Source organism: Sarcophilus harrisii, chromosome 3 (genome assembly GCF_902635505.1).
Source record: "Sarcophilus harrisii chromosome 3, mSarHar1.11, whole genome shotgun sequence".
Classification (NCBI taxonomy): domain Eukaryota; kingdom Metazoa; phylum Chordata; class Mammalia; order Dasyuromorphia; family Dasyuridae; genus Sarcophilus; species Sarcophilus harrisii.
Window position 1 is genome coordinate 532,478,204 of NC_045428.1, and position 72,089 is coordinate 532,550,292.

Below are 72,089 nucleotides of genomic sequence, written 5' to 3' on the forward strand. Positions count from 1 at the left end.
ACCCTTTGTTCCAATTTTTCCCTTCCTTCCCCCCACCTCCTCCCCAAGATGGCAGATTGACCAATACATTTTAAACATGTTAAAGCATAAGTTAAATACAATACATGTCCATACAGTTATTTTGCTGTACAAAAGAAATGGACTTTGAAATACTGTACAATTAACCTGTGAAGGAAATAAAAAATGCAAATGGACAAAAATAGAGGGATTGGGAATTCTACGTAGTGATTCATAGTCATCTCCCAGAGTTCTTTCGCTGGGTGTAATTGGTTCAATTCATTACTGCTCTATTGGAACTTTTTTGGTTCATTTCATCACTGAAGAGGGCCATGTGCATCAGAATTGATCATCATATAGTATTGTTGTTGAAGTATACAATGATCTCCTGGTCCTGCTCATTTCACTCAGCATCAATTCATGTAAGTTTCTCCAGGCTTTTCTGAAATCATCTTGCTAATCATTTCTTATAGAACAATAATATTCCATAATATTCACATACCACAATTTATTTAGCCATTCTCCAACTGATGGGCATCCACTCTGTTTCCAAGTTCTGGCCACTACAAAGAGGGCTGCCACAAATGTTCATGCACATACAGGTCCCTTTCCCTTCTTTAAAATCTTTTTGGGATATAAGCCCAGTAGTAACACTGGGGATCAAAGGGTATGCACAGTTTGATAACTTTTTGAGCAAAGTTCCCAATCGCTCTCAAGAATACTTGGATCCATTCACAACTCCACCAACAATGTATCAGTGTCCCAGTTTTCCCACATCCCCTCCAACATTTAGCATTATCTTTCACTGTCATTCTAGAGAATCTGACAGGTGTGTAGTGGTATCTCATTGTTGTTTTAATTTGCATTTCTCTGATTAATAATGACTTGGAGCATCTTTTCATATGGCTAGAAATTGTTTCAATTTCTTCATCTGAGAATTGTCTGTTCATATCCTTTGGCCATTTATCAATTGGAGAATGGCTTGATTTCTTATAAATTAGAGCCAATTCTCTATATATTTTGGAAATGAGGCCTTTATCAGAATCTTTGGCTATAAAAATGTTTTACCAGTTTATTGCTTCCCTTCTAATCTTGTCTGCATTAAGTTTTGTTTGTACAAAAACTTTTCAATTTGATATAATTAAAATTTTCTATTTTGTGATCAGTAATGATCTTTACTTATTCTTTGGTCATAAATTCCTTCTTCCACAGATCTGAGAGGTAAACTATCCTATGTTCTTCTAATTTATTTATAATCTCATTCTTTATCCCGAAGTCATGAACCCATTTTGACCTTATCTTGCTGTATGGTGTTAAGTGTGGGTCAATGCTTAGTTTCTGCCATACTAATTTCCAATTTTCCCAGGAGTTTTTGTCAAACAGTGAGTTCTTATCCCCAAAGCTGGGGTCTTTGGGTTTGTCAAACACTAGATTATTAAAGTTATTGACTGTTTTGTCCTTTGAACCTAACCTATTCCACTAGTTAACTAGTCTATTTCTTAGCCAGTACCAAATGGTTTTGGTAACTGCTGCTTTATAATATAATTTGAGATCTGGTACAACTAGGCCACTTGCATTTGATTTTATTTTTATTAGTTCGCTTGAAATTCTTGACCTTTTGTTTTTCCATATGAACTTTGTTGTTATTTTTTCTAGGTCATTAAAATAATTTTTTTGGAGTCTGATTGGTATAGTGCTAAATTAATAGATTAGTTTATAGGTAGTATTGTTATCTTTATTATATTTGCTCGCCCTATCCAAAAGTATTTAATATTTTTCCAATTGGTTAGATCTGACTTTATTTGCGTGGAAAGTGTTTTGTAGTTTTGCTCATATAGTTCCTGATTTTCCCTTGGCAGATAGATTTCAAAATATTTTATACTATCGGTAGTTACTTTAAATGGAATTTCTCTTTATAACTCAAGCTGTTGGATTTTGTTAGTGATATATAAGAATGCTAATGACTTATGTGGGTTTATTTTGTATCCTTCAACTTTGCTAAAGATGTGGATTATTTCTAATAACTTTTTAGTAGAATCTCTGGGGTTCTCTAAGTATACCATCATATCATCAGCAAAGAGTGATAATTTGGTTTCCTTATTACCTACTCTAATTCCTTTAATCTCTTTCTCAACTCTTATTGCCAAATCTAGCATTTCTAATACAATATTGAATAGTAATGGTGATAGTGGACAACCTTGTTTCACTCCTGATCTTATTGGGAATGGTCTGGAGAATAGTTTTAAACTAGGCACAAAGGTCTATAAAACTGCATATCCTTTGCCCAAGCAATAACACTACTAGGCCCAAATCCCAAAGAGGTCAACAAAAAGAAAAAAGTAATTTATTGTTTAGTCATTTTTAAAAGCTGTGTCTGACTTTTCATGACCTTATTTGGAATTTTCTTGGCAAAAATAATGGAGTAGTTTGTTCTTCTTTCTTGAGCTCATTTTACAGATGAGGAATCTCTAAGGCAAATAGGGTTAAATAACTTATCCAGGATCATACAGCTAATCTGAGGCCATATTTGAACTCAGAAAGATGAATCTTCCTGATTCCTGGCCCAGTATTATATCTACTCTGTCATCTAATTGTCCTGTAGTCTTATTTGAATAGTATTTCTCTTCCTATTATTTCCTCTTATATGCTATTATTACTATTCAGAAATAACAATTTCTGTGTACTAATTTTGTTTCTTGCTACATTAATAAAGCTATTACTAATCTCAATTAGTTTTCTGTTATTGTTAATTATCTGGAATTCTCAAAGTAAGCAATCATGTCTAAATGTATAAATAATTTTGTATCCTGTGCCCATGTTTATGATTTTAATTATATTTTCTTATCTTTTTGTCTTGCTTGCATTTTTGGAAATATGTCAAATTATAGTAGGGAAAGAAGAAGCATCTTTGTTTTGGCCTTACATTTATTGGGAAAATCTGTAGTTTTTCTCCATTGCAAATAATACTAATTTTTGAATTTAAATATATTAAGGATTCTTCCAGGATTATGCCTTTTTCTTTTTGTTTATTTAATGGGGGAGAGAAGGAAGTGAGATATATTTTATCAGAGTCTTTTTTTGCAATTATTATATGCAAAAGTGATAAATCATTTATACCTTTTTTTGGACTAATCTAGTTGCTTTTCCCTTTTTATTTCAATGTCCTGGGATTCCTTTTTTTATTTGGAGAGAATATCCACTAATTGGGGAGTCATTGAACAAATACGAATACAGTGTATGAATTGAATATATTATTTTTGTGCCATAATAAATGATAAAGAGGTTTGTTTCAAAGAAACCTGGGAGGACTTATATGAACTGATGCAGAATGAAGTGAGCAGAAACAAAAGATTATTGTAAAATTGAATTCAATAATTATATCATTGTAAAGACAAATAGCTGAAAAACTTAAGAACTCTGATCAACATAATGATGAAATCATGACACAAGAGGATCCATAATTAAATGTTATCTAATACACTTTGTCATTTAGGTGCCATAACAGATAGAGCACCTGAGTTCACATCTGGCCTCAGACTAGCTGTGGCGCTCTGGACAAGTCATTTAACCTTGCTTTTCTCAGTTTCCTCATTTGAAAAATAAACTGGAGAAGGAAATGACAAAGTACTCCAATGCCTTTGCCAAAAAAACCTCCCCAAAACACCAAATGTAGTCATAAAAAGTTGCCTAATTCCTGAAAATGAGTTGATGGAGTTCAGAATAAAACATTTTTTGGGACCTTGTCAATTTAAGAATGTATTTTGCCTAATTAGACACAAAATGTTGTTTTATTTAACAAGAGTAGTGTGAGGAAGAGAAAAAATAGTTTTATTTAAAAAGAAGAAAACAAACAAGAATTCTTTGCCTCCTTCTAATCTCAGTTTAAAATCCCCTTCCACCTAAAACCTGTCCTGATTTCTCTTGCTGCTGGAATTCTCCATTCACTTCCCCATTATTTGTATTTTAAATATCCTATATACATACTTTTAAAGTAGGTGGGTTGTTAGGTGAATCATCCAATATATCCGGACTTCTTGATACATTCTATATGTGACAGCATTTTTTGTAACAGTAACAAAAAATGTAAAAGCAGGAGAAATTATTGTTTTGGTTAGAGATAATTGGTTATAATCTTTCTTACAGCTGCTACATTGTTCAAATGTTCATCAATGTCTTCTAAAATGTCTGAAATCTACAATTCATTTAGGCTTTCAGATAAAGTTCTTTCTTAGGTTGTCTTCTTTGCATTTCCTGCACAAGATACCCATCTTCTGACATCATGCATTTTCACAACTATTTAGCACACCTAGAATTTTGACCCTTCTTATTTCTGTTTCTGGTTTCCCTGGCTTCATTCCACTCTCAGCTAAACTTCTTTCCACAGTAATACATTTCACTTACTGGAACCTTTTCTGAATTGATTATTTCCATTTTCTCCCTCTACATATCTTGTTTATATGTAGTTGTTTTAATTTTATTTCCTACATTAGTCTCCTTAGGGATAGTGAATGGCTTGTTGTAGTTGTTTTCCTTTTTTTTTTTTTTTGTATTCCTGACACTCAGTATAGTCCCTAACCCAGAATAGATGCTTTATAAATGATTTTTATTTGACTTGACAAAATATATTTTCTAAAAAAAAGTTAGATTTATTTTTCTACAAAAGTCTCCCAAAGATGATGGTTAACTGTTGAAAGCTCTGCATCAAAGAAGTACTCCTTGTCTTCTATGAGCATCACATAGTCTTTCAGGAATGACTCACCATGACTTTCAAGCAGAGTCTTGCTTATGCCATTAGAATCCCTGATTCTTCAGGCATTCTTAGAAATGTAGGAGCTCAGAGAGAATTCAAATACAAGTCAGTTAGCTTCAAATTGATTATTGCTGAACATTTATCCTATAGCTCACCCAGACAGAGGCACTTGTAGCAAGATGGAGAAAGCTGGTATAAAAATAGAAACACTATAAGTGTAATAGACCATACCTATCATTTGGAAACACCTATAGAAATAATTGTGGAAGTTTTCCTGCCCTCTGCCATCACTATTCAAGAACTGTCTAACTGCCTACAATAATATATATTCTTTAATGTCGTATTCTCTTCTTTAAAATATAATGGTTTTCTCTCTGGGAGCACATTTCTTGAGGAGGTTTTCTGGAAGCAGCCTTAGTATCAGTTCAGATCAATAATTACCCCAAATGCAGGCAGGTGTTAAAAGTTCAGATCTTTTATTGCTTCCTCCAAAATAGCCCGGTTAGTTTTCTTGGTGGCCTGTCTCTCTATTTGGTTTTAAGAGCTCCCTCCGAATGTCTCCAAATCCAAAGGTTTGTCCTTCAGCCTCTAGCCAGCACAAAGGTGGAAAATGGAATGGATCTGACTTCACCTTCGAGAGTGGGCTTCTTCTGAACTGCCCTGATTGGTTCACTGAAGCTCTATTTATGCTGGGTGTAAAAGGTTGACTCCTCCTCTGAGGGAGGGATTAAGTGAGGTGTGAATTCACAAAGTTACAAAGTTAACTTTGTGAATCTCCCATACTTGTGAACTCCAATGAGTACTTAAATGCATTAGTGAGTTAGAGAATTTGCTAAGTAACATGCTAAATTAGATAATTATTGTCTCTATCAACTCTAATGAGTTAACATTTTGTAAGGATTCCAACACTTTAATATATATCATTAAAATACATATGAGTTTTGCTTTTACTTTTTAGTAATATGTGGAGGTAATGTTTACTATATTGCTATTAATTTAGAAAGTGTTTATTTCTGAGTGTTAGAGAATGACAACTTTTAAAAAGGTGATCAAATGCTTCTGCTCATTCTCCATTACTTAATAAGGATCATAAATGCTGCCAAGTTCCTCGCTGCTAGTGTTTTCACAAGAGGGACATATCCACCAAGTCTATAGTTATCTCTTTAGAAAAGAAGTCTCTGGCAGGGAATGGAGGATCAATGGGGAGGTGGGGTAGAGGGAAGAAGAAACTATAAGCCAATAATTCTTTTATATACATCCAATCATGTAATTTCACTATTTAAAGCCATTTCCCAAACAAATGAAAATCAGATTAAAACATTTGCTTGAAATGTACAGTTTGAGAAGGATAGAATGTGATTTGATGAGGCACAAAGGTGAAGCAGAGCCATATTATACAGAGATTTAAAGCCCAAAATGACTGGTTATGATAAAGAAACATTTTTTAGGGTATAAGGAGAAAGAGTTTGAGTTTTGGGCTTTGAAGGGGTTTGGTTAGAATCCCAACTCTCCCAGTTACTATGTGTGTGGTTTCACTTCATATTTTGGGTTTCAGTTACTTAATCTGTAAAATGATCTCTAATTGAATTTCTAGTAGTATTATGTTATTATTTCATTTGTCAACTAGATGAAATCCACTGCTTAAAATGAAGAGAAGTTCAAATGGGATTGAAAGCAATAAAGTTTTATTAAGGTGAAAATTAGAACATAGTTCTGAGGCTTCCCTGTACAAGCTACAAAGGAGACAATACCCCAGGAGAAATGGGATGTTTATGCTTGGGAACCACAAAGAAAAGGTTGAGGGAGCTGTTGAGGAAAAAGAATAGACATTCTTTCCAATGAATAAGTAGACATAGAAGCAGGATATTTTTCAGGAATAGTTGACCACAAGATTAATTTAGACCATTTTTTTTTTGGGAGGGGGGAGGGAAGGGTGAACTCCAGCAAAAGCACCTGGAAGAGAACAAGACTTTGGACTAACTTTGGACTATAGACTCCTGATTGACTCCTTTCAGCATTCAGCATTACTTTGTGTCCATTTGCCTGATAAGTAACTCATATAAAACAGATATATTAATCTCAGGGTCACTTCCACATATTTATGATTATCTATTTATCAATTCTATATGCCTGGAATGACTTTCCTATATTTCTTTTGGTTCAAATCTTGTCACTTCATCCAGTGAAACCTTCCTCAATTTTCTAGCTAAAAGTTTCTCAAATAACTTGATAAAACATTTATTATTTTATTTAGCTCTTTGCTGTATCTCTTATGTACTTAGAGACATTTTGGAGTAAAGTTAGTTGTTTGTATTTTAGCTAAGCATCGAGTGTTCCTAACTTTTAGGAGCTTACAATAGATAATTCAATTTTGTATACATATACTGACCTTGGACAGAGAGACAATTAAAGAATGAAAAGAGTAAGTTTTTTAAAAGAATACATATGAAATATTTATTACATTTAAAAACAATTTTAATATATATTTTTAAAAATTTTAATTCTATGCTATCTCTTTGCTTTCCTTTCCTGATGCTTCCTCGAGAATAAAAGCTATTTAAAATAGGTCATACATGAGCAGTTTTGCAAAACATTTCCATATTAATCCTATTGTAAAAGAAAACACGAACAAAACTTAAAAAAAAGTATGTTTTAATGTGCATTCAGATTCCAATAATTCTTTTTTTTGTATCTGGATAGAATTTTTCATTCTAAGTCCTAAAGAATTATCTTGCATCATTGTATTGCTGAGAACAACTAAATGATTCATAGTTGATGATTGTACAATGTTGTTAGTATTTTTTTCTTTGTAATTTTATTTATTACACTAAATGAAAAATAAGAAAATAAACAGGATAGAAAAACAGAAAAGGAAAACAGAATAAAACAAAACAGAACATTGTCATATGCCTAGAAGAACATTAGGGAAGATTCAAAATATATACAACAAAAAATTCCCACTTCAAGAAAGCATATAAAATAATAGAAGAAATTATATTCACAAGTGTCCATCTTTTATTTGCTTCATTGCAGGTTGTTCTTTTATTCTCTACTTGTAAAGGGCTGAAACTCTTGAGTTAATGCACTGTGGTTGGACAACCGAACACTTAAGGCTAATTACCAATTGGACAATACTCTATAAGCATATACTTGGAAAATGGCCCTTCCCACTATCCTGTGCTGGCTCAATAATTGGTGTATACAGAGAATTGTAGGAGGGACTAGGGGGTAGAGTAAGATTAGCCAGGGTCACTTCTGGGTAGGAGATGAAGAGGAGAGGTTGTGGAGATTCTGTGTCCATCCAATTCACTCCTGTCTCTAAAGACCAAGAATAAAGACCAAGGACTTTTGCTTATCCTGACTCTGGCTAATTCTAAGGTATTCAGGGTGCTAACTCAATCTTCACATCTACTGGACACTTTTTTATTTTATTCTTTTTTTCCCTTTTCATCTCCCTAGTTCCCCAAGCAGGCTATAGTTAAGTACATATATATATATATATATATATATATATATGTACTTAACTATAGCCTGCATATATATATATATATATATAAATGCATACATACACATTATATATTTGTATATATATATTTATACATATATTCACAACCATCCACAAACCCACACATTTATACATATATTTATATACAGCCATATACAGAGCTACAAGCATACAAAACTACAAAAACTCAGATACACACACTAAATATACACATATACACATATGTAAACATGCATCTAAAACAATATTAGTATGGCTGATATATAATGTAAATTTTTTTCCTTAACTGAATCTTTAAATTTGATGATTACTAGGCTACTTTCCCTCTCTAATAATTCTATTCCTGATACTGATTGTCATGTTTCTGTATATCTCTTCTTTTTTATCCCTGTTAATACTTCTACTTTAATTCTTCTCTTTAACTTGCCTTTTATTACTTAATGTTTTTCCACCCATGGGTCTTTCCTTTGTCTTCTTCACCCACCTTTTGCTTCCCCCTTCTCCTATGCTTTCTTCTCATTTATAGATTTTAGTGGGGTGTGCTATAATCTTCATGGTATATATATATATATATATATATATATATATATATATATATAGTATTGCCTATTTAAACCATTCCTGATGTGAATAGTTTTTAGAATTACAAGCCCTACCCCCCCTCTAATTTCTCTGTGTCTATTCTTCTTCTGAACCTCATGTATGTAATAAAATTACGATTTTTACCTTTTTCTAGAAAGTTTTGCTTTTTAGAATCATATCACACTCAATTTTGCCCCAATCTTTCTTTTGAGCTACCTAATTGCTTATATAAGTTTTAAACATATGGCATACATTTCCATGTTAAAAAAAATAATTTGTCCATTGGCTCTCATATATTAAATTTTCTATTAAATTCAAGTTTGGTTGAAAGTTCTGAAAATCTGCAGTTTCATCTAATATTCATTTAAAAAAATTCAATGTTATGGATAATTTTGCTATATATGATATTTTTGGCTGCAGGCCTACTTCTTTTGATTGCTGGTATATATGATTTCATGACCTTCAGTCTTTTATTGTGGTTGCTGATAAATCCTATACAATTCTAATTGTAATTCCAACATATTTGAATTGTTTTTTTTTTTTTTTCATTTTTCTTGCAAAATTTTCTTTTTGATCTGGCTGTTTTGAATTTTGACAATAATATTCGTATATGTTTTCCACAAAGAATTTCTTTGACATGGTGATCAACAGATTTTTTTCCTTTATACTTTCCCCTCATGTTCTATCACTTCAGGACAATTTTCTTGGATTATTTGTTGCATTATTGGGTTAAGATACTTTTTTTTAGTCACAGCTTTCGAGGAGTCTAACTTTTCTTATTTTTCTTTTCTTGATCTGTTTTCCAGATCTGTTGTTTTTCTTGTTTCACATTCTCTTTTATATTTTTCATTCTTTATATTTTGTTTTATTTCTTAGTGTCTTGTAGCTTCACTTCCTTCCCCTTGCCCAATTCTAATTTTCAAAGAAATATTTTCTTCTTTAAGATTCTGTATCTCCTTTTCTAGTTGGTTAACTTCCCCCTACTCCCATAATTTTCTTGTTTTTCTCAGTTGGTTTTTATTTATTTGTTTTGTTTGTTTGTTTTTTCTCAGTCTCTCTCATTTGGTTTTAGTGTTTTTTGAGTTCTATAAATTTTCTCTAGGCAAGGACCCATTTAACATTACTCTTTGGGATAGAAGAAACTTTTTTTACTTCGGTGTCCTACCCTGAAGATGAACCCTAGTCTTCCCTATTCCCATGGTAAGTTTCTATGGTTGAGTTCTTTTTTGTGGATTTATTTTGTTAAAATTTGAAATATTAGTGTGAGCACCTCTCATTGTGGACTGGGGAGATGGTACTTCTAACTTCACTTCAGCTCTCCTCATTGACTTGGAATACAAATTAAAAGCTCCACCCTCCTGAAAGTGCCCAAACCAACATCTTTACCTCACTGTTTCTATATACACTAGGGATGCTGGTTCCATCTCACTCAGAACTGTAGCACAGCTACAACTTTTCCACATTTATATAACTACTAAATATTTATTTCCTTCTATACCATTTCCCCCTCACTTGTCTGTCTTTCTGTCTCTCTGTGTCTGTCTGTCTGTCTCTCTGTGTATATCTTTGTCTATTTCTCTATCTCTGTCTCTGTCTCTCACTGTTTCTGTCTCTGTCTCTACATGTATCAGAATGAGACCTTTGTCAGAGGAATTTTTTTCACACTTATAAATGCTATTTATTTCCTTCCAAACTATTTTCCCCTAACTTGTCTGTCTGTCTGTGCCTTTCTCCATGTGTCTGTCTGTCTTTGTCTGTTTCTCTATCTCTGTCTTTCACAGTTTCTGTCTCTGTCTCTACCTTTATCTCTCCCTGTCTCTCTTTGCCTCTCTCTTTTTCTCTCTCCTCAAAAGTGTTTTGCTTCAGATTACTACCTTACTCAATCCATCCTCTCTTCTATCACAACCTTCTTCTCTCATTTTCTTATAATTCGTCTTTCCTGAAGGGTAATACAGATTTCTAAATCCAACTGAGAATGTACGTTATTTGCTTTTTGAAAAAAATTATGAGAGAAGTGTTCACTTTCTATTCTTCCCCCATTCCACTTTTTCCTCTCCACTGGAAAAAAAATCTCCTTCATGAGAGATAATTTACTCTCATTCTACCTCTCCCTTTCATCTTCTCCCAGTCTATTCCTCTCCCTCACCCCTTATTTGCAATGAAATATTTCACATTTTCTTATATTTTTCATGATTTAATTTTGTTTTATTGTTTCTTGATTTTTCTTGGAGTTATTAACTTCTATTTATTCAATATAATTTTAAGGAAATTTTAAACTTCAGTGAGTTTTTATATATCATTTTTTTAATTTGGCTAATTCGGCTTTTTTTAGAAGTTCTTATTTAAAATTATTTTATTCAAAGCTTTGAGTTCCAAATTCTATTTCTTCCTTTCTCCACCTCCTCTTCCCTCTCTGAGATAGTAAGCAATCAGATATAGGTAATACACATGCAGTTATGTAAAACATTGTCACATCAGGCAAGGAGACTAGAATAAAAAAAATGAAAGAAAGTGAAAAATGGCATGCTTTAATCTGTATTCATGCAAAATTATTTCTTTCCCTGGAGGCAGATAGTATGTTCCATCATTACTCCTTTGGAATGATCTTGGATCATTGTATTGCTGAGAATAGCTAAGTCATTCACAATTCCTCAACAAACAACATTGCTATTACTGTGTACAACATTCTTCTAGTTTTTCACTCTACTGTGCATCAGCTCATATTGTCTTTCCAATATTTTTTCTGAAATTATCCTGCTTGTTAATAATATTCCATTACAATCATCTACCACTCATTTTCCCATTCCTCAATTTGCAGTCATTCATTAGATTACCAATTAACAAAAAGCTGTTATAAATGTTTTGTAAAAATAGGTCTTTTCCACTTTTGCTGCAGATCTTTAGGATATAGATCTAGTGTTATGTGTCAGAATTCTGAACTTGAAACAAGGATTCTTACAAAGTGCTCATTCAGTGGAATTGATGAGACAATGGTTTTCTAGTTTAGCATGATGTTTAATAGTTCTCTAAATTCAGTATGACTGATTTAATCTTACAACAAATAATGGTTTCCTAGTGATATAATGATTGGTTTATACTTAGTGTAGAGCATATAGGCTGTGAGCCTCAGCTAGATTCATTCAGAGGCAGAGAAGACAAGAGAACTGGAGGCAGGAATCGAAGCTCTCATAACCAAGGAGAGAAATTAATTTGATCTTCAATTAGGGTCCTGGTGGTTGGCCTGGCCTCCTGAATATTTTCCACTGAAACCAAGACTCCAGAAGGCCTCTACAAAAGCTGCCCATCCCCAGGCAAGGAGACAATAAAGGATTTGGATTTTAACCCCTGGCTACTCTTGTTGGTGATGACTGAACTGAAACGAAAGCTGCTCCAGAGACCACCAGAAAACTGAACCAGAGAACATTACAACCTAGCAGTGATATTATTGTTTCAAAGGTTATGCACAGTTTTATGCCTTTGGGCACAGTTTCAAATTGCTCTCCAGAATGATTAAATCAGTTTCCATGTCCACAACAGTGCATTAGTGTTTTATTTTCCCTACACCCCCTCAAACATTCAACATTTTCCTTTTCTTGTCATATTAGCTAATCTGATAGGAGTGAGATAGTACCTCAGATTTGTTTTAATTTGTGTGTCTCTAATTAAGAGTGCTTTAGAGCATTTGCTGTCTAAAAATTGCCATTCATATTCTTTGACCGTTTATGAGTTGGGGTATACTAAATTTTTTTTAAAATAAATTTTACGCAGTTCTCTTTGTATTTGAGAAATGAGGATTTTATCAGAAATATTAGCTGCAAATCCCCTATTCTCATCATTTTTTTGGTTATCCTTATAATTTTGGTTGCATTTTGGTTCTATTTGCACAAAAACTCATTTTAATATATTATATAGTTGAAATTATCCATTTTATACTTTTTAATGCTCTCTATGTCTTCTTTGATGCCAAATTCTTCCCTTATCCTTAAATTTGACAGATAAACTATTCCATGCTTTATTAATTTGCTTTTGGTGTAAACCTTTATATGTAAATCCAAATGTCCATTTGGATCTTGTTGTTCTGTACCTCGTTTCTGCCATACTGTTTTCCAGTTTTCCCAGTAGTTTTTGTCAAATAATGAGTTTTTATTCATATCTAGTTTTTTCAGAATTTTATTCACTTTCTTAACTTCTTTCATTTATTTTATTGGTTAAATTTATTTAATTCTGATAGGGGAAAACTGCGATTTTCCTATCAAAATCATCTTATATCTATACTTATGTTTCTATATATCCATTCTAATTGCTTTTATAGTAATATAGTCCTTAAGAGTTACAAATATTAAGTCATATACAAATATTAAGGTTAACCATATTGAATTTATTATATTTTCTCTCTCTCTCTCTCTCTTTTTTTAACCTTTTATGTTTCCCTTGAGTTTTATATTCAAAGATTAATTTTTTTACTCACAGCTGCCCTTTTAATTAGGAATTCCTGAAAGTTCTCTATCTCATTAAATATCCATTTTCCTCCTGAAAGACTATATTGAATTTTACCAGATAAATGATCCTTATTTGTAATCCTAACTCCTGTGCCTTCTGGTATATAATCTTCCAAGCCCTCTGGTTGTTTAATGTGGAAGCTGCCAAATCCAATGTAATACTGAATGTGCCTCCACAATATTTGAATGGTTTCTTTTTGACTTTTTATAGTACTTTCTTTTTCATCTGTGAGCTCTGGAATTTGACTTGTTATGTTCCTGGGATATGTTCCTGGGATTTTCATTTTGGGATTTCTTTCAAGTGATGGTCAGTGGATTCTTTCAATCTCTCTTTTGCCCTCTTGCTCTAATATATCAGGATGGTTTTCTTTGATAATTCTTTGGAAGATGTTACCTCTGCTTTTCTTTTTGGATCACAAATTTCAGGTAATAATTTTAAAATTATCTCTCCTGGATCTATTTTCTAGGTTTGTTTTTCTGTTTTTTTCTGTTAGTTTTTCTAGTAAAAAATTTCACATTTTCTTCCATTTATTTCACTTTTTTGATTATGTTTTATAGTTTCATAGAGTCATAAGCTTTCATTCACTCAATTCTAATTTTTAAGGAATTATTTTCTTTAATGAGCTTTTATACTTTTTCCAATTTTTAGGAAATTATTTTTCTCAGTAAATTCTTGAATATCTCTTTTTTCCATGTTATTGATTCTTTTTGATCCTCTTGCATTACTCTCATTCATTTTCCCACTTTTTCTTCTATTTCTCTAATTTGGATTTTAAAATGATTTAAAAACTCTTCCAGGAATTCTTTTTGGGTCTGCAACCAAAATACATTTTTCTTTGATGCATTACATGAAGCCACTGTGACACTGTTGTCCTCTTCTAAGTTTGTGCCTCCATCCTTTCTGTCACCACAGTAATTTTCTATAGTCAACTATTTTGTTTTTGCTCATTTTCTACCTTTTTTGTGACTTGCTATTTTTAGTGAGAGTTGACCTCTGGTCCTGCAGTGTAATAAGCTTTTTGTTCTGGGGTTCAGAGTATTACTACTAGTGTCTATTGGGCTTCAGGGTTTACCTGCTTGCTTTCACTGAATTATCCTGGGGGTGAGTCCTCACTGTTGGACTCCCCTAGGCATATGGTTTTGTTATTATTCTGCTCTAGATATAGGGCCTTGTTGCTGAATTGCTATTATAACAGAGTTTTTTATGGTTGTTGGCACTGGAGAAGACATTTTCTTGCTGTCCTGCTCCAGGGGTGAGATCCTGTTGCTAAACTGCTATGTAACCAGTATCGCTCTGCAGGCAGACCCCAGGAATGGGATCTGGCTGTTGGCCAACCCTAGGGCAACAATGATATTTAGGCCTTTCTGGTAACTTGTGTTGGAATGGGGTCACTGGGGGAAGACCTTTCTGTGCTGCACAGACTACTCATTTGCCTAAGGAGCTGCTGATTTTCAGGAGCTTTGTAGGTAGATTGTTGGAGCCTTGCTGGAGTTCCTCTACTGTGAGGGTACCTGCTGCTGCTACTGCTCTTGGACCTCTCGTTCCTCTGCCACCCCAATGAAACAGATCTTTCTTGCTATGACAGTAAACTGCTTCTGTGCTCCTAGATTAGTTCTGAGGCAGTTTTCCAGTGGCTTAGAGGAGAATTCTGCTTTTTAGGGAATTTTTCTCTTCTTTGAAATCTAATCATCTTGGAGGAAATGAAGAAGGGAGTAGGACTTCAGGATGAATGTACTACTTTGTAATTTAGTTCCTCAGGTCACAAAGATCTGTTCCCACACTTTCCTTGATTCAGGAATCCAAATTAGCCCCTGAGGAAGAAAGAGGTAAAACTTTAATCACCACCAGTGACTTTTCCGGGGCAGGGAGAGAGTCGTAGTGATTAATTGTGGAGAGGTTCTATGGGGACATGGATATCTCATCATTTCTCTCTCTAACTCCAAAATCCCAGGGCTCTTTGTTCTCTATTTAATCAGTCCCATAGAGCTCAGTCTAGGAGTCCAACAGTATAATTGATTAATACTGGAAGGTACTCTAGAAATAATGTAGTATGTCCCAAACTGACTTTATGGAGATGAAAACTGAGACCTAGAGAAGGGAATGGGACCCCAAGTATGAAGACCAGTTTTAGAACCTCTGTGTATTGATTCTGTATTCAGTATTCTTTCCATCTTACTACCCAATTTCTTTCTCTTAATTTTCTAGACTCCAGGGAGCAGGGGTGAACCAGACTCTAAGGAGCCATATTTGGAAGGCATGACTCTGTTACTGTTCTAAGGATGGTGATTAGGTCTCTGGGGACAAGAAAACTTGGGATAACAGTTTGGGTATCCTGGGGAAAAAAAGGATTCTCAAGAGCAATCCATGTGCACAGAAAGAGCAAGCCTCCTAAATGGAGATTTCTCTAAAAGTAGGGAGTACAGACTCACTACTTATTCCACACATCTCCAGTATCATGGGAGGATTATATAAATCTTCCTTTCCTCAAGAGTGAATCATCATGTCCTACAGAGAGTCTATATGAGACCTCTCTTTGCAAAAGGGTAGGGCAGGATAATGAGTAAGGTGGGTACCTGTGCTGAGGATAGAAGTAAAGACTGTTGGGTCTAGGTTGCGCTGTGATATACAAAGAGAGCTCCTAGAGTCATAGATGAATATCTGCAAAAAGCCTTAGAGTTATCTAGTCTGATGTTTTCATTGTAAATTCATTTACAGGTGAGGAAAGTGAAATTGAGAGACGATTTGATTTTCCCAGGGAGAGAGATCTAACTTTCAAATCCAGGTGTTTTTATTCTAATTCTAAAGGTCTGTGAATATAGGTCTTCCAGAGAAATATTTGGAGATCCAGGTAAAAAAATAGCAATCACAGTGAAAGGAGGAAGAGTTTTTCTATTCTATAAAGGTGATTGGTAGTAACATTTTTCCAAATGAAAAATGAGAGGTTTGGACTAGGTGACTCTTTCAGTTCTGATCTTTGATTAACATAGATTAATTAGCAGCCACTTTGGCTTTAGGCAAGTCACTTATGAGTTTCAATTTTCTCAGCCATACAATGAAGATGTTAGAGTAAATAGTAGAGTTTGATAGCTTTGTAATCTTGACTATCAAAGATTACCAAATTTTGATCCTGATTCTTTATCTTACAACACAGATCTATATATAGGAAGGAATGTAGGAAGCACTTAAATTTAATTTTCCACTTCTATACCCCCTTAGGAGTACTGCCTTCTCCCATATCCACTACCTACTTTCCCTGATAATACTCTTCAGATTATTTGAATATTTTCATTGATGAAGAGCTCATTCTCATAATCAAATAATTCAATTTATTAAAGCAAATATTTCAATATAAGGAATATAAGTTGCTATAACTTTGGTCCTGTTTCTGCCTTCTGGAGCTAAATTGGAGAATATTGCAATCTATCTTTAGATCCTTAAAAAGATAAAACTAATTAATCTATATGTTCTAGAAAAGTGATGAAACTAATTAATCTAAATGTTCTAGAAAAGTGTCATGTGGACAAAATGTCTGGTATCATTTATTGTTCATTATTTTAGGAAAAATGTCATGGCCAAGAGGGTCTTTAGATTTTGCTTACAGAAGTGTATATCTTATCTTTCTAATTTTTCAGTGAAATTTATATTGACCAGATTGGAAACCATCTCTCATAGACTTAACTCCTTAGTGACAAGCACATTAAAATGCCAGCTCCAGACTGATATAGTTAGAAGGGCCCATTTGGGAAGAAAAAATGGTCTACCAGGCACATAGGAAGCAAAAGAATGAGGAGAAGGAGAGAAGTTATGGAATAATCCAAAGGCAACAAAGCAGCTTGAGAGGAAGATGCTGTGCTTTACTAAAAAACCCATGAATTTGGAGGCAAATTATGTGTGCTCGCTTCCCTGATACATGATTTTAGATGTGTGACTTTGACTGAGACATCACCAAGTCCATTGTTCAAATGAAAAAGCTAGTATTTTTATGATTCATTTTACAGGTTTGTATGAGGAAGGAAAAGTATAGCTGATGCAGTGTAAATTTAGAATAAGGAAGACCAGTATTCAAATGCTACTTCATATGTTTACTAACTGTGTGACCTTTGGCAAATCACATAAACATTCTGGACTTTAGTTTCTTTATTTGTAAAATGAGGAAATTGGACCCAGCTCTTAATCTATGATCCTATGAATGTGCTTTTATAACATTCATAATGTCTTATTCTTATTATCAATGAGTATCATTAAAACATCTCTTCCAAAAACAGAGGTTGAAAGATAAATTTTAGGTGCGTGAGCATACCTTTATCCCTGGTTCATTTGTAAATGTTTTGACTTCATGATTTTAGGATCTCATTATTTGATTTGCTGAGAATCAAAGGTTCAACATTTGATAAAAATCCTCTAATTGAGTTCAAATAACCAACTAGGAAAGTAGAGAATGGGCTAAGTATTGTAAGACACACCTAGATTTGGGAACATAGAAATAGGGATTTTTAGGGGCATATGAGGTCCATATAAATTTATAGTTCTAGATGATAGCCAAAATCCTTAAAACAATCCCATGCTTCACTGAGAGTGTCATAATGTTCAGAATGAGGCAGACAATAATTTTCTAATAGCCTACAGGAAAACATTTATTTGTAATAATGTGTTTCATTCTGAGTTATACATTTTACAAAAGCCATTGACAAGCTTACATATACTCAGAAACTTATAATCAGTTCAATCAAAGAACTCAAGAGATTGATTGTTTTATAATCTATGTCAAATTGCTTACTTTCACAGGGAGGGGTGAAGGGAGGGAGGAAAAAGAAAATTTGGAAGTCAAAACTTTTAAAAATGAATATCAAAAGTTTTCTTTACATGGAACTAGGAGAAAAATAAAATACTATTTTTAAAAGAGAGATTGGTTGATTAGTCTGGGATAAAAAAAATGTGAATTAGGGAGGATATTATGGTCATTGTTGTTTGTTGTTATTCAGTTATTTCCAACTCTTTGTAACTCTGTGGGTTTTCTTGGCAAAAAAATCACTGGAGTGATTTACCGTTAAATTTTCTTCTCCGGCTGATTTTATAGTTGAGGAAATGAAAACAAACTGGATTAAATGAATTGCCCAGGGTTCTTGTGCCCAGGGAGGACATAAGAGATGTCCTTGAATATTTGAAAAGTTGTTATGGGACAGAAGATTAGATTTCTTATGATTGACCTTAGTAATAGAACTAGAGCAATGATTTGCTGGTGCAAATTTTTCCACAGAAGAAGAACTTATTAACAATCAAAAGTATCCAAAAGTAGAATGAAATGCATCAGGAAATAAGGGGTTTCCATTTGCTAGAAATTTTCAAGTAGAAACTGTATGACAACTTGTTGAAACTTATAAAAACAAACATTTAAAAACAAGTTCACTTGACTTAAGATGCCTTGATTTTCAGAGTTGCTGAACCAATTTATATAAGGACAAGGGACTTGATTGTGTTACATCTGTTCCCAATTGGATTAGTAGACTACTTTGCACAGAGTATACATCACATCTCTCAGTCATTCTATGGTTCTGTCACTTCTATTTCTATATCATTTCTACGCAAGCAATGTCATATAGTTATTGGGTAGAGTGCTGGGTCTGGAGTCAAGAAGACTGAAGTTTTAGTCTTCCCTCAAACATTTACTAGTTTTTTTTTTTTTTAACCTGGACAAATCATTGAACCTATTTTTCATCTGTAAAATGGGGATAATAATAGCTCTTACCTTAAAGGGCCACAGTGAGGATCAAAAGTGACAATATTTCTAAAATGCTTTGGAAAACCTAAGGATTAATAAAAAATTAATATTTACTCTTATCTGTCCTTTATTCTCCATTTTCATTGTCATCATAATGTTTCAGGAGTTTATTTCTCATTGTTGTATTATTATTATAATTTTCTGCCTCATCTCTCTGTCTCTAGTTTTTTCCTTCGAAATTCTCTGGGAAAAGTATATGCCATTTGTACCTGCAGTTGCTCAGGAAAGTGTAATGGAATAAGAAACACTTTAATTGCACCATAAGAGCAACATGAAAGAAACTGATGTCTCACCTGGCCTCTGCTACATTGTATGTATAAAATTGATTTTTGAACCCAAGTATAAGAGTTTATATTCATCATTGATGTATTTCATCTTAATGAAATTAGGATCTAAGAGAATTTGGATTGGTTGGAATATTGGACTGAATCTGTCACCCACTAGGTTATTTTTTCCTCCTGTTTTTTTTTTTTTTTTTTTTTTTTTTATCATGTACAAATTTGAAAAAAATAGATCCAGCCCTTATTAAAGTAGTTGAGAAAATGTTAAACATTGTAAGGTTTAATACAGAACCCCAATTGTAGAGGGCTGAAACTCCAAAAAAGTATGCTTGAATCAGACAACTGAGCACTTAAGGCTAATTACCTATTTGATGTGAGATAATGACTCTATTAGCATATATTTGGATAAATGGCTCTTGTCACCATTGATGCTTGCTGAATGTTTGGTGTTAACATAATTGTAGTCAAGGAATAAGGGGTGGGGTGGAGGAGAGAGGCCAGAGGCACTTAGATGTGGGTCAAAGAGGAGAGAGGCTGGTGACTCTGGATTCCAGGATCCAGGATACATCTTTGGCAAGCCTAGTGGCAATTTGCCTGCCTCTTTCACTTCTCCCCCTAAGACCAAGGATTTTAATTTATCTTGACTCTGGCTGACCCCGAGGTCCTCCAGGGAGATAGCCCCATACTCTACACCCAAAGCACTTCATTAGAGATATCCTTCCAAATTATTGATATACCTTTTAGTAGTATTTTATTTTTCCAAATAGATGCAAAGTTTTCAACATTTACTTTTGCAAAATTTTATGTTCCAAATTTTCTCCCTCTCCCTCCCAACCCTCTCTCCAAGACAGCAAACAATCTTATATAGGCTAAACATATGCAATTCTTCAAAATATTTTCTCACATATATCACACTGCACAAAAAATTAGATCAAAAAAGGATAAACATGAAAAAAAAAAAACAACCAAGCAAACAGCTACAACAAAAAGGTGAACATTTTATGCTTTGTTCTAATTCAGTCTTCATAGTTCTCTTTCTGGATGTGAAAGGCACTTTCCATCATGAATCTATTTGAATTATCTTTATTTATCTCATTATTGAAAAGAGCCAAGTCTACCATAGTTGATCTTCACATAATTTTCTTGTTACTGTGCATGATATTTTCTTGGTTCTGCTCAGATCACTTAGCATCAATTCTTGTATGTCTTTCCAGGCTTTTGTGAAATTAACCTGCTTATCATCCTTACAAAACAATAAGATTCCATTTTATTCATATACCATATTCAGCCATTTCCCAACTGATGGGAATCAACTCAATTTCCAGTTCTTTGCCACTACAAAAAAGGTTGCTAAAATTTTTTTATACATTTGGGTCCCCTCTTCTCTTTTATGATCTCTTTGGGATCCAGTGGAGGCATTATTACATCAAAGGATATGCACAGTTTCATAGCCCTTTGGGCATAGTGATTGTATCTTTTTGAGATTGGTCTTGTAATCAATACCTAATTTATCTAATCATTCTATCTTCTAGCTTTTTTTCATTTTTTCCCATAAGAATCTGGTTAAAGAACTTCTTGCTAAAATCTAGGTATCAAAACTCACTTCTCCAAAATTTCCCTGTTCAGCTTACAACATCTTTGAAAAATGGAAATAAGGTTAGACTGTCAGGAAGTGTTCTTGTTAAAGTTGTCTTGGCTCTTCTCTCTTTAAGTCATTGCTACCTTTTTGTGATAGTTAATTATCTCTTTAATAATTTAATTGAGAATATTGTTAAGGACCAAAGGCAAATTTATTGGTCTATGATTTGAAGATTTAATTCTCTCCTTTTTTGTTTTTGATATATTTGTTTTTCTTCAATCCTATGATCTCTCTCTTGTGCTGCATGATTCTTTAGATTTAATTAATGATGGATCAGTAATCCCTTTTTCCAATCCACTTAGTATCTAAGAAATTAATTCATGTGGACCAAATGATTTAATTTTATTAAAGGTGGCAGAATATTCTTAAATATGTTTCTTATCTTTTATTTCACTTTTGTATTAGATATTTTTTTATCTTCTTTCTAATCCAAGGACTATTCCACTTGACCGAGAAAAGGGAAGTAAAATGAAAATTTGCCACACTACTATATAGTCTCCTGTCAAGGGCTAGGAAAGTGACAAAATTGTATAAGAAATTCCTTTTCCTTCATCATCTTAAACTCCTAAATAAAATAAAGTCTTTGACATGTCTATGATCTGTATTCTCTGAATTTTAATTTGATGATATAAATGATAAATCCCTTGAGGTAAAATATAAAACTTTTAAAATATATGTTTGTGTAAATATCACTGAAGATAGTAACTTGGCATCAGAAATGTTTATTTCAATTGTAACATTGAAATCATTGAAATAAAATCCCTTGTAAAAAATTTTTAGAGGAAATGAATAATGAAATTTTGTAAGTTATGGTCAGTGTTTACACCTTGACTTTAGAAATGGACACTGAGCTGAAAAACTGGGGAATTATAAAAGAAATATTCATTAGAAGAGCTGAAGAAACTGATCCTGGAAACTATAACCTAAGGAGTGAGTGGTATCACATTCTTCTTGTTGCTCTAGTTAATTAATCAGATCATGATTCATCCCATTATAGACAAATTCTTCTTTCCCCTTTGAATTTATCCTCGGTATGTTCTGTACCTTGTTAGTTTCCAGGAATAAGCAGAAAAAACAGATAAACAAGGCAATAAAACATGATAAGCCAGAAGAATAAGTGAGGATCTTGATCAACTGTTTTTTTTTTTTTTTTTTGCTCATTCATACAACCTTTAATGTTATTCTTCCAACTCAAGAAGCCACATTTACCTAGTTGAACCCCCAAGCATAGATGGAAAAGGATAAGCTAAGCTAGACTTTAGGTAATCCATTTGCCTTCTCATTTTAGAAGATATAATGCTGACCTGGACTAGGAATTATTTTTCTTTATTATATGAATTGATCTACTTTATTCTAGTCAGACTCTACTCTGAAATGGTATCTAATCTACTTGCGGCCCTGATTCCTGATTATTGCTTACCTTCTTGCACATATTAAGGAATTCATTTCCACCCCTAGATCTACTTCATATAAAAAAAAAAAAGGTTTTGTGTCCTTGTTATTAAAGGCTTAACAGCAACAACAAAAATGGAGAGAGAGCATAGGGAAGTTGACTCAGGAAATGTGGCAATCAAGATAAGCAAAATCTCCATGTTTCCTATTATCTCACATTACCCAGTTAGTATACATTTCAGGTAGAAGAATTTATGTCAATTGTTCAGGGGCCTCAGAAAACTTATTACATCCTATATTCATGTCATTAACAAGATAACTTCATATTTAAGTCACAGGAAATTATTTCAATTTCAAAGTACAATGTACATATCAATACATATGTTACATTATTATCAAGAAAAACTAGAATGTATATGGGGTTTTTAGTTTTGTAATGTACTTAAACATTATCTCACTAGTTCTTATCAAAGCCTTGGGAGGTGTGTATTATTATTTTCCTCATTTTATAGATCAAAAAATTAAAGGTGAAATAATTTTAATTTTCCAGAGTCACAGAACTAGTTAGTATCTGAGGCAGCATTTGAATTCAGATCTTCCTGATCCAAAACATAGAATTCTATCTATTGTGTCACCTAACTTCCTCCACATTAGAATTTCTTGCAATTAGCACTATTGAATACAGGAAACATTAATTGAACATAATAATAGTATGTGATAAAAGTAACTATATTAGACTAAGAAATCAAATCACATGCAATATTTAACATATGAGGATATTTACTTTAGAAAGCTAGACTCAAAGTCAGGAAGACATGAGTTCAAATCCTCCCTCTGAAATCTATTATGTGGGTATTTTTTTTTTTTTCTTCATGGGCTATTTTCAGGAGAGTTTGCCATGTTGGTCAATGAGTGCCTGGACAGATACATTGATCTTTTTCACATAACTCTACTTTTCTTTCCAACTTGATATTATTTCTCTAGGCACTATTGACTTTTGTGACTTTATCTATAGGAAAGAAGTCTACTCAATGATGTTACAATTAGACTCCAACCACACTTCATTACCTCCTTCCACCTTCTTCCTTATGGGTATCCCAGGTCTTGAGAAGACTCACTTCTGGCTTGCAGCCCTCCTCAGCACCATGTATACTATGGTCCTTGTGGGGAACAGCCTCATCATGACTGTGATCTGGATGGACCCTGCATTGCATGAGCCTATGTATTATTTCCTATGTGTCTTGGCTGGTGTGGACATCATCATGGCAACATCTGTAGCCCCAAAGATGCTGAGTATCTTCTGGTCAGGCAATGGTACCATTGGCTTCACTGCCTGCTTCACCCAGATGTATATTGTTCATACAGCCACAGCCCTGGAGTCAGGGCTTCTGCTAGCTATGGCTTTTGACCGTTATGTAGCCATTTGCAAACCCTTGCACTATAATACCATCCTTACACCACAGAAAATTCTGGGCATTAATGTAGCAATTGTGGTAAGAGCTACCATTGCTTTGACCCCGTTGAGTTGGATGGTGAGCCATCTACCATATTGTAATTCACATGCAGTCCCTCATTCCTATTGTGAGCACATGGCTGTGGCCAATTTGGCATGTGCTGACCACACAATTAGCAATCTTTATGCATTGATAGGATCCTCTGTTGTAGTAGGTATTGATGTTACATTCATTACTGCCTCCTACAGTCTAATTCTTCAAGCAGTATTTAATCTTTCCTCTAAGAATGCCAGGCAGAAGGCTCTTAGTACATGTGGGTCCCATGTAGGGGTCATGGCATTATTCTATCTACCTGGGTTGATATCTGTCTATGTGGATTGGTGGGGTCAGGATATGGTTCCTGTACATACTCAGGTTCTGCTAGCTGACTTGTATCTTGTTATTCCACCCACTCTGAATCCCCTCATCTATGGTTTGAGGTCTAAGAAGATATGGCAGGGAGTTTGGAACACAATGGTCACCACGCTCCCATGTCATCATTCTGTGAACTCCCAAAAGGAAAGAAGACCTAAACAAGTATTTGTGATGGGAGATACAAGATCTACATGTGAGATCTGACTTTTGGGTAAGGTGAAATATTGAAATTATTTAATTCCTTATAGAAACATTAATTATCACTAGGTTTGGACTGGTTTGACAGAGGTAGGATATGTAGTCCTTGTGGTTTTGATTCATATAGATTATTGTACTTTGTTCTTCATTCTTGAAGATGACCAATGGCTTCAGGAGAGTGATGTCTTGACCAGAGAGTAAGTTGGATTTAAGTGAGGTGAAACTGTGCAAAGTCATCAGCCTCATTCTTTTATCCAAGATTATCTGAGTCTAGTGGCAAGGAATAGATGACTGGAGATGACCCCAGATGCAGTGGGAGACCTTGGACTTTTTAAGCTAAGGTCTTTCCTGCTAGGGTTCAAAATATAGAACAGAAATCTCTGTTCTCAAGGAGGTAACATTCTTATGTAATGAGAAACTGGGATTCGTCATTGAGCCTAATCTTTATAAGTATGATTTATCTGTTTTGGTGACATCACCCCATGTGAACCTCAGAGCAAGCATAGATACTGTTTCTGGTCTCCTCATGGAAAAGAGGAGCCTTTTGTTTTTGTGCTGAGACAATACTGAGTATGCTCACAGCCAAATCATTAGGAACTCTTTCTTTTGTAGCTGCATTTGGATGAGGAATTTTATAAGCCTCTGAATTAGGAGTGAGGCCTTGGGCTTTTATCATTACTATAAAAGCCTCAGGATAACCTCTGTGCCCATAATCCTGTTGTTTTTGTCTGTTTCATCCATTTAAAAATCCTTAGATGAAGTATTGAACTAAGTGGTTTGGGTTTGGGTTTGGAGAGACTTTAAAGTTGAGAAAGTAATCTGGTAGGTATGTGTAAACTAGAATCCATGTCAGATTTGACATAAAGCTCAGCTGGGTAAGGAATGAAGTCCCAAGTGACCTGATTCACACAGCATTGAAGTAGATTAAAGGTTGCTGAGAAGGAATCGCAGAGACTCTACCATCTGTTCTACCACATTTGAAAATACTGTGAATATTACATGGAAAGTGTTATGAAGTTCAATTCATTCTCCCCAAGAACTAAAGTTGCATGAGGGAAAATATTTGTACACTTCTGTTCTTCCTATATATTTTCAGTAAATATTCCTTTGTAAAAACCAATTGATGTTAATTTATTATATGAAACTGGGATGCTAATCAATACCACCTGATATTTGGGAAAATACTGGAATTAGGACTTGACCACTGTCATTAGAGAAGAATTACTCAACTCTCTCACCTAGCCCTACTGACATCAACAGAAAGGAGATGTAGCCTTGCCAAGGACCTGACTAGCCAGGGAAAGTGGAAATTGGGATAAGGATCCCAAGAACTTATAAAGGATATAATTGCTACACATATAGGATAGTTTTTTCCAGGAAAAGATGAGATCATAGGAATGTAAAATGGAGACACAAACCAATGGAAGTCTTTTCTTGGAGGAAAAGGTAAAAAACCAGGGTCAGAATTAGGGCTACTGAGATTTAGTGAGCTATCATAAATTAAAGACTCATAATAGGAAAAAAGATTTATACAGTGCATATCAATAGTCATGAGCAATGTCCTGGAAATTCAATATGGTTAGATGGCTATAGCTGGCTCGGTTTAGAAAGCTCACCATTTAGCATGACCCCAGGGTTGTAGTTTGAGTTGGGAGAATACAGTGGCCGGAGTAGAAACCTTGTGTTCTTTGGAAAGCAAATGAAATAGTTGGGAGCCTCCTTTTTATATTGAAATCCTGTTAATCTTCTACAATGTCATTTGATGGGGCAGATACAATGGAAGGGATTTTTTTTTTTAAAGTATCACTTTTTAAGTGGAGGGGTAGAGGACAAATACCTTTAAAACAATTGACATGTGCTCTGTCTCAGATTTTATCTCATATTGATAAAAACAAATTTTGTTTTTAAGTAGACTATTCAATGGTATTAATTTTAGTGCTATGCTAAAAACCTTGGCCCAATATTGTGGAAGAGTAAAAAGATAGGTCCTGACATGACTCAGAGATGAAACTCTATTATTTTTGAGAATTGGCACATTGTTTTCAGTTTTTTCTAGCCAGGAAAAGGTCCTTCTTTCCACAGCATTAAATTAATAAAGTTTAGATCCTGCTACATGAAGTTTCATCCACTTTGCTGTTCTAATATGAATATTTGACTGATCACTTTCACCCTGTGATGGATTGTACTGACTAGCCATTGAAGTTAACTTCATATTAATTGTAATGTGCCAGGACTGATAGCAATCTTTCTGAATTCTTTTTCATCAAAAACAGAATTTTCATTCTTTCTATCTTATCCAAGAGCTCTCCCTAACATTCACAAGTGATAAATTGGTGCCCTTGAGTGAAATAAAATAAGAAAGAGGCCTTCATTATGCTGTTAATTATCTATGGAAGATTTAGAAGAAAAGATGCTAGAAGCAAGACTTCAACTAAAGGAGAAGTTATTGAGTAACTGGAAGCTTAGTGTGTAGAGGGAATAACCATATATCAATGAAATCATAGGATACTCAAAGGCATTTAAGTTTAAAGAAGTATCACCTTTTAAAAATCTTAAATATCAGATTATAAAAACATATCATTATAAAAAGACCAGTTGCATTTCAATTCCAACCTAGTGAACGGGAAATTCATAAAGTGGGTTACTGGGAAAACTCTTGTTGAAAAAGTGCAGTCATAGAGATTCCATTTATGGATATGTTAACACTGACTATAAACTACCTTTCCTTTTTCTCTCCTCAGCTCTGTTCCAAAGAGAGAAAGAAAACTTAGGGAGAAAAATATACTCTTTTCTTAGGACTTGTGAGATGGATCAGGATATGCTCTTTCCTTGCCTTGCAGAAGGAAGGTACCAGTGAGTGCTGGGAAAGCTGAAAAAGGTGGACCTCCAAGGGAAAGGAGCTGAAACTGTTCTTGATGTCAGACTTTAAACATCCTCTCTGAAGATGATGAACATGCTCAATACAATGCAGACAAGTGAGTTTGACTCAATAGGTGAGTCAGTTGAAAATAGACAGACTACATTTCAGATGGAGACCCTTATTTGTGAATTGTTCTCAGTTTTTAGGTTTATGTTCTCTTCCACATAGTATATTTAAAGATGTTAGGAGAAATCTCCAAAAGGACACGAAAGAACTGAAGAACTATAGTATCTAGAAGATATATTTGTTTTCTATACCAGAGGAGAGATTTCAAAATATCAGGTATCAAATTTCTAAGACTTCTATTAGCAGCATAGTATCATCATTCAACACCATTCCATCAAAATGAAAATACCTCTCTGACATACATTGATGCTGTGGAATCCTGCGAAAGTTTATAGTATGTCTTGAAAATAATCAGAAAATCTTAATAGATTGTTATGGAGTACTTGTCTTGCAACCAGCTTGTCTCCAGTTAAATTTATCTGATACAGTATCCACCACAGCAGACAATTGAAAGCCTTCAAGATTAAGAGGATATGGGGCTATAAAACCACAAAACATCATAATTATCTCTATGATTTACAAGACAAATTTGCTGTACATCTGTTAACAAGAGACTCAGTATCAAGATCTGCATTTAGATAAAGAACACTTTACTACATTTAAATGAGATACTTTCTGGAATTTTATAGTCACTAGAACTGTTACTAGTATAATCACTCCAAATGAAAGCATGCCTATACAGATGTATTCCCCAATTTTTTTTTTTTAACAGTTTACACTTGGTGTTCGTATGGGGGTATTAGATACATAAAATATTCTTCTTGTTATTTGACTCCTTGTCTATTTTTATGATACTATGTTGTATGATTGAATTCAACATCATTTAGATATTTGTCATGACCCCTTTGTAGTCTAATTAGTAAGAATAGAAACTATCTTGGTCCTTGACATCACCATATGATGGCTGAGGATGAGAAGACTGGAAATTCCTCTGGATAGCTTGGTTCTTGGTTTTTATTGATCCTGGTTTACTTATATTTAATAGTTTGCATTCTAGTTGTTACATAATTTGTTTTGTTTTCCTCCCTATGTTCTGCCCCATGTGTTTTCTTTAAAGATCTAAACTCTAATTGCCTATTTGTTGATTTTACCTAACCTCAATAGAATTACATGCATTAAGACTCAAATTAAGAAAAACTAACCTAATTTAACCCCATTCCTAAACAAATTTATTAAAAATGTATTGTTTTAAATTGTGCTTCCAAGAATAATCAAAACCTTACGTGAACTTTAGACAAGGAAGACAACAATATTCAAGATTGCTTAGTTTTAATTGGCTGTAGGCAGTAATACTTGACTATAGCAGGGGTCCTCAAACTTTTAAAATAGAGGGCCAGTTCACTGTCCCTCAGACAGTTGTAGGGCCGGACTACAGTAAAAAAAAAAAAAAACTTTGTTTTGTGGGCCTTTAAATAAAGAAACTTCATAGCCCTGGGTGAGGGGGATAAACGTCCTCAGCTGCCGCATCTGGCCCGTGGCCATAGTTTGAGGACCCATGCCAGGCAGTGATACTTTACTGTATAGGATACTAATGTGTCTCCAATGTATTAGTTTCAATATACTTTAACAATGAGAAAGTTCAAGGGAAAATTTTGCCTTTCAAATGGTCCAACAACTAAAATAAATCTTACTATTGGAATAATTGTAGTACTTTAAAGAAGTGCTTCAAAATTATTATCAGTTTTCAAGAATTATAAACCACAAAATCTGTTCCATGATACAAAACTCATTACCTTAATATCTATTTTAGTTAATGAGAAAGTTAGTTCATAATAGTACTCAGGAATATATAAAAATTACATATCCCATTCAAATAAAAGTCTTAGGAATTTAAGTTGCCATCTCAAATCACAAATACCAATATACCTCGCCAAAAGCAAGTACATTTTTGAACAGTGAAAATTCAGGAGTAATGAAATAACACAAAGATTTCATGAGAAATCACATTATGCAATTTGAATAAAAGTACAAGCTAAACAAACTTTCTAACATCAAACAGTTTTGAATCCTGATTTTGCTTTCACATATTAGAGATTATGCTGCAAACTCTTCTTTTCAGGTAAATAAAGGAAGGTAAAAAATAGAGGAAGGTTAACCAAACTCAACTAAATACTCATTGTTATATCTAAGTTTCCATTTAAATGCTATTTTCATACTTATTAGTATGTAGAATCCTCAACTAAATTATTTGAAAAAGTAAGCAAACATCATTATTTTTTGTATAATAGGATTAAAAAAAAACTGCTCCAAATACTACAAATAAATGTAGTTAGTTAATGTAATTGGAGAAAATATTTCTCTGTCTGATTTTGTGTGAAGGAGTTCATTATGAATGACCAAGAAACGAAATAACAAAATTTAATTTGATCAAAGACCTGTCTACTCTCTGCCATCTTAGTTCCACCCTGCCCACTCATTTGAGAAAAAAAAAAAGGCCTGTTCCTGGTTTGATGGAAACTGTGCTGTGCTGGAACAACCTATGTTGAATTGTCCTCCATTCTCACTCAGGTATGAAAAATATTTGCTTCCAACCTTCTAAGTTGCCTTTCATATCTGATGGCTAAGAAGTCTGGAAACTGCCATTGCTGCCACTGATGTAGAGGCTCCCATGACTGTTCCTGGTTTGCTAAGGCCAGGACTGTATTGTCAAGGCCTGCACTGGACTGTGCTCCACCATTGCCCTGGTTTCACAGACTTTTTCTGCTGACCTTTCAAGTTGTTCTGGGATGAAAAATTGGTTCACTCCATTCTTTTGTGGGTTCTATTCCTTTAGACTTTGTTTAGAGTCATTATTTAAAGGTATTTGGAAGGATTTGGAAGAGAGCTCAGGCAAATCTGTCTTTACTCTGCCATTTTGACTCTATCTTGTTTTGGTACTTTCTAATGTTAACTTACACTAAAAGTGCTGCTTAACAAACACTCTATTTGCAAACAACAAAAGGGTAGGTAAGTGATGCAATCTTGTTTGTTCCAAAACAATAGCACCTAAGAAAGTATTATTATTTCTATATCTGTATTTCAACTTAATTGTATTTAATAGAAACATTAAAATTTGACATAAAAAGAAGTTGTGAAGTGGCAAATTAAAATATACTCCACTAGAGCAGGGATTTTGAACCTCAAGTTATAAAGGATCTATGGAACAGAATTAAGATGATTCATGTTATTTAAAACCTTTACTCTTGAGAAGTTTGTAGAATTGATCAGATTGTCAAAGGAGTCCATGACATAAAAAGGTAAGTACTTTTACTTATTTAGAGAGAGCTAGTTTATCAAGGCTAAAATGAAACTACTATTAAGTGTTTTTGATGCCTAGATTATCTGAAATCCTAGATAACTACATTTTGCATATAAATCTGAAAGAATTTCTGCTTCCTATGTATTGAGCATCCATATCTTAAATAGTAATTTTATACTTGAGACAGTACATGATATATTTGAGAGTACATGAGATAGTGTCTTGCACTGCTTACTTCCCAAAGTTGCCGCCTAGAAAATGTAAACATTAAAACAAAGTAGAACTAATGAGCTGTGATTATTATGATATTTGAGATGATTTTCCCAATTGCTCTGAAAAGAAGTTTAAGTGTTGCTCATTTTTGCCACATTTTCTTTCTCCCTTCTTCTAATCTCCATTCTCTCCATTCTGGTTCAGTAACAATCATTTCTCCTTCCCTCCCTTACCACAACCCTTATCACTTTTTCACTTGATAGGGAGGTTTTTGTTTTATATGTAAGCTCCTCTATCTGTCTGTCTGTCAATAATCAACTCCTAACTTTTGTAGGTCTAGTTTCAGAATCACCATATCTGTTTCAGCTTTCTGTATCTTTCAGTTGAATTCAGCTTCACTCAATTTAATGACCATTCACTAAACACATGCCATGTGACAATACTGTAGGGTTTTTCCTCAATCAGCCTTCATTCTATTAAGAGATGGGAAACTACATGAGAACCATCAATCAATAAATATTTATTAAGTAGCTGCTATATGCCAGACACTGTACTTAGTGCAGGAGATAAAAAAAGATATTTCCTGCTCTTAAGGATCTTGCAATTGAATGCAAATGATACTTACGGATATAAATCATGGAACCTCATTATCTCAGAGCTAAAATGAAAAATCCAGAAGCCAAAAAGAAAACTCGCAATCTGAATAAGGAAGAAGAACCATATTATCAATGATGATTCATGTTGGAATTGACAAATGTAAAATGCAAATATATAAATACACAATTGTATACATATGTATATGTATGTAGATACACACATGTGTATGTTGACAGAGCATTGTCCCTGGAAAGACCTGAGATCAAATTTGGCCTCAGACATTTCCTAAGTGACCTGAGGCATGACACTTAATTTTGTTTGCCTCAGTTCTTCATTTGTAAAGTAACCTGGAAAAAAAAATAGTAAACTATTCCAGTATTTTTCCCAGGAAAACTTTAAATGTAGTCTTGAGTCAACTGAAAGATCTCAGCAATAAGAAGAAAAAAGCAAGCAAAATGCAAAATACATAAAAAATTAATGAGGAAAGCATTGGAATCAATGAAGACTGGAAAGGTTTCCAATAAAGAAGGGACTTTAATTGGAAATTAAAAAAATTCTAGGGAAATCAGTAAGTAGAATATAGTATGGAAAGCATTCCAGATAAATGAATGCAGTTAAATATAAGCCAATTATCATAGCTATTCCAATTCCTGAGATTTTGGATACCATTACACTTTAAAAAAGAATAAAATCTTAGAACAGCCCTTAATTTATTTGCTAGAGACTGTCAACTGTCATTAATTGAGAAAGATTATATGAAACATGTAGAAAAAAGTACTAAGAGAATTTTCTTCCCAAGAGAGACTTTAAGGAGTTTAACTATTATCTTTCAGAAAAACAGAAAAAGATATTTTCTGAGAGAACTGATTTTAATTATTATGCTATAAAAAATTATAGCATAATAACTATTATTCTGAGAGAGTTCTTGAATAACATTGACTATCATTCTGAGAGAAGCAGATAACTGTTTCCAGAAATAAAAAATCATGATGATAGTTAAAGATGACTCTGCTATAATATTTTTTCTGAATAATACATTGTTGGAAATATTTATGAATATTTTTCTATTGTTTGTTATGTTTTTTAAAAATAGCCAGTAGCTCTGATGTTAATTTATGCATGAGATTATGAAGTTGGAGATAAAGTGAAAAGAAAGAAAGCCTATCAGTAAAGAAGTTTCTCTGGTTTCTTTTGTAAATCGAGGGGTGGGACTGAGACTTATTAATGAATATGAGGTTATTCATTTCAATTACTTTATTCCCCCCCCTTGAATATACTTTAATTTTTAGCTTTGAAAACAATATATAGTGTTTACTACATAGTATTTTTTGTATTTCATTTTCTCCCAATTACATTGAAAAACAATTTCAACATTCATTTTTAAAATTTTGGATTCCAAATTTTTTCTCTCCCTTCCCATCTTTTTAATTCATAAGGTAAACAATTTTATATGGACTATACATGTGTAGTCATGCAAAATATATTTCCATATTAGTCATTTTTCCAAGCATACGCTAGTAGTGTTATTGTCTAATAGGTAATTAGCCTTAAGTGCTCGGTTGTCTGATTCCAGTGCATCTATTCAGAGTGTCAGCCTTTTACATTCCAATATTGCTGTTATTGTCTATAGTCTCCAGATTCTGCTCACTTCACTTAGCACCAGTTTGTGTAAACATCTCTAGGTTTTTCTGAAAGCATCTTTTTCATCATTTCTTGTAGCCTAGTAGTAGTCCAAAACAATTATATATCATGTTATTTAGCCATACCTCAATTGATGGTCATGCTCTCAATTTCCAATTCTTTGCCACCAGAAAAGAGCTGATGTAAACATTTTTGTACATTTTCCATTCCTTTTTGCTTCTTTTTTATCTTTTGGAATATAGATTTAAGCTGAAGGTATACATTCTTTTATAGCCTTTTGAGCATAGCTCCAAAATTTCAATTACTTTATAAATAAATATAAGAAAATACTCTTTGACTACTTAGTACTCAGGATAAGAATAAATTAGGTAATGAATCAAGTAGAATTCTGATTATGAAAGGTGGTGGGTGGGTGTAAACGTGTTCTGATGTGATCGTTGACTAGTGAAGTTTATCATATAGTGTACTTGACCCATATAACATGCACATAGGATTGTGGTCTGTAAATTTAATTTCTTAAATAGTAAGAAAATAAGTAAATATGAAGTAGTTTTAAATGTTTGTTTGTGGAAATATGTATTTATGTGTATCCAGTGACATCAGATAAAAGTCTTTTGTAGAAATTGGCATTTCAATTGAGTCTTATTGGAAGCCAGGAATTTTAAGGAGGGTAATTGAAAGGAATAATATTTTAGATATAGAATATAGTCTTTTCAAAGGGAATGGAGATGTGAAATAGAATGCTGTATATTAGGAAAAAATGATAAGGATAATTTGAGCTGGAACCTGAAGTGTATGAGGGAGAGTTATGAGAAATTTGTCTTGAAAGTATTGTTACAGCCTGATTGTGAAAGTCATTAAGTGCCAAAAAGAAGAGTTTATATTTTATCTTTAGTGATAGAAATCCTTGAATCTTCTTCAAACACATATTAAGTCCTACATTGAAGTGTCTAAAATCTTTTGCCATTGATATCATCCTTCATGTTCTATGCAGCTCTATTCAATCTACTTTGATCATGAAGTCATCATTGAGTCATCAAGTTTGTAACTATTTCATTAACCCTTGTAAGTAAATCTGTGTCCATGATATCCTGAATTTCTTAAAGTATCTCCATTTTGTTGTAAATACTATTTCCTTGTTCTGTGCTTACTTTCTATTTCCTTTTCATTGAATAAAATATGATACAAAATATATATTAAGGTCTTATTATGTGCCAGACACTGTGATAAGTGATAGGAATATAAATAAGAAAAAGGAAGGCAATCTCTGCCCTGTAGGAGCTCATAAACTGATAGGGGGAATCTATACTCAAAAGAAGCTCAAAAGTTGGGGATTTAGAAGGAAAAAGGTATCTGACATTGAGAGTGGAATTGAATGCAAAGAGTACAACTGGTGGAAAATAAAGCGTTGATTTCTGAAACTTATTTACATAGAGGTTTTGGAAGGCATTTTTTACTCCTGCATTTTTTCCAGCCCTGAATTAAAAGGGACAAAAAACAAGTGAAAATGAGTTGTAAGTACCAAAACTTATGCAATCTCCATTATGATGAATTTTAGAATTGAGTTTATGGTGGGGGAAGAGAAGTATTGGTGATGATGGGGCCAAATCCATGGATTCTAGTTGGTAGGAAATGAAGGAAAAAAAGATATTGCCTTGAAATATTTGCTGAAAAATAAAACAAGACCTTCCGTTTGCTTGATTATAGTAAACCTGGGTATATCCAGCTATAATAAGTAAAACAATGAACCTGGAATGAAATTCAGTTTATTGTTTGGGAATTTTTGGTTTTTACTAAAACTCCCAAATGACTTTGGAGAATCTACCATGATTGTTTCTGTGTCTCTTTTGGCTTATGTTACACTCAAAATCCCAAGTTGGGAAATGTTTCTTGAAAACTTCAAGGAACATTTGATACAAACAAATATAGTTAATTAAATCTGTGGGATCATAAAAATAATGCAAAATTTGCATAACTATATATCTAGCTTCTCTTTCTCTTTTTCTATCATTCTGTGACTGAACTATGAGAGTTTAAATCCTGCTGAGGTCTTGAATAAGAGGGCAACAGCAATTAGTACCAAAGAGATTTGTTCATCAAGTGATATATTACTACCCTTGGAAAGAATATTTCATTTAGAGTATTGGGCCCTGATTCAAATTCTGTCACCAGCATGATTTTGGAAGTCTCTCTGGACATCAGTTTTTTTTTTTTTTAATCTGAAAAATATAGGAGTTAAATTAGAGAATTGTTTTTTAAATTCTTTATCTTATGAACTTGCTACTCTATCCATTCCAGCTCTAATGGGTGGAGTTTCATTTTTCTTTCTAAAATTTTAAAATTCTTTTTTTTAAAAAAATTGATTATATAATAACATTGCCAAATATAAAGAATCAGTAAATAAATATTAAATTCCTATTGTTTTCCCTGGCCTATGTGCTAAACAAAAAGCACAACACACAAAAAGGTACACAAAAAGAATTGTGTGTGTATATATATATATATATATATATATATATATATATACACACACACACACACACACATATAGTTATGAGAGACAACCAGTGAAAAATAATTGGTGACAAAAAAGAATGTCTTGTACGTGGAATGGCAAGTAGATTGATAAAATGCATGGAGGGGAATAAAGTACAAAAAACCTGGAACCTCAACAAGAAGCCATTTTATAAAGAACTTTAAATACCAAACAAGGGAATTGATATCTTTGATCCTGGACATAATGAAGAATCACTAGAATTTATTGAATAAGGGGATGGCAAAATCAGATTTACACTTAAGAAACTTTTAGGCAAAAGTTCAGTGGATGGACTGGAGTAGGGAAAGACAGGAGGAAGTGAACCAATTAGAAGGCAATTTCAATATTCCAGATAGATATTCCAATAGAACCATCTGTGTGGCTCTAATCCCAGTAACAGAACAAGAATACATTTATCATCTCCAGCTCAGGATGGAAATCTAGAGTGGAATAACCAGAGTAAGTTGCTCAGACCAAAGGTAAACCTCCAGTTCATTCTCTCTGAACTTGCAGATCCTTTCAGTTGGCTAATAGTGGTATAAGCAGTCCAGCAACTGTCTTTTGAAACTTTCAGTTACCATCAAATCAAAACCATCAGGAATTTACAGAGCTCAAGCCAGGAGGCCAGTAAACAATCATTGCCACAGATCACATTATTTTGGGAAAACTGAAAGCTTGCAGGTATCCAGACTCAGCTATGACAACAATAAAAAGATCCAAGAAGACAGAAATTCAGGCTGCCTCGCCACCCCCCCTCCCCCAAAGTAAACACAGCCCACGATTAACAAACTAACAAACTTTCCCCTTTCCTTCCATCCTAATCCTGCTCTTTTGATACTTTCTATGTATTATTTTCCCTTATTAGAATGTAAGCGCCATGAGGACAGGGACAATCTACTTCTGCTTGTGTTTGTACTCTAAGTGCTTAGCACATAGTACATAGTCAGAATTTAATAAATGTTTGTTCACTGACTGTTGACTTGTTTCTTGGATCTTTTTCTCTTTTCTCTGTATACTATTTCTCTTAGTAATCTCATTTGCTTTCATAGATTCAACTATCATCTCTATACTGATAATTCCCAGATCTATTTATCTAGTCCAGATTTCTCTCTTGACCATTTGTGTCACATCTCCACGTAACAATTTGGCAACATAAATTAATTCTCTGCTGACATTTTAAGTCTAACATGCTCAAAACTGCACTAATTATCTTTCTTCTCAAACTCTTTCCTCTTCCTAATTTTCTTTTTATCATTGAGGACACCAGTGCTTACCCAATAAGCCAGGCTCATAGTCTAGGTATCCTTACTGCTTTGCACATTTTCTAGAGCATGATAAGCACATTATAAATGTTTCCTAACAGACTGAATGGATACATTGACCTTGATCTGCCTATGAGATATCCATTTTGACATATCCAATCTGGGGATGTGAAACTGGGACAAGGAACAGGCCACGGCTAGAGATAAAACTTTAGTCTTTCTCCTTATCTATGTAGAGAGATATGTAAAGTATCTGTATAGAGATGATAACTGTTGCATAATTTGTTTAGTCATTCCACAATTAATGGGCATCTACTTTCCAGTTTTATGCTACTATAAATTTGCTAATATAAATTTTATTTGTTTCACAAAAGAAGTTTTGTAGGACCCATTCTTTGTCTATTATTTCAACTTTTAAAATACAGGAATTAATTAGTCCTTAAATAGTTGATAGAATTCACTTGTAAATATACTTGGTCTTGATGCTTTTGTTCTTGGGAAGCTCATTTATGGCCTGTTCAATTTCTTTTTCTAAAATAGATCTATTTAGATATTCTGTTTCCTCTTCTGTTATCACAGTGTTTTTTGGTAAATATTTCATTTCATTTAATTGTTACATTTATTGACACATAATTGGGCAAAACAACTTATAATAGCTTTTATTTCATACTTGTTAGTGGCATATTTACCTATTTCATTTTTAATATTAATAATTTGGCTTTCTCCTCTCTTTTTAAAAATCATATTAACTAATGGTTTTATTTTATTTTTTCAAAAATAAATTCATACTTTTATTTAATAATTCAATGTTTTTTTTCTCAATTTTATTAATCTCATCTTTAATTTTTAGGGTTTCCAAATTAGTGTTTAATTGAGGAATTTTAGTTTGCTCTTTTTCTAGTTTTTTTTTTTTAATTCCATGCCTGATTCATTGGTTTCTACTTTATTTTATTTATCTATGCATTTAGAGATACATAAATTTCCTTCTGATCACTGTTTTTACTGTGCCCCCTAGACTTTTGATGTGATGTCTCATTATTATAATTCTCTTTAATAAAATGACTGATAATTATAATTTGTTGTTTAACCCCCTCATTCTTTATGATTAGGTTGTTTATTCTCCAATTAGCTTGTAATCTACATTTCTGTAGTTTCTTATTAAACATAATTTTTACTGCATTATGGTCTGCAAAGGGTGCTTTTAATATTTCAGCTTTTCTGTATTTAACTATATAACTTTTATGTCATAATATATGAACCTTTGAAAAGTTGCTGAGAAAAAGATGTATTCTATTCTATTTTCATTTGATTCTCTCCAGATAACTAGCATATCCAGCTTATCTAAAATTCTATTTATTTCTTTGACTTCTTTAAATTTATTTTGATTAGATTTATTTAGCTCTGAGAAGGGAAAATTAAAGTCTCCCAATATTATAATACACTATATTACATATACATAGTATCATATATATATATATTATATATAGTAATACTACAGTATTACTACCTATATCTACCTGTAATTCTTTTAACTTTTAAAAATTTAAGTTCTATAGTATTTGATTCTTATACTTTTAGTACTAATGTTGCTTCATTGTTTATTGTATCTTTCATCAAAATGTAGTTAGTCTGTTTATCTCTTTTAATTAAATAAATCTATTTTAGCTTTAACTCTATCTGGGATCATGATTGTGTATTGTTTGTTTTTTGCATCAGCTGAAGCATAATAATTCTACTCTCACCCTCTATTTTTAGCTCTGTGAGTATCTTTCATTTTTAATTTTTTTTCTTGCAAATAACATATTGTTGAATTTTGATTTTTAATTCATTTTGCTTTTTCTGTTTTATGGGTGAGCTCATCCCATTCACATTCAAAGTTATAATGACTATTTGTCAAGTTCCCTCCATTCTATTTTTCTTCACTGTTGTTTATCTCAGCCTTCCTTTTGCTCTGTCCCTCCTCACACATCTAGTTTGTTCCTAATCCATTTTTTTTTTTTTTTTACTTGAGGCAATTGGGATTAAGTGATTTGCCTAGTCATACAGTTAGGAAGTATTACACATCTAAGGTCTTATTTGAACTCAGGTCCTTCTGGCTTCAGAGGTCCATGCTTTTTTTTTTTTTTTTTTTTTTTTTAAAGAATCCCTTAACCTCTCCTCAATATCCTCCCATTGTTTATTTGACTCTTCTCTTTAAGTGTCCCTTCTTTATCCCTCCATGCTCCTAAATCTTAATTTCCACACTATACATCTAGATTATTATGTCTTTTGACACACACACACACACACACACACACACACACATATTGGACAGTTTGGGATAATAGACCTACTTAGGCTATATATCTAGCAATGGATCTTAGTAGCAATGGTTATGAATGTTTTAGTCAGTTTCATAGTATTTTTTTCAAATTGCTTCTCAAAATAGACTAATTTATAGTTTTATTGACATTTTTAATAAGTTTATCATGGGACTATAGATTAAAAACTGAAATGGATTTTAGGTTTGATCAATCCCTTATTTTACTGAAGAAACTGAGACCCAGTGAAGTTGTGACTTGCCAGGCTAAGAAAACTAGTCTTGTCAGACTAAGAAAACTAATCTATTTCTTTCTATTTCTTATATTTATGATTGTTCATTTTGTGAATTTAAAATGCTTTTAACTTTAGAAAGAGTTGGATAAACTATTTTCTAAAATTTCATTTGTAAATTTGTCTGGGCCTGAAGTCTTTTCACAGAATCATGGAATTTGAAAGTAGAAAAATAATCCTCTGTCTAATATACTTGACACGTAGTTATGCAGAGTCTACTCAAAGACTTTCAAGAAAGGACAACCCATCATTTCTGGAGATTATAGACCTGAAAAGGAGCTATTCCATTTTGGGTCATGTCTTAATTGTTAGAGAATTTCACCTGCTCTTAAGGTTAAATTGAACTGTTAGAGATTTCTTCTCATTTCAATTGATTCTGTTATTTTAGGGCAAACAGAACAAGCCTAATTGTTCCTCCACACAATAGCCCTCCAAATACTTAAAGATAGCTCTAATATCATTCTTCTCTTATTCAGGTTACCTAATTCCAGTTCCTTCAACCTCACCTTGGATGACCTGCACTGAAAGACCTTTATTGACATGTTTGTCTTCCTCTGGACTCTTTCTAGCTTATAGATTTATTTCTTAAATGTTAGTACTAAGCTCTGAACACAATCCAGATGAGATCTGAAAAAGGCAGAATATAGTTGGACTTATCTCTTCCTTATTCCTATAATTCTTCGTTCTTGCTTATATTGAAGCCAAGATAAAATTAGCTTTTGACTCCTATATTATTACACTGTTGACTCATATTGAACTTGGTATCTACTAAGAACCTCAGAGTTTTTTCTTTTGAATTTTTGTTTAACTATGCCTCACTCCTGGTTTTGTTTTAAATATTGAGAACAATGGAGAAGAGGCAGAACACTAGAATGAAGATATCTATCCTAGCCATTCAGTGGTGTAGGTCACAGAAATCTGTCTGCTGTCTTAGCTGCATTAGTTGTAGTCATTTCCCAATGAGGCTTGAGGTTAGAGGAGAGATGCTGCCAGTCAATAGAGATGCCTTGGGCACATAAGGAGGGCCTTGGGGCCAGAAGATACTGGCTCATTATTTGTGACTCTGACATGTGCCAATGTGGAAGCCTCATCACCCCTTACCTTTATTTTTAATGCTCAGAGCTCTTTTTCTTTTTCTTTGCTTAATCAGTCCCAATGAGATCAGTCTAGGATCCCAGCATTAAGAAAACTTTGATACATAGAGTCCCTTAGAAACTATCTAGGATAATTCCCTTATTTTACAGATGAAGAATAGGGCCCAAAGCAGAAAGGGTATTTACCAAATATCAATGAAAGAATTGGGAGCTCAGATTTCCCCTAAGTGCTATGCCTCCTCTTATGTTTGTTTCTTGGTCAACAGAAAGATAAGGGGAACATGAATCCAGGGGAAGTTCCAATTTTTGGAAGCCATGGTGGTGTTTGTAAAGGATAGTAATTAATCTTCTGGGGGAAAGGGGTAGGTAGGAGAAATGGGCAGGATACCTTAGGGACAAAGGAAGGACAAAGTTCAAGGTGGAGGATCAGATCTGGGAAATTATTTATGTAGAAACCTCAGTCTATCTCTACTCTACTTTTTCTTCCTCTCTACTTCCTACCTGTCAGTTATCCTGTAAAATCCAAACCTCCTTCCTTTAGATCAAAGTGGAAAATCTGTGTCTGTATCATGGACTGTCTGTGAGGGCCTCCTTTGAAGAACTTGTGGAGGTTGCCTAAGAAAGTAGGTAATAAAACTAATGTGGATCCAGGGCTTAGGGATCCTTAGAGAAAAGAGTTGGGAAACCCCGCTGTCTTCTCATAGAGAAGCCAGAGGTCCAAGGGAGGAAGGACATATTCCAATGTAGAGAAGCAAGGGACTTTTGATACAGCTAGGGGATTTAGGTTATAGAAGTATGGTATTATTAGATCTTAAAAATGGAAGGTAGTCATAGGTATCATCTTGTCTATTTACTCACATCATTGTATAAAATGCAATCTCTTTAACAATTAGAGGAATTATAGGATTTTATGGATTTATAAAATTTTAGAGATAGGAAGGATCTTAGTCATATTGTGGAAACAATTCCCATATTATGTGAAAAATGGGACTAGCTAACCCGTGAGTAGCAATCATCCCACTTTTTTTGAGTACTTCTTTGTACTTCACCAGATATCAATATTGAGACTTCATCTGTATAGATCTTTATCCACATTTTTCATCCATTAAAAATGTCCATGAGTTCCCATAAAATTTTGCACTTTTAATACTGAAAACTTCCTTCTATCTTTTAATATTATATGGGTATCAGTACTGGCCAAGGACTGCCTATTTACCCTTTCCTCACAACACACAACTTATTATCCCACTGTTTTTGATCATTGACCAATAAATCAATTTCATATCAGGAAGAGCTTTTTTTTTTTTTTTTGAGCTGGAATTTCAGTGCTGTCACCCTTCAAAATGCTATCTTGTCCACTAAACATAAGGCTGACATCTGTGCTACATAGAAAGATTTTGGTAATTGATTCTTAGTCATCTTGCAAGTTCCACTTGCTTTCCCAATTCATGCTAATGTCCTACACATTAGGAAGGGGATCCTACTTACTAGGGTCTTTAGTCTTTGAAAGACCTCTTTCAGGAAGGTTGTGATTTTGAAAAGTACTATTTCCTATATCTCTGATTTTTCTTTTAAGAAAAAAGATTTCATTTAGACATCATATCTTCCAAAACTTTCTTTTCACCTAAGTACTCCTTACATGATACTGGTTGTGAAAAGTGTCTATCTAGGTGAGTTAAAAAGATAGAGTTGACATAATATTGGCATATAGTAAGTGAAAATAGTTTTAAAATATGTTGTTTCATGAAGGAATATGAGGCTTGGAAAGCAATTGGGGAAAAGAAATTATCTATTTTGAATCTTTGTTTTACTTAAGACCCTTCTTTCATCTAATCTGACATGTGGTAAATCAAGCAATTGAATGCTAGGTGCATGCAGTTACTTGTCACACTTTACCCAACTAGTATTTATGTAGAAACCTCCTTCTCTCTCTCCTTAATAGACTTAGAGTTAGAAGAGAGATCAGCTATTAGTTTCTTGTTCTTGTGTTGTTTCAGTTGCGTGCAATTTTCCATGGCTTCTTTGGGGTTTTCTTGACAAAGATACTGGGATGTTTTGCCATTTTCTTCTTCAGCTCATTTTGCAGATGAGAAACTGAAGTCAGGGTTAAGTGAGTTGTCCAGGGTCACACAGTTAATTAGTCTATCTCATAACCAACTCCCCTCTGCTACATGCTTGGAAAATGATCATTCAGTCTCTGTTTGAGTATCTACAGTGAAAGGAAATTCAGGTACTCTTGAATCAGCCCTATCCATTTTTGGATGACTTTTGCCATGGGAAAGTTGTTGGGTTTTTTTTTATTGAGTCCATATCTGCTTTCTTTAATCTCTTATTCCTAGTTCTGCTCTCTGGAACTCATGGTATAACTCACTGAGGTGAGCTCTGTGTGGTGGGCAATTGTAGGTACTTATTCTTTACCCAAGTTAATGACTGAGTATTGCTTGTCACTTTTTAATGAAATCCCTATCTTTTGATATTTTTTCAAGGAAGGAAGTGATGGAGAAAATTCATGGCCATAAGTTTGAAAGTTTTAACAGAAGATTCTGAAATAGCTAGTATGTGGGGGACTGGGGAAGGGCAGTGCAGTGACTGCAATGTGCTTGACTGGACAATTTTTTTTTTTTTTTGTTTTTTGTTTGAGCCTGTTTGGTGGGATAGTCTGGAGTCAGGAAAATTTGCATTCATATTATGCATCAACTACTTCTTAGCTTCTTGGCCCTGAGTCACATTCTTAACCTCTGCTTCAGTTTTCTCATTTGCAAAATGAGAATCATTTATGTTCCAGGATAATTGTGATCAAAAGAGATAATAATTGTAAAAACATTTCACACACTTTAAAGTGCTTTTAAATATTATCTACTGTGGTTCGTATCAATACTGCTTTCCTTACTATATCTAGTGAATGGTTTCTAGACATTTTTAGTTATTCTAACTTTTATTAAGAATTCTATTTGCCTCCTTCTCTCAGTGAGAATTGCTGGTCAGTAATCTTTCAGAGCACCATTTCATAGCACTAGTACATTATTAACATGACCTCTATCAAAATGAAGAGTTTCGATTTTACTTTGTTTTTTGTGATGTAATCAGGATTAAGTGACCTGACTAGAGTGGTGTTATCTACTAAGTGTCAAGTGGCTGAGTCTGGATTCGAACTCAGGTCCTCTTGATTTTAGAGTCAATGTGTTACTTACTGTACCACCTAGCTGCCCCAAGGCTTTCCATATCTATTATCAGGCTTCATATACTGATGGACAATCAGTCCCTGGTTGTTCACATAGGCTGAATGACCTTGCCAAATAACTCACTCCATCTATCCATTCACCTATTCATTCTTTTTCTTTCTGTCTGTCTCTATATCTATATCTTGTATTTGTTCACTAAGTACGCTAATTATTTATGACATTTTCATATGGAGTTTTGTATAGAGTGGTGGAGTTCTAGGTGCATAAGGTTAATAAGTCAATATACAATGTTTTGCATCTCTCAAATTAATTTAGTATATAATAAAGTACTATTTGAGGTGAAAGTTATGTTTGGAATGGAAAATTGGAAAGGTGACATGGAGGTGATATTTGAGCTGGGTTTTATAGCATGAATAAGTTGAAGAGAGGGAGGAAAGAGCATAGCATATGCCTATGGAAACAGTTTGTTTAGGGAAAAATCAGAATGATGAGAGCAAAGAAAGACAGTGCACTAGCTGCATTGTGGGTTGGGAGTGAGGGAAATAATATGAGATAGTGGTAAGAAGGAACTCTAAAATTTGAGGAAGATGGGAAGTAGAGTGATGGATGCATAGATATTGGATGCTTAATATCATATCTGTTCTAATCTACTTGGAACTTCTGACTTATTTTCTGATGGATACTTGAGAGGAAGAATTAATTTATTCCCTTTCTTGTATAATGAAAGGCATGTCTCATATAACAGAACTTACCTAGAATTTCCTATTTCCCAAATTCTCCAGATGGCATTAATTAAATTGATAATAATAATAATGAGAGATGTATGGCATAATGACTAGGATGTTCAACTTGGAGCCAGGAAGACCAAGGTACAACTCTCATTTCTGATACTTATTAGCTGCCATTTAATTGGGTAAGTCATTTAACCTCTGTATAGTTCAATCTGCTTCCTAAGATTTATTTATTATGTCATAGATGGTTTTCTGTATGGTTTGGTGGAGGGAGAGCCTTCATATACTAATAGCTCTTCATTCTGCTAATTTTCTCATGTTTGTATTATGATCATTATCACAAGCACTTTGAGTCTTTCAATGTCCTTTGCATGCTACCTTACTAAATAATCATAAAACCTCTCTGAGGCATAGTGTATGTTATAGATATGTGTTCCCATTTCACAGATTAGGCAAGTGTGGCTCAAATAGATTAATATATTTGCTCATTATCACACAGATATGTGGGCAGCAGAGGCCAGATTTGAATGAATTAATAACTTTCCTTATTAAGAGTCCAATGCCCTCACTGAAAAAAAAATAATGATAATAGTTGTGTAAGAAATGACAAAGAATATGATGTTACACATTGGTGTTTCCTCATCTTTAAAATTAGAGTGTGGATCACATATGACTACACCACAGTTTTGAAAATCAATCTAAGAATCTTAGTAGACTTTAAGTTTGATATATTTCAACAGTGTGAAATAGCTATTTTAGATTGCTTTGATAGAATCAAGCCATCTAGAAGAAATGTGTACTTTCCTCACAAGACATAAGAGAGAGAGATTGTACAAAGCAAATAGGGCACAAGTTTCTGTAAAAGGTTTTATTTTGTCCTTATTTCCAAGCCAAGTTAAAATAGTGTGCATATAGAGAAGAAGGACATCTTTTGGGGGGCAAATAGACTTCTGAACATGAGGCATTTCCCAGCTGCACTTAGAGTATGTAGTAATCACATAGTCATTTTAAATTCACAATGTGTCAGCTATTCGTCTTGGGAGGCAGTTTATTATATTCTGTAGAGGAGAAGTGGGTAGAGTTTGCTTAGTATGCTATTTAATCATTGGCTTTAAGGTCCATGAAAGCACAACCTCTGTCTCTGGTTGTCTTGGCTTAGATCTGCAGCAAAGGAAGGCAAAAAAAAAATATTAATTTAACATAATTGTCCAGTCTTATTGTAAAAATTACTAATTTCAAGAGAGGGAAAATCTTTGCCATGGTATTAGGTATTGAAGTCTTAGAATTGCAATTTTAGAAAATGTATTGAAAAACTAAAGTACATATAGAGAATTTCAAGTTGTATGGTGAGGATTAATACTATGCCATGTGAGGAATATTAAAAAGAGCTGGGAAAGTTTATCTTGAAAAAGAAAATATTTATAATGGATCAGCTAACTATTTAACAATATCTGAAGGGATATTATGTCAAAAACTGACTAAACTAAACAACAAAAGCAGGACTGGTGAGTGACATATGCAGAGTCAGATTTCAGCTTCTTTAAAGACCAAAGCTCATAATGACTACAATTCTTTAACATTAGAATGCAATCACTGCCTTATATGGTGGTAAGTTCTCCATCTTTGAAAGTCTTCAAACAGGATCTGGTATGATAAATTGTCAGTGATGCTTTGTAAAGAGGATTTTTCTTTGAATAGAGCTTTTCCATCTCTGAGACCCTAGTATCATCACCAGCCTTTTTTATAACAGTATTTTATATTTTCAAATACATACAAAGGTAGTTTTCAACATTCACCTTTGCAAAACTCCGAATTTTTCTCTTTCTTCCCCACCCTCTCCCCAAGACAGCAAACAATCTGATATAGGTTAAACATATACAATTCTTCATTTCCATATTTGTCATGATGTACAAGAAAAATCAGATTAAAAGGAAAAATGAGAAAGAAAAAAACCAAAGCAAACAAATAGCAACAACAAAAAGGTGAAAATAGTTTTGATCCACATTCGGTCTACATGATTCTCTCTCTGGATGCGGATGATACTTTCCATCACAAGAATATTGGAATTGTTTTGAATCATCTCATTACTGAAAAGAGCCAGATATATCACAGTTGATCATCACATAATTTTGTTGTTCTGTGGATAGTGTTCTCTTGGTTCTGCTCACTTCACTCAGCATCAATTCATGTAAGTCTTTCCAGGCTTTTCTGAAATCATCCTGCCTATCATTTTTTGTAAAAATTAAAATTACATTATATTCATATGCCATAATTTATTCAGCCATTCCCCAAATGATAGGCATCCACACAATTTCCAATTCCTTGCCACTACAAAAAGGGCAACTACAAACATTTTTGTACATGTAGGTCCTTTCCCATCCTTTATGATCTCTTTGGGATACACACTCAATAGAGACACTTCTGGATTAAAGATTATGCAGTTTGATAGCCCTTTGAGCATAGTTTCAGATTGATTTCCAGAATGCTTAGATCAGTTCACAATTCCACCAACAATGCATTTAATGTCCCAGTTTTCCCATATCCTCTCCAACATCTATTATTATTTTTCCCTGCCACCTAAATCAATCTGAGAGTTGTGAAATAGTATCTCAAAGTTGTATTAATTTCAATTTCTTTAATCAATACTGATTTAGAGCACTTTTTCACATGATTATAGATAGCTTTAATTTCTTCATCTGAATTGTCCATATTCTCTGACCACTTATCAATTGGGGAATAACTTGTATTCTTACATATTTGAGTCAATTCTGTATATGTTTTAGAAATGAGGCCTTTATCAGAAACACTGACTAGAAAATTTCCTCCTCCCCAGTTTTATGCTTTCCTTCTAATATTGGCTGCACTGGTTTTCTTTGCATCACTAGCTTTTTCAAGTTGTTTTCATAATACTACTAATATCTATGTTCTCCTTCCACTATGTTTCCCCCCAAAGCCTTACATATTTTGTAGTTCTTTACTTTAAGGTTAATTCACTACTAGTCTCTCCCCTACTATTATCTAAATCTTTGGTGAAGTAAATATATTATTGTCTCTTTAGATTAACATGACTTTACGAAAAGAAACCTGAATGAAAATATTTGCTACAAGCCATACGGTTCTAGTGATTTCATCTCTAAAATCTTTTTAGATTGATATCAATGCTGATCTCAGAGAATTTTTACAGTCAAAGGAACATGAAGGGAAAGTTGTGTGAACCTTTGTGGAAACAGCTATTACAGATAAATTTCCTCTAGCATTTTGTCTAATACCTATCTAATTAATAAAAAGATTAGAAGAAGCAACAGAGCTTCTTGATGACAGCTATAGACTAGTGAGTGTCGTGTTTATTTGGGACAAATTGATAGAATGTGTAATGGACTTATAGGTAAAATTACAATGCTCCAGTGTGTACAATAGATTAGAAATTCCTAAAGAATTATCCATTGTCATAAAAGGTCATTATGATCTGAATTAGTTAAAGGAGTTCCCTGTTCTGAAAAAAATCATAGTTTCTTTATTAATTTGTATATATAAAATTTAGTTTCCTTCAGGAAATCATGGAGAATTAGTCTAATAGATTTCAATGTAATTTTGCTATATAGCACAAAAGAACAAAAGAAATAGCCTCGGTATTTTTAAAAAATACTTGATCAAGATTAAATATTTTAATTTAGTAATTATAGTAATAATAAGTTAATTTATTATTTTGGAAGCTTGACTATAAATGGAAAAAGTCCAGGATTTGTAATCAGATGTTCTAGTTCAGACTCTATCACGTATTAGCTGTGTTTGTTTGAGACAAATCTTAGAAGAGGAGCTTTAATAGTTTTTATGATTTCTGAAGTCTATACATAAAATTATAGAAAATGAATAGTATTATAGAGAATAGACAAATAATGCAGGGAAGTAAATTTAACTTCATTGGTTTTACTGAGACTTATTGAATGTGTTCCTTGTAACTAACAAACGGAAATAAAATTAAGTTAGAATCAGTTTAATTCAACAGATATTCATTGTGTCTACTGTATTCTAAGTATATAGGCAGCTTGTGAAAATGTTAAGAAGACTTGGTTTCAAGCTCCAACTGGAACTTTGGATGTTTGATCCTGGAAAATTACCTAAACTTAGATGTTTGATTCTGGGCAAATTGCCTACTTCTCAAGTGCCTGAAACAACTTTTTAAGAGTATACATTGTAGAATAGATGCTATTTGCATTGGTAGAGGAAATTTACTCCCTTGGTTTTCCCTATATTGTTGAAATTACAAGTCTTCAGTCTTTGGCCTCCTATGTTTTTTCAAAATGTGTCACTGTGCTAGATGTTGAGAATACAATGACAAAAAGGACAAGAACATCCAGGCCTTGAGGAGGTTCTACTAGATGAAAGAGAACAACATATATATAGATTAGTAAATATTTATGTACATGTTAATCACTTTACCTAATGGATAAAACAATTTAAATTGCTTTATAAAGTTAGCAAGCTAGAAATCTATGAACTGGAAAATGATAATCAGATGTTTATGTTGTCAGGTATAAAAGGTTTGGCCATTCATTTCCTTTCTATTTCTTCCTCTCAACTTTGTCAAAGCCTTAGAGAGAGAAATTAGAAAGCAGGAAACTGGACAGATAAATATGACCTTTTCTCTAATTTTATTTAATTCTACTCCACTCAGTTTAAAAAATATATATTATTAAGAATTCTAGTTTCCATTTTGCCCCCTCAAAAATAGCTATTCAAGATTCCTGTCTCTCCCCACTATGCCATCTCATTGATTCTATCCTGAAACACAGATCCCACCTGAAATTCTCTAATCTTGATTTTCTTTGTGCCTTTGTACAGAGAATTGAAAGGAATTGAGGAATTCCAGGAAGGAACTCCAACATAAAAATATCCTTCCCTATTAGACTGAAAGTATGCCATTAGAGTTTAATTTGGACATATTTAAGACTGATCTCAAAAAATGCAGATGATTGTGGAGGGATGTAGATGAAATTGATTGTCCTTCATTCTTGAAGACCAAAATGACATCATGATGTTGTAGTCAAGTTACATTGTGTCCATCTGTGGCTGATCAGACCAATGCAAGCTTGGAATTCTCTATCACAGTCCATGTGAACATTTATATATTTCACTTTTTTTTTTTTTAAAACTACTTCAATTCTTCTTTACTCATAAAGCATAGTACCTTCTCTAATGAGGGTATGCCATACTGTGTGGTCATGTGCTAGCATCTCCCATGTCACAGAATTAATTTCAAAGTTCTTAAGAGAGACCTTGAGAGTGTCCTTATATTACTTTTTCTAATTACCATGTGAGCACTTGTCCTGTGTAAATTCTTTATAAAATAGTCTTTTTAGGAAGTGAATATTTGGCATTTTAACATTATAATCAATCAGAGATGTGTTTTTTGCCATAGAGTTTAAATGCTTGGCAGTTTAGTTTGAGAAAGCCCCTCAAAGTGTGGTACCTTATCCTATCAGGTGATTTTTAGATTCTTTCTAAGACAATCCAAATGGAGGCGATTCAGTTTTTTGATATTGCTCTGGTACACTGTCTAAGTGTCAGACATACAATAATGAGGCTCTGTAGATCTTCACTTTGTAATCAGTATAATAGTTCTCTCTCACTTTCCTTCAGAACCTCCCAAACACTAAGATAGTTCTGGCAAAGTTTGTGTCAACCTCATGAACAATGTGTATCTTCCTGGAAAGTATATTGTCAAGGTAAGTGAACTTATCCACAGTATACAAACTTCTCCTTTTGCTGTAACTGATGGTTCCACATATGGATGGTGTGGTGCCGAATGAGGAAGCACTTATGTTTTCTTGGTGCTGTTAAGCCAAAATTAGCACAATTAGCAGAGAATGCATCCATATTTTGTTGTATCTCAGCTTTAGAGGCTGTAATGAGTGCACAATCGTCTGTGAACAAAAAATCACGTACCACCATTCCCTCTTCTGTCTTGGCTTGTAGTGTTTTCAGGTTGAAGAATTTAATTACTAGTGGAATAATACATTTTGCTAAAAAGCATAGGAGCAATTATATAACCTTGATTCATTCCATTGGTGACTGGGACAGAGCAAGAGTACTGTCCATTATTCAGAACTCAGGCAAGCATGACATCATGAACTGATATCCAACATTGATGAACTCTGGACAACTTAATTTTCCTTTTTTAAATTAAAGTTTTTTATTTACAAAACATAAGCATGGGTAATTTTTCAACATTGACTCTTGCAAAACTTTCTGTTCCAAATTTCTCCCTCCTTCTCCCCACCCCCTCCCCTAGATGGCAGATAGTCTAAGACATGTTAAATATGTTGGAATATATGTTAAATCCAAGATATGTATACATATTTATACAATTATTTTGCTGCACAAGAACAATAAGATTTAGACAGAAAGAAAAAACCTGAGAAGGAAAATAAAATGTAAGCTAACATGAACAGAATGTTTGAAAATGTTATGTTGTGGTCCACACTTAGTTCCCACAGTCCTCTCTTTGGGTGTATATAGCTTTCTTCATCACTGAACAACTGGAACTGATTTGAATCATCTCATTGTTGAAGAAAGCCATGTCCATCAGAGTTGATCATCTTATTATCTTGTTATTGCTGTATAATGATCTCCTGGTTCTGCTCATTTCACTTAGCATCAGTTCATGTAGATCTCTCCAGGCCTCTCTGAAATCATCCTGTTGGTCATTTCTTACAAAACAATAATCTTCCATAAAATTCATATATCATAATTTATTCAACAATTCTCCAATTGATGGGCATCCATTCAGTTTCTAGTTTCTGCCACTACAAAATGTGCTGTCACAAACATATTTGGCACATGTGGGTTTCTTTCCCTCCTTTAAGTTCTCTTTGGGATATAAACCCAATAGAAACACTGATGGGTCAAAGGATATGCACAGATTGATAACTTTTTGAGGATAGTTCCAAATTGCTTTCCAGAATTGTTGGATCCATTCACAGTTCCACCAACAATGTATCAGCATCTCAGTTTTTCCACCTCCCCTCCAACATTTGTCATTATGTTTTTCTGTCATTTTAGCCAATCTGATAGATGTATAGTGGTATCTCAGAGTTGTCTTAATTTGCATTTCTGTGATCAGTAGAAATTTGGGGCTTTTTCATATGACTAGAAATAGTTTCACTTTCTTTATCTGAAAATTGTTCATATTGTTTGACCATTTATCAATTGGAGAATGGCTTGAATTCTTATCCCAATTTGAGTTAATTCTCTATATTTTAGAAATGAGGTCTTTATCAGAACCTTTGAATGTAAAAATGTTTTCCCAGATTTTTGCTTCCCTTCTAATCTTGTCTGTATTAATTTTGTTTGTACAAAAACTTTCTAACTTAATATAATCAAAATTGTCTATTTTGTGATCAATAATGATCTCTAGTTATTCTTTGGTCACAAATTCTTTCCTCCTCCACAGAAGAGTGGTAAATTATCCTATGTTCTTCTAATTTGTTTATAATATCATTCTTTATGTCTAGGTCATGTACCCATTTTGACCTTATCTTGGTATATGGTGTTAGGTGTGGGTCAATGCCTAATTTCTGCCATACTATTTTCCAATTTTCCCAGCACTTTATGTCAAATAGTAAGTTCTTATCCCAAAAGCTGGGGTCTTTGGGCTTGTCAAACATTAGATTACTATAGTCAATGACTATTTTGTCCTGTGAACCTAACCTATTCCAATGATCAACTACACTGTTTCTTAGCCAGTACCAAATCACTTTGATGACTGCTGCTTTATAATATTGTTTTAGATCTGATACAGCTAGGCCACCTTCATTTGCTTTTCTTTTCATTAATTACTTTGAAATTTTTGAACTTTTGTTCTTTCAGATAAATTTTTTTTGTTATTTTTTCTAGGTCAGTAAAATAGTTTCTTGGGAGTTTGATTGGTATAGCACTAAATAAATAGATTAGTTTAGGTAGTATTATCATCTTTATTATATTTGCTCAACCTATCCAAGAGCACTTGATATTTTTCTAATTGTTTAGATCTGACTTTATTTGTGTTTTGGTTATATAGTTCCTGACTTTCCCTTGGCAGATAGATTCCCAAATATTTTATCCTATTGACAGTTATTTTAAGTGGAATTTCTTTTTGCATCTCTTGCTGCTGGATTTTTTAAGAGATGTATAAAAAAGCTGATGATTTATGTGGATTTATTTTGTATCCTGTAACTTTGCTAAAGTTGTGGATTATTTCTAATAGTTTTTTAGTTGATTCTCTAGGGTTCTCTAAGTATATCATCATATCATATGCAAAGAGTGATAATTTGGTTTCCTTATTACTTTCTTTAATTCCTTTAATCTCTTTTTCTTCTCTTATTGCCAAAGCTAGCATTTCTAATACAATATTGAATAGGAATGGTGATAGTGGGCAAACTTATTTTACCCCTTATCTTATTGGAAATGGTTCCAGTTTATCCCCATTACATATGATGCTTGCTGATGGTTTTAAGTAGATGCTATTGACTATTTTAAGGAAAAGTCCATTTCTTTCTATACACTCTAGTGTTCTTAATAGGAATGGATGTTTGATTTTGTCAAATGCTTTTTCTGCATCTATTGAGATAATCATGTTTTTTGTTAATTTGGTTGTTGATATAGTCAATTATGCTAATAGTTTTCCTAACATTGAACCAGCCCTGCATTCCTGGTATAAATCCTACTTGGTCATGAGATATTATCCTGGGGATGATTTTCTGTAATCTCTTTGCTAACATTTTATTTAAGATTTTTGCATCAATATTCATTAGGGAGATTGGTCTATAATTTCCTTTCTTTGTTTTTGTCTTATCTGCTTTAGGTATCAATATCATGCCTGTGTCATAAAAGAAATTTGGTAGAAATCCTTCATTCCCCACTTTTTCAAATAGTTTATATAGTATTGCAGTTTAATCGTTCTTTAAATGTTTGTTAGAATTCACATGTAAATCCAATTGATCCTGGGGATTTTTTCTTAGGGAGTTGATTAATTACTTGTTCTATTTCTTTTTCTAAAATGGGACTATTTACATAATTTATTTCCTCTTCTATTAATCTGGGCAATCTATATTCTTGTAGGTATTCTTCCATTTCACTTAGGTTATCAAATGTATTGGCATAAAGCTGGGCAAAGTAACTCCTAATTATTGCTCTAATTTCCTCTTCATTTGTGGAAAGTTCTCCCTTTTCATTTTTGAGACTAACAATTTGATTTTCCTCTTTCCTTTTTCTAATTAAATTAATGAAAGGCTTACCAACTCTTAGTTTTATTTATTAATTTAATAGTTTTTTTTTTACTTTAAATTTTATTAATCTTTACTTTTATTTTTAGAATTTCAAATCTGGTATTTGATTGGAGGTTTTTAATTTGTTTTTTTCCCTAGCTTTTTTAGTTGCAAGCCCAATTAATTGATTTTCTCTTTATTTTATGCAACTAAGCAAAAATGTAATGTAAGTAAGCATTTCCCCTTATTAGTGCTTTGGCTGCATCTCACAGATTTTGCTATGTTATCTCATTATAGTCATTCTCTTGAATGAAATTAATTGTGTCTATGATTTGCTGTTTCACTTGTTCATTCTTTAGGATGAGATTATTTAGTTTCCATTTACTTTTTGGTCATTTTTCCTGACCTATATTAAATGTGATTTTTATTGTATCATGATCTGAAAAAAAATGCATTTGCTATTTCTGCCTTTCTGCATTTGATTTTGAGGTTTTTATGTCCTAACACATGGTCAATTTTTGTATAAGTTCCATGAACTGCTGAGAAAAGTGAACTACTTTTGTCTCCATTTAATTTTTCTAACTTTTTAAATTTTTGAATTTAATTTTTAACTTTTCTAGCATTTTGTTTAACTCCTTAACTTCTTCCTTATTTATTTTGTGGCTTGATTTATCTAGTTCTAAGAGAGCAAGGTTGAGATCCCCTACTAGTATAGTTTTGTTGTCTATTTATTCTTGCATCTCTCTTAACTTCTCTTCTAGGAATTTCCATGCTATGCCACTTGGTGCATATATGTTTAGTATTTATTATCTGCTTCATTATCTATGACACCTTTTATTAAGATATAATTTCCTTCCTTATCTTTTTAAAGTACATTTATCTTTGCTTTTACTTGATCTGAGATCAGGATTGCTACTCCTGCTTTTTTTTTTTTTTCTTCACCTGATGCTGTGATACGGGATCACCGGCCAGTAGATGCTAGAGATCTAACTCAGACCTATAGAATGAATCTCTTCATATGAGAGGATGATAATGATACAAGGAGATTGAGAGGCAATTGTGTTCTCTGACCTCTCTCTTCTTCCGTTTTGCTTCCAATTTATTTTATTCCTAATCCATAAACAACATCTACCTAAGTAAAGGCTGCTTTGCAACTCTTTCAAGTGTTATGATTGACAGTTGTGAGGACTTTAGGAGAATTAATCTGCCCCTTCACACTTAGGTAGTATCCTTAACAATCTGAAACATAATTTATTCTGCTCCAGCCCTTTACCCGCACTCTGTATGTATCACTATTCTTTAAATGTGTTTCTTGTAAACAACATATTGTAGGATTCTGGCTTTTAATTCCATTGCTCTCTGCTTTCATTTTATGGGGGAGTTCATCCTATTTACATTTATAGTTAAAATAACTAATTCTTTATTTCCTGCCATCTTATTTACCCTAGGTTATGCTTTTCTCTTTCCTATCCCCTTTGCTTCTTCTCCAGTATTCTGCTTTTGATGACAGCCTCCCTCCAACAGTCCTCCCTTTTTAGAGCCCCTCCCTTTTTTTTACACCTTTCCCCTAATTCTTCTGTTTTCCCTTCTATTGGTCTTTCCCTTTCTTTTCCTCCTTTCCTTCCTACTTCCCTAAAAGGTGAGACAAGTTTCTTTGTGATACCAAATATGTCTGATAGTCTCTCACAGCCAAAATCTGATAAGAGTAAGATTCATACAATGCTCATCCCCCTCCTTTCTTTCCCTCAATTATAATAGGTTTTCTTTGTCTTTTTGTGAGATGTACTTTCCCTTATTTTACCTCTTTTTTCCTCTTCTTCCAGCACAATCCCCCTTCCACCTCTAGTTCCTTTTTCATATTATCATAATAAAATCAAATTATACTCACATTCTCTAAGTATACCAATAACAGAAATATAGTTCTCAAGGGTTCTTTCCTTTTTATCTTTTTATATTTCCCTTAAGTTCTGTGTTTGTGTGTATTTTTGGTTCAGTTCTGGTTTTTTCATTAGAAATAGGTGAATATCACTGAATATCCATCTTCTTCTCTGAAAGATAATGCTCATTTAGGTGGATAGTTTATTCTTGGCTGTAATCCCAGTTCCTTTGCTTTTTGGAATATCAGATTCCAGGCCCTTTGATCCTTTAATGTGGAAGCTGCTAGAACCTGGGTAATCTTAATTGTGGCTGCTTGGTATTTTAAATTGTTTCTTTCTGGCTGCTTGCAATATCTTTTCCTTGGTACAATAGTTCTAAAATTTAGCCACAATATTCCTTGGGGATTTAATTTTGGGGTCTCTTTCAGGAGGTGATTGGTGGATTATTTCAATGGCTTTTTGTCTTCTTATTCTAAAATATCAGGGCAGTTTTCTTTTATGATTTCCTGTAAGATAATATCTAGGTTCTTTTTTTCATCACGGCTTTCAGGAAGTCCAATAATCCTTAGATTGTCTCTCCTAGATCTATTTTCCAGATCAGTTGTTTGTCCTAGGAGATAATTAATATTTTCTTCTATTTTTTCCATTTTTTGCTTTTGTTTGACTGATTCTTGAAGATTTATTGAGTTGTTCATTTCCATTTATTCAATTCTAATTTTTAGTGTATTATTTTCTTCAGTTACCTTTTTTTTAGCTTCTTTTGCAATTGGCCAATCAAAATTTTTTGTTCATTGCATTCTTTTTCCATTTTTTCCATTCCTTCTTGCAATGATCTCATTTCATTTCCCCATTTTTCTTCTAACTTTCTTTTAAGATACTTTATGCAATCTTCAAAGAAACCCTTGTGAAAATGGGGACCAGCTCATGTCTTTCTTTGGGGCTTCTTCTGGCATTGCTTTGCCTTTAGGAACCTCATGATTTGAGGTGTAATCTTTTTCTCCAAAAAAAAGCTGTCTATGCTGAGAATTCTTTTTTGTTTTTTATTCATTTTTTTAAGGCTTGAGGTCTGTTCCATACAAAGGAGTGGCAGCTGCTTTGATTTGCCCTGGTACAGTTCTGCTGATTGATTTCCAATGCTGGGTAATGGTGCTAGATCTGGTGTTCTTCTGGGGCTCAGTGGTTTACAATTTGTTTTTTACAAAAGGCAAATATGCCAAATCACCTGCTTGTAAACAGGACAGAGTGGCCTAAAAGGCTCACAGAAGATTCCCAGGCCCGTGGAAGCTACAATGCTCTGACTCTCCACTCCAAGTTCTTGCTCCTGCATCCCTATGCTGTGGTCTGGATTCAGCAGACTGTCCCCCTGCCCAATTAAAACAGAACTGTTCTGAAGTTCTTCCAAGGTATCTTCTTCTAGAAATGTGTTGTACTCCAAATATTTGTGGATTCTTTGATTTCAAAACCAGTTTAGAGGCTTAATCTGCTGTTGGTTTGAGAGAAGGTTAAAGGAGATTACAGAGAGTTGTCTGCTCTCCATCATCTTAGCAACTCCTGGCAACTTAATTTTCCATAAGCCCTCATGACTGACATCCTCAAAGACCTTGGTCAAATGTGCAAATACTGTGTACAGACCTCTGTTCTGCTCCTGGCATTTCTCATGGAGCTGTCATGCAACAAATACCATAATGAGCACTCCTTGGCCCTTTTTGAAGTCACACTGGATCTCAGATTGATGGCCATCTACTAGGCGAGGGATAAGCATTTTAAGGAAGACTCTGGCAAGAATTTTGCCAGCAGTGACTAAGAGAGAGACCTTCCTGTGATTGTTACATGACAATCTATTTCTTTTACCTTTATGGAGATGAACAATAAAAAAAAGTGTTCTTGAACTCTCAGGGGGATAACCTTCTCTTGGCATATAACTTGGAAAATTTCAGTCAGCTTTTGTATGAGTGATGGACCTTACTCCCTTGTAATATCAGCTAAAACAGAATCAGCACCAGGTGCTTTGCCACATGAAAAGTGCCTAATGACATTCAAAATTTCTTCTTCAATTGGAACTTTAACTAGGAAGGGATTCAACCTGAGGGAAATAGTAAATGGCTTTAGCATTAATTGATTATGGTATGTTGAAAACACTATGGAAGTATTCAACTCATCTATATTCAAGTTGTCCCTAATCAATGTGGCTCCATATCAGCATTGAGTAGTTGAAATGCATCATAGGTTTTTGGTCCATAAATAACATTCAGGGCATCATAAAAATGCTTTGGGCTGTTACTATCAGAATAAAACCAAATTTCATCTGCCTTCTTACTGAACCAAGAATCCTGTACCTTTCTAAGCCTTGTTTGTACTTTACTCTTGATGGAATTAAATGTTGCCTTTTTTAGAGATGGATGAATGATCCTGCAGGTAAGCCCTGTAAAGCTGTTGTTTTTCCTTTAGCTACTTCTGAATTTCCCTGTCAATTTTTGTCAAAACAGTCTTGAAGTTTGGGGGAGTGTTATAGCCCAGATGAGTACATGCAGTACTGTTCACCAAATCTTGGAGCTGTCCACTCCTTTTCTGTTTGAAGCTCAATTACATTTCAATTTAATGACATATTGTTCACACTCAGAAGTACTTTTATCAGTTGATATTAATTCTTCTGGTAATCATTTTGCCATGGGGCTGCCAATTTTATTCAGTGCAAATATTTAGCCTGAAGAAGATAAGTTTGCAATGAGTTTAGCACTACACCATACATTGCTTTCATCACTTTCACATTCTATCTTTTTCTTATAATCACATAGTCCATTAAATAGCAATATCTGCTACAAGAATGCATCCACAAAATTTTATTTCATTTATATAAATGGAAGAAAGTGTGACTTGGTGAGAATGTAATGAGAGGCACAACTCTTCAGTAGAAAGTGATCATTGCTGTTGCTGTTTCCAACTCCATTCCTCCCAACAATCCCCTGCCTTGTCTGATAGTCTGAGCTTACTCTAGCCTAGCATTAAATCACAAGAATTATAAATTTTTATTCTTTTGGCATATTGATGATAAGGGTCTCCAGATCTTCACAAAATTTTTCTTTCATCTCTTCAGGGTTAGTCATGGTGGGAGCATAAGCTTTGAGGATATTGGTATGGCATTTCTTGCCAATGGCAATTGCATTGTCATAAGCCTGTCATTCACTCCTTTTGGTAGACATATAAGCTTATTTACTAGATTAGATTTGATTGCAAAACCAGCTTCATAGTGCTCCCCTTTACTGCAGCCACTTCAGAAAAATGTGTATCTAGATCAGGCTTCAGTAAGATGACTTTTATTTGTCAGTATTTTTTTACTCATGACTGCTATTTGGATGTGACATCTGCTGCAACAATTATCATTCATCTTTCAGGTCTATTAGATTTGAATATAAGTGTGTGCACATTCCATATACCAAAATGAGTGAAATCATCTTAGAAGAAGTTTTTGTACATTTTTTTGCGTGTTTCTATTGCAGGTTGGGATTCTCTACTTCTGCAATAATCATGTCAGGATTGAGTAAACAATCCCATTTTTAGGGAATGTTTTCTAGCCCCTTCCTTACACCAGAAGATAAGCAGTGAGATCCTTAAAAAACTGTACATACATACAAGAGGCTGATGAATACAATTGCTGCTTCCAATGAGAAGACCACTCTATACCCTGGACCACCTTTGTGCACAGTTGTGATTAATTCACAGTGTATATGCACCTGCCACTTTGTCACTTGTCTGTCACTATAGAACTTTAAGATGAGCAAAAATGGTAAAATAGCATGGATGATGTCTTTTGATTCATGCATAAATTGGATTTAAGTGAAACACAAAGTTTTCTACCTCATGCTTTCTTCCACCATCATCACAATTTAGTGGCAGGATAGAATCAAGATGACTGGTGATGACTCAAGCTGAAGTGAATGACCTTCACATCTTTGCTGTATCACCAAGCTCTTAGTGCTCCACAGTACCTGCTTCCACTGCTTGCATGGCCATTGGAATAAACTGTTCTCATATGTCCATTTAATCAGGGGAAGTCTTTACATCCTTGGTGTAAATATCCTCAGTTACTCTCAACCTGGCTTAGCCTATTGCCAAAATGGTTTACTGGGATGTGGCCTCTGTGCATGGTACAACTTCTTGGAGCCACAGATGACAGGTGAATCAGATGGACAACAAAAGTAGAAAGTAGCCCTGAAAAGAGCTCAGCATTCCTCACACCAGAAACACTACTCTTCCTTGAACACATTCTACATCCCAGGTAGTTTTAGAGCTATAAGAAAGCGCAGAAGTGATCTCTCCTAACTTTTCATTTTATAGATGTGGAAAATGAAGTCCAGTAATTAATGTGTTCAAGAAATACACAAGTAATAAGCAAGCAATAGGGGAAATATTTGAACCCAGGACATTTGATTTCAAATATCGTCCTCTTTTCACTATACTATAGGGTCCATGTATCTCTTTGTCAGTCAGTTAGTAAGAATTAATTATTTAGCATGGGCTAGGCCTTATACTCAGTGCTGGGGAAATAAAGAAAAGCAAACATGGTTCATGTCCCCAAGAAGTTTATATTATGTAGAGGGATTCAACATGCAAAAAACCAAATCTATATATAAAATACATACTTCTTAGGCAAAAGTTTATCTGAGAGGGAAAACATGGAGAAGAAGAGTAAGGTGAATAAGACAGCATGAAATGCCTCCTGTAGAAGGGGGAATTGGAGGTGAATTTGGAAGACAGTCAGGGAAACCTAGAACTGGAAATGAGGAAGAAAATTATTCCTGGTCTTCAGGATAGTGGATGAAAGAAGGAACAGAGATGAAAAATGGAGTACTATATTTGAGGAACAGCAACAAGGAAAGGGAGCTGTATAATACAGGCAACATAGAGAAGAGTAAAATGAAAGAAAACTATAATGATAGGAAGAGATCAAGTTTTAAAAAGTTTTAAATTCCAAATAGAGAACTTTAAATTTGATGCAGGGGATAATAAAGAGCCATATATATATTTACTGAGGTGAGTGGTGACATGAGTAGACCTATACTTGAAAAAATCACTTGGTAGCCATGTGGAGGATAGCTGTGAGTGGAGTAAAACATTTCAATGATGCCATTTAGAAGACTATTGCAGTAGTCCAGGCAAGAAATGATAATGGCTTGAAGTACCATGATGTATAGTTAGTGAAGAGTAGGTGACATATAGGAAAGATCTTGTGAAGTTCAAACTGACAAAATTTGGCAATTACTTGAATATGTGGAGTGAGAGGAAGTAATTAAGTAAAACACTGAGGTTTGGACTTTGGGTGACTTACAGTGGTGGAATGCTCAACAGTAATAGGGAAGTTAGGAATTCAGAGAGGGTTTTCAGAGAAAGATAATGAGTTCTGTTTTGGAAATGTAGAATTTAAGATGCTGACAAAGTATCTAGGTCAAGAGATTGAATACTTAGTGATATGGCCCTGGGGCTTAGAAAAGAGAATAAGGATAAGGACATAAATCTAGGAAATAATATTTATATATGTATGTAAACATATATGTGTAAATATATACTGATATATCTCTATCTATATCATATGCATGGCCTAACCAGCTACCAATTATCAAATGAGATAGTTATTAGGAGGAAAGAGAAGAGCATCAATGACAGAGTCTTTGGGAGACACTTAGAGTTACTAGGGATGACACAGACTGAAATTCAGGAAAAGCAAATGAAAAATGATCAAAGAAGTAGGAGGAGAACCAAGAGAGAGTAATGTTATAAAACTAAAGAGAAAATATCCAGAGGAAGGTGATCAGAAATATCAGGTGCTTGGAGATGATAAAATGATGAGGATTGAGAAAAGGTGATAATATTGGCCAATTAAGAGATCACTGGTAGCTTTAGAAAGAGTAGTTTCAGTGGAATAATGATGCCAGCACCATCTTGCAGAGGATTTGGAAGTGGATTATACAACAGATATTACTGGTGATATTTTAGGAAGAAAGTAAAAGCCTAAGAGTATGGAAGAGGTAATCACCCGTTAACAATTTCGGTAGTTTGGGGTGGAGAAAGATGTAGAGGATGGACTCCACATCTCCCCTGTCCTCTGGCTCCATCAGATAGTTTTACCTTAGAGCTGAGCTAGAAAATTGAACATGCACCAGTGAATGGTACTGATGGAGTCGCACTAGTCAGGGCCAGGAGTCCTGAACCTTTATGAACTAAGGTCCCAGAGTAACCAGAAAGTCAGGAAATATTACATGGTTATAGATTATGATCTATACTATTGTCTAAGATTACATTTAGATTGTTGTCTCTAGTCTTTGATCTCTGATGAACTTTGTTTTTCTAGTCACAGTAAAGAATTCTCTCCAGTGATGCTGGGCTCTCCATCCAACCACACGTTACCAAATGCTGCTACTTTCATCCTTGTGGGTGTTCCAGGATTGGAGGCAGTCCACCTTTGGCTGGCAGTTCCACTGACTGTCATGTATACTGTGGCCCTCCTAGGGAACAGCCTTATCCTGACTGTGATCTGGGCAGACCCAGGTCTGCATGAGCCCATGTACTATTTCCTATGTGTCTTGGCTGCTGTGGACATTATCATGTCAACGTCTGTGGCCCCCAAAATGCTGACTATTTTCTTTTCAGGAAATGGTAACATTGGCTTTTCTGCCTGCTTCATTCAGATGTACATCGTCCATGCAGCAACTGCTGTGGAGACAGGGTTACTTCTATCAATGGCTTTTGATCGCTTTGTGGCCATCTGCAAACCTTTGCACTACCAGACCATCCTTACTCCACGAACAATGCTGGGCATTGGTGTGGCCATTATAGTGAGGGCAATAATGGTCATGACGCCACTGAGCTGGCTGGTAGTTCATCTGCCATACTGCAGTTCCCATGTAGTCCTCCATTCCTACTGTGAGCACATGGCTGTAGCCAAATTAGCATGTGCTGATCCTATGCCCAGCAGTCTTTATAGCTTGATTGCCTCCTTTATCATTGTAGGCTTGGATGTCACTTTTATAGCTACTTCCTACAGTCTAATCCTCCGGGCTGTGTTCAATCTGTCCTCCCAGGATGCTCGTTTCAAGGCACTCAGTACATGTGGTTCCCATGTAAGTGTCATGGTCCTTTACTATCTACCTGCTATGGTATCCATCTACATGGCTTGGTTGGGGGAAGATATGGTGCCCCTGCATGCTCAGGTACTACTGGCTGATCTTTACCTGGTTATCCCTCCTATGCTGAATCCTGTCATCTATGGCCTGAAAACAAAGAGGATCCAAGAGCGAGTATGGAATGCAGTGACCATCACCCTCACAGATTCTAATTGCCTGAATCCAAAAAAAGAAAAAAGACTTAAGCAGGTGTTTGCCATAGGACATACTGGATCCTCATCAGGGGCAAAGGTGGAAGAGTAAATTGGAATGCTGTAATGTTGCCTTAATGCCTGATATCCACTTTCTTTCCCAGATAAATCCAGATAAGTGCTTCAATGATTCCTATGTCTTTTTTTCATTAATGATGACATTTCAAACACTGAGATAACTATATTTATTATCTTGGATGATGAGTGCTTTTTAGTTTTCAATCATCTACTACTACTAGTCCCTTTTGAATTATACATACTCCTAAGAGGGGTTATAGTAACAATAGTCCATCATTATTCCAAGCCTCTAATATTTTATTTCCTAGAACTATCACAAAGGACTTTCCTAGGGTCCATTTAAGTTGTTATTTAATCATAATATGTTGCAGATTTCAAAGTTATGTTTTTAAAAATTAGTCCAGTATGATACACCTTATTCCCATCAATTGAAGACTAGATAAATAAAGTTTTGGCATATGAATATAATGAAATACTGCTATATTGTAACTATATATGAATTTGAGAAAGCAAAAGAAATATGGGAAGATTCCTTTTAACTAATTAAGTAGGAAAATATATATATATAGTTATAGCAATGTAAAAAATAAGAAATTCCAAAGAAATTGTGTTGTGAAATTATAATGACTAAGCTTGACTCCGACTAAAAGTTGAGAATATGTACCTCTCCATTTCTCTACAGAGGAGAAAGAAGCATGGATGTGGAATCGGAAATGTGCTATTGGACATGATGAAGGTATTAGCTGGTTTTGTTGAACAGTTATTCCCCCCTCTTTTTTAAAAACAATCATTATGGGGTAGCTAGATGGCACATTGGATAGAGCGCCTGCTCTGAAGTCAGGAGAACTTGAGTTCAGGACTCAGATACTTAATACTTCCTAGCTGTGTGACTCTGGGGAAGTCACTTAACTCTAATTGCCTCAGCAAAAAAAAAAAAAAAAAAAAAAAGAATAAGAAGAAGAAGAAAAAAAAATCTTTATTATATGGGAAGATTCTCTATGTGAAGAGAAAATGGGGGGAGAATACATTTAGAAATGAAAAATTATGCAAAATGATAACAAAAACAAAAGTTATCAATAAAATTTACAAAATATGAGGTACATCTCATAGTTCCTAGTGTAAAAATATGAAGTTATTACAGAGATTAATAAAAAAGCAAAATTAGAAGATCTGAAGGACTTACTGTATCGGAAGGTTGATAGGAATAAATAATATGGTATGGCAATTAAAAAATAAATATGGCAATCTTAGGTTTTGAGGGAGACATCCTGTATAGTTCAAGGTGATTCATAGTTCTCTTATACTTTGCCTTGGTCAGACCTCATGATGGAGGGGAGAAAAACCAAGGATGTTCAAGTCTTGCAGTATTGAGGGATCATGGAAGAAATCAGACAAATTTAGCCTTAGGGTAGAGACAGAATGGATGCTTCAAATATTTTCTCAGAATTTTGTTTTTAAAGTTTCTGTGTGATAGGCTAATTAAAGAAGACTGGAGTTGCTAGCTTTTGGGGTTATGGATTCAAGAAAACCAAAGACAGAGCTGCTCCATGAATGACAGAAGATGAGACATCATATCACTGGCACAAGACTCATGTATACATCTCCCAGACTAATAATCTATTTTAAGATAAGTACAACTAAATACATATGTAGGGAAGAAATGGGAAATAAGGGAGATAGTACATACACAACAATTTATATAATAGTAATATGTTCCTTTTCATTGGAAATCTTTGAGCAGAACTTAGTCAATTATTGTATATGCTATAGAAATGATTCATGTACAAATATATTTGGACAAGATGGGTCCAAAATTCTGAAATTCTGTGATTGTCTGAAATTAATCATCTGCCAAACAACAAACATTTAGTTAGCATTTAATATTTGCTAGTCACAGTGATACGTGACAGGTCTAAAGAAAGGCCAAAGATAGACCCTGTTCTCAATTTTTTATTGAGGGAAAACACCATGTAAATAAAAGTTATATATATATATATATATATATATATATATATATATATAATATACGAGATATGTACAGAAATGATGGAAAATTACCATTGAGGGGAATACTTTAGCAGCTAAAGGAATCAGGAAAGATGTCTTGCTTTTAGGTGGCTTTTACTCAAGACTTTTTAATGAGGTTAGGAATTTTAAGAGGTAAAGAGGAGTAGACAGAGAATTCCATACATGGAATTTCAGACCTCCAAAAGTCTGTTGGAGCCAGCTCTAACCAGCAACCTAAATGTTAAATTTGCTGTATAAGTACTTATACTTCAGAAAATGAAAATACAAACCATCTTCATTTTTTTGCTAATTTTCTCCATTGTAGAAAGTATTACTTATGAAAATCATACTTAAAAGTATGTGTGCATATATTTTCCCTCCATATCCCAGTTCCTGATTACTAAACATTTATCAGGACACCCCTCAATTGTCCCATAAACATTACTTGAACTTATAAATCTGTAGTAGAAGGCATAGAGAATGAATTCATCACCAGACAGGAAGCCTGGTAACTGCAGAATAATTATGATGATGATGATGAAGATAAAAACTGACATTTATATAGTACTTTAAAGTTTATGAAATGTTTTACATCTATTATCTCATTAGAATCTTACAACATCCCTAGTAACATTCAGTGCAAAGACATGGTATTGAAAAACAGAGTATTTACTATGTGTAAGAACATTTGTTAATCAAATTATCTATTTCATAAGACAATTTAAATTGCTTTGCAAAGTTAGGTAATTATAAATTCACTAACTAGAACAGGGATTTTTGCTTTTGGGTATAAAGGAATTGGGTATTTACTTCCTTTCTATTTTCTCTTCTCAACTTTGTCAAATCTTTTGAGGGAGGATTTAGGAAGCAGGGAACTGTACAGTTGGACATTTTCTTTTCTCTAATTTAATTTAATTTTACTACACTCAGTTAAACAAATGTTTATTACTAAGAATCCCTAGTTTTCTTCAAAACTAGCTTTTCTTGATTCCTGTTCCTCTCTACCTCAAAGTTTTAGTACACTTCTAATTATCTTTTTATTTGAATGTATTTTGTATATAGTTTTATGTATACATGTCCTCTTCCCTAAAACACAGCAAGCTCCATGAAGGGAAGGAGTGTTTCATTTTGGACTTTTTATTTTCAATATCCAGCACATATCTTGAAGACATTTACTATTTGATTGATGGACTAATTAATCAAAGCCCCAATCTATGCAAGCTATTAACAGTTGTATTCTTGTCAAGAAATGCATGTGGGCTGATCATTTTACAAGAGTGAGAGATAACATGTATATAGTCCCATAGAATTGTAGATAATTTTTCATAAAGTGCTGAGAGGCAAATGAGGAACAGAAAAGCATTGCATGAACTAATATTGAGAATTTAGAGACACAAAAATCCCATGAGACAAGAAGATATGAAAGGTTTCAATACAGACTAGTGATGGGTGTATTTGTATTGCTGAGGTGACACATCCATTGAAGGAGAATTGACATTTGGCTATGATGTACTGAGTAGTGAGAATATAGAGCTAAGCAACAAAACTACCATATCCCACTTTAAGGGCAGAAGCTTCTAAAAGCCAGGGACTTAAAGAAATTTGTGTAATTATCTTTCTTGTCCTTTTCACATTCTGTCTTTTATTATAGTATATGTAGTTAACCTGTATCATCAGTAAGCATTTATTAAACATCTGCTATATATCCCAAATCATACTAAAACTTGAGGAAGCAAAGAAAAGCAAAAAACAATGTAAGTTCTCAAGCTGCTGACATTCTAACAGAGAAAACAGTAGGGAAATAATTATGAATATATAGGATTTATATTGTGCAAATAGGAGGCATTAATGGGAGAATTAGGAAAGGATTCTTTCATAGGTGGGATTGAGTTGATTTTTGAGGGAAGCCAATAAAACCAGGAGATGAAAAAGGAGAGCATTCCAGGCAAGGAAATTCACAATAGAATTGGGAGATGGAGTTTTGTATCTGGGAAACAGCAAGAAAGACAGTGTTGCTGGATTGAAGGATCTGCAGAGAGAACTCAAATTTAATAAGATTTGGATTCAGGAAAATTTGAGATAGAAGCCAATTTTAACTGGAAAGAATAATCCCAGAAAGTTTTATGGAGGAAGGGGACCCTGCTCTGAGCCCTGAGGGAAGATACCATTAGAGTATATTAGATAGAATCCTCCAGGAGTCAGAGAAACGGGGTTAAAATCCCATCTCTGATGCTTATTACCTGTATAACACTTATTACCTGTATTGTCACTTGCTTCTGTGTAAAATGAGATGATTATATTAGATGGTCTTTGTGGGTCTCTTCTACCTCTAGAGCTAGTATTATACATATATATTATACCTCTAGATATAGAATATACATTCATTATACAATTAATTGATTTTCACTGAATGTTTACAAACGATATATGCATTAATGCTTATGGTCTCTGGAAATGATTAATAGCAAATGAAGACTCAATAAGATTAAGGAACAATTAGTAGTCCAAGTTGGCTAGAATATAGGATGCATGAAGGGAAAAGAGAGCAAGAAGACTGGAAAGGGAACCTAAAGGCAAATTATGGAAAGTCCTTCAAATGTCAGGCTAATTAAGGAGCTTGTATCATATCATAATAGGGAGCCAGAGTTAGGAAGATTTCTTTGGAAATTACATGAGGAATAATAGGAAAGGGACCAATTATAGGAAGGCCAATTAGAAGCCTTTTCCTTGAGCTCAAGCCTTCTTTGTTTCTCATCTAGGTTATTTTGAATAGAGAGATATTAGAAAAAGTAGGAAAGAAATATTGCCATTGACTTTTTTCTCACTTAGTTGACAAGTCTGGTTGAGTCTAAAATGACTAAGAAAATTTAAACCTAGGGGAAGTAGGAAAGAACAGATCAACAAAAATAAGAAGTTAGGAGGAGGGATAGGTTTTGAACAGAAGAAGAGCAAGATATATTGTTTGCTTTAGATTGTATACCCTTTGCTGGTGATGGTCTTAGGCATAATTCATCCCTTTTGTAATATGCTATATTGAAGCCTAGTAAAAAAAAAAGTGAAAGCCTTCAGGGATCCTTGAAGCTATAGAAAGGGGCCTAGGTGCCCTATGAGCATAGTCTTGGAAAGGATAAAAGAGAACAAAGACCAATGGACAAAGAGAATTTCATTTCCCTGTGAAAATTTTTTTCCTGATAACCAACTGACCAACAACAGAATAAACATAAAAAGATGTAGTAGAACTTACTACTGAGCATATAGTGACCTCTTTATCATGATATTCAAATAGATCCTGAAGAAAAAATTTGTCATGGATTATAAAGGAGAAATCTCTTCATGTAGGAGTTGGGCTCTCTTTCCTGTGAGACTTTTTCCAGTGGAAATTTTTTGATTCTGTGATATATATATATGTATATTTCTATCTATCTAACTACATATATCAAGGTAATGACTGTGGGTATTTGGGAAAACCCTATTATCTTCTTTGCTTCTGCCACCCTCTTCTCCATATCATGATCTTCAACCCTAGTATTCTTTTCTCTTTGCTTTTCCCATTCCAGGTAGAAAGATGAAGGGATCAAAGAGTAGGAGAGGGCACCAGGTTTTTCCTCATGTCTAATCACCTTGTATCAGGCAAGACAAAATATAATGTAGGAAGGAAGGACTGGAAAAGGAGTGAGGGAATAGAGCAAACACTGCATACCTCCAGTCTTCATGTACATAAATACTACTACTTTGGAATAAATTAGTCATAATAATAATGATACTAGTTATGATAGTAATATAGATAATATTTTTGACTTTGAAAAATACAAAGTATAGAACATTGTACTTTCAAAGCCTCTGTTTCATTAATTCTTTGTAACATCCATTTCAATACCCAACAGAAATAATATTCTTATTTTGTAGAAAAGAATAATATGGTACAGAGAAAGCTTCAATAAACAGCTTATATATTTTCTTAGAAAGCATAGTTCCTGGCTATAGTAATTTAAAATTTGGTTAAAGAGGGAAAGAAGAAATATCTATGTGAGAAACAGAACTCATTTTTTCTTTGTGAACTTTGTAGTAGCACATAGGCCTGAACATACAAGTAGCAAAGCCTTGATTGAGTGGCCCATAGCCTATGCATAATACATCCTCCTTTACAGTTACATGCACAAAATCCCCTTTTCACTGATTCCAACCATCTCCTTATCCACTCTCTCACTTACAAATTATCTCAAAATGCAGCAGAAAAGTTGGAATGCTGATAGATTTATAGATACTGTTCTTGGGCCCAAACAAATCTTCAACATGACCTCCTCATTCAATCATCCTGCTCTTTTACTCTCTTTCTAGGATCTATGTGTTCTAATCTTTACTCTCTTTCCAGGATCAAAGTTTCCTGATTTTTTATCTTGGGAGAAGAAGCAAGACTACCCTAAATATGTGACTGGAGGAGACATCCTTATTTTTAAATGTTTAGAAATCATATATAGGAAACAATTTTTCAAGGATATACTATGTTTGTCAACATTCACTGAAAAGTATGAAGTGCAGTACCACATGAAGTATGTAGTTGAGATTGTGTATGTAATTTTTAAAGACCTACAAGCAAAGATATTTCAGAGCACCCATTAGTGTACACTATTTAATCATTTTCAGATTCAACACTATTCCTTAAAGTGCCTTCCAAGAGTCTGAGGTGTTTAAAAGTGAAAAAAAAAAAAGTTGATTTTGAAGGCTTGACAATGAGATTTGTTTTCTCTGCCTCTTATTCCTTGATTAAAAAAGAAGTGATACATTCATATCTCTCAACATATAGCTACTCCAAGAAGCTCTCCCTAGGTTCTCTTGAGTCAATGGAAACTGCTTAAGATCATATGCTTCCATATATGTTTTGGCTTTATCCTCTTTAGGAGGTCTCAATTCTTTTCTGCCAGAAGCGTCGCAAGAGACCTTGTCGGATTTTCTTGGACTTGATGCAATAGATAATGGGGTTCATGAAAGGTGGGACCAAGAAATGTAGATTAGCCATGAGCACAGCCAGAGCAGGGTATGTGTGCTTCTCAACACGGTGTAGTATGGATAATCCCAATTTGGGCATATAGAAAATAAGCACAATGCAGAGGTGTGAGACACAGGTGTTGAGTGCCTTGAATCTCTCTTCAGGAGAAGCGATTCCCAGCACTGTGCGAAGGATTAGCACATAAGAAACTACAATCAGGGTGGAGTCAATACCCAAGGAAAGAAGAATAGAGACCAGACCATAGAAGCTGTTGATCTTGGTGTCAGAACAGGCTAGTCCCACTAGGTCACAATGTAGGCAATAGCAATGAGAGAGGATACTGACTGGAGGGAAAGCCAGTCTCCTGAGCAGGACAGGACCTGGAATGTTGAGAATAACTGCTCTCACAAAAATCCCAGCCCCTATCTTGGCCATAGTTGAGTGGGTGAGGATTGAAGCATAGTGCAACGGATCTTTGATGGCCACAAAACGGTCAAAGGCCATAGCCAGGAGCACACCTGACTCCACGTAGGTAAAGGCATGGATGAAGAACATCTGGGCTGCACATAGGTCAAAGGGAAGCTCACGGGCACCCAGCCAGAAGAGCTTCACCATGGTGGGGAAGGTGGAGGCACAGAGACCTAGGTCAGAGGCAGCCAACATGGACAGAAAAATGAACATGGGCTCATGAAGACTGGGGTCTGTGCGGATTAGGAAGAGAATGGTGCTGTTGCTCAGGATGGAGATTATACAAATCAAGTTGATGGGAATGGACACCCAGTGGTGAGAAGCCTCCAGGCCTGGGAAGCCTGTCAGCAAGAAGGCTGGGCGATCATAGCTGCTGGCGTTGCAGGAGAAGATGGAACGATCCATGTTTGGAGACACTTTGCTTCCCTAGGGGCAAGAAGGACCAGAGATTGATTCAGAGCCCTCTCCAAACAATTTTGTTTTCTCTCTTCTGCTCTTTGTTCTCTTTTCCTGCTAAGAGGTTCACCTCTGCTTCTTCTGGCTCACAAAGGTACTGAGCAAAATTTCTACACTCAAAGCTTGGACAGAGAGATAAGGAGATGTGATAGACTGGGATCAATGAGAACCAAAAGCTCTAGAATTTTGTAAAAGGTCTTATGTCTAGACAACTCTTACCTAAGTTCTGAGCCTATAACATGAATTCATACACAAGCATCCCATAAATATCTCTTCTTCATCCTAACCACTGTCCAAAGTACCCTTTTCCTTTCCCATTAAGTCTCCATAAAAATTGTTAGAGATTTTTGTGTGTGTGTGGAGAGGGGAAGTTAAGGGACTTTTCCAAAGTCATATAAATAGTAAACAGTATAGACACATTTGGAACCCAGGGCTTCTAACTTCAAATCCATTGCTTTGCCTATTCCACCATATTATCTCAAGGTTAATGCTAAAATTCAGAAGATTAAATTGTAGAGTTTGGAGCTCTTAAATGGAGGGATTTTTAAATATTGCATTAAAAATAAGTCTCCAAATCATTATATTCTGAGCATTTTCAAAAGGTCTTTTATCTATCAGGCTTGCTATCAATGTAAATTATTCAAGAATTGTTATCAGGCTATTAGGCAGAATTAACAAGTAATTTAGATAGTTAATAAGAGACTTACTTAGTTATTCATTCATTCAGTCATTAATTTATACTGATATATTTGTTCATTTATTCATTTACATTTTTGCTTATATGTTTACTCATTTTCATTTATTTATGTATTTATTTTTTCATTTTCATTCATTTGTTTATTTTGCTTCTCTTTGTATCCCCAGCAATTAATACAATGCCTGGCATGTAATAGGGACTTAATAAATATTTAATGGATTGACTTAGAGCCAAATATAGAACTCAAGTCTGCCTCGAAGTCTATTGCTTATTAATTTTTTTTTTTTTTACAGAGCAGATTTCTCTGAAGGGAAATATTTTCCCCCTCCTTGTTCCATTACTTCAATTTTTAAATTCTCTTCCAGGATTACCCAATATCAAAAAAAAAGATTAATGACCTTT

General features: G+C 34.1%; 3 protein-coding genes and 1 pseudogene across 3 annotated transcripts; 3 read left to right on the forward strand and 1 right to left on the reverse strand.

The window, feature by feature from the left end:
• The first annotated feature begins 23,459 nt into the window (after positions 1-23,459).
• On the forward strand, positions 23,460-24,497 carry LOC100917848 (olfactory receptor 52I1-like). The gene has a single exon (XM_003764737.1). It carries the CDS (start codon positions 23,460-23,462, stop codon positions 24,495-24,497), a length of 1,038 nt encoding a protein of 345 aa, XP_003764785.1.
• A 2,941-nt stretch (positions 24,498-27,438) lies between these two features.
• Positions 27,439-28,059, forward strand: LOC105749911 (annotated as a pseudogene).
• A 33,985-nt stretch (positions 28,060-62,044) lies between these two features.
• LOC100918111 (olfactory receptor 52I1-like) lies at positions 62,045-63,106 on the forward strand. Its single transcript, XM_012545398.2, has one exon. The coding sequence runs from the start codon at positions 62,057-62,059 to the stop codon at positions 63,104-63,106; it is 1,050 nt and encodes a 349-aa protein (XP_012400852.1). The 5' UTR covers positions 62,045-62,056.
• A 6,867-nt stretch (positions 63,107-69,973) lies between these two features.
• Positions 69,974-70,939, reverse strand: LOC100918369 (olfactory receptor 51G2-like). The gene has a single exon (XM_003764739.1). The coding sequence runs from the start codon at positions 70,937-70,939 to the stop codon at positions 69,974-69,976; it is 966 nt and encodes a 321-aa protein (XP_003764787.1).
• Between the last annotated feature and the right edge of the window lie 1,150 nt (positions 70,940-72,089).

Coding starts and splice junctions, on each gene's coding strand:
- LOC100917848 (XM_003764737.1), top strand. CDS start 23,460: ATGTTACAATTAGACTCCAACCACACTTCATTACCTCCTTCCACCTTC.
- LOC100918111 (XM_012545398.2), top strand. CDS start 62,057: ATGCTGGGCTCTCCATCCAACCACACGTTACCAAATGCTGCTACTTTC.
- LOC100918369 (XM_003764739.1), bottom strand. CDS start 70,939: ATGGATCGTTCCATCTTCTCCTGCAACGCCAGCAGCTATGATCGCCCA.